We start from the raw sequence: 72,089 nt of genomic DNA, 5'->3' as shown, positions 1-72,089 counted from the left end.
TTACTGGAACAAAATACTTTATGTCCCACGTTTTGACTACATTATAGAGGCGCCTTTCATGTTGCTATAGTTAAGGTTGTGTCAGCATTTTCATTATAAATTCTGTTTTTCAGGCATTTGTAACTTGGCTGTAAAAAGTTACTTCAAGTTGGAAACCTGGTCTCAGCCCAGGAGCAATTAAGAAAAACAAAAACAAGTTTTATATAAAATTCATTTGGCTGTTGGGAAGGTGGGAGAAATTTAAAACTCAAGATGTGAAATGCTGAAAAATGGCAACTGCGCATTTGCAGTAGCTACTTCTAATTAGCAATGGGAAGCTCAGGATTATGTCAGTCAGACTCCTTTAAAACTTTATTTGGGTTCTCATATTTAATGTTATCAGGCAGAAGGAGAAATTTTTTGGTTGTTTACTATTTGTGAGGCACAGGTAGTGTGTCTGACACAGTGTGAGAGACTGGAGGAGATATGTGCTGTCCCTGCCTGAAGGAGTTTGCAGGATAAATAAATCTTGAACTTTGCACAAATTCCAGAGCTTATAAAATTCCTAGCCTCTTCTGGGTTCCCGCATCCATGTGTCGGACAACCCAGGAGAACATCTATCTGTCTGTCAAAGATATAGATGTGGCTCATTACCATATAGTTTATAACTGTGTCACAATCTTCAATGTATTTCCCCTCACAGTACCCTCTGGGCTAGGGCTAAATTAGTATCCCCATTTTACAGATGTGGAACTGAGGCACAAAGCAGCTACATGACTTGCCCAAGTTCCACAAATGAAGCCTGTGTCCACCTGTTGAGGGCCATGAATAGCATTTTAGCCACTAGACTGGTGTTTCTCAAACTGTGGGTCAAGACCCCAAAGTGGGTTGCAAATACATTTTATTGGAGTTACCAGAGCTGGCTTAGACTTGTTGGGACTTGGGGCAAGAGCAGAAGTTCAAGGCGTACTGTCTGTGGTTGAAACCAAAGCCTGATGGCTTCAGGCCTGGGCAGTGACATTCAGGTTTCAGCCCCACTGCTTGGGGCTGAAGCCCTTTGGCTTTGTTGTCCCTGTCTAGGTCAATGGAGCTCAAACTTTGTAGTAATTTTTGTTGTCAGAAAGGATCATGGTATAGTGAAGTTTGAGAACCCCAGCACTAGATCATCTCTTTTTCACTTGTCAGATAGTTATCATACTTTTTTGCCAGGGTTGCAGCCCATGAAAGTTCTGCAGCCCATGGGTTGGATTTCTCGAGCAGCAGGGTGAGGAGGGAACAGTTTATCACCAAATTTCCCTTTCCCTGCCAGCAGAACTAGCGGGAGAGGGGACTCATGGGCTGATTTACCCACCTTCAGCACCCTCTCAGGTAACTAGGGTTACTCTCTCTTATGGTCTCATACCAGCACTTCTTATGATCCTGTCCAAAAGAAGTGGTCTCCTTCACAGCAGAGCTTACAGGAGATTTGTAATTCTCCTGGGCTCTGCAGCTTTGGAGAATGGTCAGTGGGATCCTTCTTCCTCACATGTGTTTCAGTAAATCCTCACACAGCTACACAAGTTTTTCCCTGTCAGGGCTTGAGAAATGGCCTTCCCTGGCATCCCAAGCAGCCAGGGAAGAGTTGATGTGGCTCAAAGATTGTCAAGTCCTATATGGGGCTGCAGTTATCACGCAGAAAACAGGAGAGGAGGTCACCAAAGGCCTTTTGTGATGTTTTGTATCTATCTCCGGCAGCCACCATAGCAAACAATGACTTGGCTTTAATAGTACATCTCCCATCTGGATTATAGCCACACAGTCTACATGGGAATGAAACTATCTGCCACAGAAAACTACAAAGCATACAATTGATACACAGTTCAGGGTGCACTTTCACAGCAAGTAATTCAGAAAAGTTCTCAACTCACTACACTGGAAATCTGTAGAATACTGCCATACAGTGTCAACCCAACAGTCCATCTAGTTCTGTAATCTGTCACTTGTAGAGGCCGTTATCTGGGCTCAGTGGGTGGGTGTTTGTGTTGAGAACAGGGCAGCTGGAGTGATCCCTTCCTAGCTTCTGGGACCATAGATTTAGAGTCACCCTAAGGATGGGGTTGCATCTCCCTTTACCGTCTTGGCTGATAATCGGTGGATGTATCCTCCATGAAATGACCTGGTTCTCTTTTTTTGGACAGTTACACTTTGGCTTACCACAGCATCTCCTGGCAATGAGTTTTACAGGTTAATTGTGTATTATGAGGAAAAAGGACTTCTTGTTTGTATTACACCTACTGCCTATTAATTTAATCAGGTGGGCCCTTGTTTTTGTATGTGAGAAAGGGTAATGAAGATTCTCTGTTTACCCCACCATATAATAATTATATAGAGCCAGGCTGCAGAAGGACTTGCTGGGCTCCTGGGCAAGGTGGAAGGGGCCCATCAGTGTGTCCCCAGAAGGAGTGGGGCCTTGGGCGGAAGGGGTGAGCCTTGGTGCTCGCCTCTCCCAAACTACCTCTTCAGAGGTCCTCTGAATGTGTTGTCAGGTGCTCTGGTGGCAATTTAAAGGGCCTTAGCCTCTGGCCATTGCTGCAGTAACAGTAGAAGCCAGGAACTTTGGGTTCTTTTAAATCACTGGGCCTCAGGGCAGCTGCTCCTTCCCATTGCCAGCTCTATATAGATCTGTCATGTCTTTCCTTAGTCATCTATTTTCTAACAGCACTAATCTTTTTAGTCTGTCCTTGTACACAAACTGTTCCATCTCTGTGATTACTGGTTTTCTCTGAACATTTTGCATTTCCACCATGTATTTTTGAGATGGGTTGACAAGAAGTAGCCACAGTAGTTAGGCTGTGGGTACTCTGTGGATTTATACAGTGTCACAATGATATTGTTATTTTCTATCAATCTCCTAACAATCTGTTGGCTTTTTTGACCACTGCTGCACACTGAGGAGAAGTTTTCAGGGAACTATCCACAGTGACTCTAGGATCACTTTCCTAATTAATTAATATTCCATATTTTTGTATGTATAGTTGGGATTATGTTTTCCAATGTACATTTATGAACATTGAATTTCATCTGCCATTTTGTTGCCCAGTCATCCAGTTTTGTGAGATAGCTTTGCAACTCTTCACTGTCAGCTTTGGATTTGCCTATCTTAATTATATATCACCTGCAAATTTATCCACTTCCAGATTCTTAATGAATATGAGAACAACAAGAAGTCTCGTGGCACCTTATAGACTAACTGATATTTTGGAGCATAAGCTTTTGTGAGCAAAGATCCGCTTCATCTTCATCATGGTCTTTGCCCACGAAAGCTTATGCTCCAAAGTATCTGTTAGTCTATAAGGTGCCACAAGACTTCTTGCTGTTCTCGAAGCTCCAGACTAACACAGCTACCTCTCTGATACTTGTCTTAATGAGTGTGCTGAACAGCAGTGTTCATAGTGCAGATACTGAGGGGACCCTACTGTTTATCATTCTCCATTATGTGAACTGACCATTTGTCCCTACCTGAACCAAAATGCCTAAAGCATCACCTAATCTTAGGGACAAAGACCACAAGCTGCTAATTCTGCTCTTCTGGCATGATAGACCTGTTAACAACAAAAGCAAAGCTCATCTGTGCAGGAGACAGAGCATTCTTGAAACTGGATAAAGTCTGCAAACTAATTTCCACAGATTCTAAGAATGACTACAAACCTGACCTCCTTCCATTACAAAGGCAAACAATATTTCTTTAATATTTCTCCAATAAAAACACAGAGCAGAGTAGCCAGAAATAAAATAATTGTCATCTTTACTCAGAGGTGAAAGTAACTTGAAATTTCTTACAGGTCGTATTGCAACCGGGTCCCTGCCAGCTCTTCAAATAGCTTCCGGCTGACTTTCACTACAGGTCAAACAGCTCTTGCGCACCAGGGCGCACTCACTTACTTTCACCTCCATCTTTACTGCAAGTACGTAGTGACTGAAGAATGACAGTAAGAAGCTTCCCCTATCCCATCTCCAGCTCCTAGTTTCTCCCTGTAGATAGAAGTGTGTCCATACTTTTATGGGCCTTCTCGGTATGATTTTGAGTGCAAAAAGTACAGAGAGAGGGGCTTTGGTTCCCTTCTCCTCTTGCCTTTGGAGACAACAGAGGAGTGGGGAACCTCTGGCGCACAGTTTGTCAGGATTAGTGAATTCTGGTAATGGCCACTCAGTGACAGGATGCTGGGCTAGATGAACGGTGGGCCTGGAGATGCTTTGTTTATCTGAGTGTCTGCAGGCCACAGCTGCTTGCATCTTCCAATGGCTGTGGTTTGTCATTCCCGGCCAATGGGAGCAGTGAGTGGCTGTGCCTGCAGATGCTCATATAAACAAAGCAACTCGCAACCTGCCAGTAGCTAACCCTGACTAATCATGTGCAGCCCTTGGGCCAGAGGTTCTCGATTCCTGCAGCAGAGGGTTACTGCAGCTGACTTCTAGGCTCAGTGAGATGAAAGATAGGAGCTGAGAGAGATCAAAAAGATTATCTTCTTAAAAAACCCTCCAGAATAATCAAAATAGAGTAAAACTCTATTATAGAAGGTTGAGTGTACTCTGACACTGTGTTGGTGAATGGAGAGGATCCCTTACATATTGAACCCAGCCGTGACTGCTGCTGGGTCATCCTGGGGAAAGGGTTTATCGTGTCCGTGAAGTCTCATTGAACTGAATTGAGAATTGGGGTTAGCATCACATGAGTGGCCAGGAGTTTATACAGGCCCAGATGCAGCACAAACCTTCACAGGTCACTTTACACTGAACAGTTTCTCTGGTTTCAGGACTGTTTACGTGCACCAATGTTTACAGAATCAGGGCCTTAATGAGGAAGGGACGGGGACACATGTGAATAGGGAGGGACAGAGTTAGGTCGTCATTTCAGCTGGTGGTAAGACGCTTCCATTTGGCAGATGTTGGCTGGATAGTCCATTTAGTAAGGATTCTACCATATATACTGTAAATTCTTACTAAATATTTATTCTGACTTCAACAGCAGCTTAAAGAGACAAAATAACAGCACTCTGAGCTATACCATTAAATAGCAAAGGAAGTGAAAGCTATTCTCAAATAATATTGAGGGCACATTGTTTGGAGTGCATATGAATGTAGCTCCCTGAAGTCATTGGAGTTTCACCTATTTGCAGCAGCAGAGAATTGGGCCCTGAGACAAAGTAAGGTTGAAATGCCAGAATTAGGGGAACGCTGTCCTCTTGTTTGACCCAAACTTTCTAAAGTTTCTTTCAAACTTTGTTTTACAAATCTTAATATGAAGAGAAATTTTATTCATTTAAAAATAAATCCATGCGAGAAGTTTTATATTTAATGTAAGCATTACCCTGTTGTTTTGGAAAACAGCTTTGTACTTGTGTATGAAATCCAGAGTTAAATAATCCAGTCTCTTCTCCCTTCTCAGGCTGAGAGCAAGTGCAGCTGGAGAAAGCTATCCAGGAGTCACAACAATCTGGGCAGAGTCCTTTGTGGGTGCAGCTTGGTGTGCAGGGAGGAGATGGGTGCATGAGGTTTCCTGCCTGCTCAGCAGAAAGAGAAGATTGCTAGGCATGGAACTCAGCTTGGAGGTGTCTTGTGTGGGCATTGACTGCTTGAATGGAGGCAGAGGGCACTACTTGGCCTGGACAGGTAGCCAGGGCCAGCTGCAGGGAGAGGGAGAGAGGAGGAGAGAACTGAGAATTTAATTAATGCAAGTCTCTTACGGGTTGATCCTGGAAACTGTTCTGCTCAGGCAAACTCTGTCACCCATACAAAGCACTGTTGCTGGTGGTAGGACTGTGCAGCAGTCCAAACACATCACTTTGCAGGATTGAGGCCTTGGAAACTTAGGAAGGGTATACATTCAGTATAAGGATACAAGTAATGTTTAGGAAATGCATTATATCAGGACATCCTGACTGAAATAAGAAGCAAACTAATAATCGGAAAGTAGTATCTGTTGTACCTGGAACATAAATTAAGACCAATTTGTGTTTGTAATGCTCTGATTACAGTCTTATAGTAAATTACATTATAAGCCTCAATAGTATTTACATTTGGTATAACTTTCCACCCCCCCACCCCAAATTACTTCCAGACTTAAATTTGGCATGCAGGTTCTCCATCTGGGATGCAAATGTTTTCTGAAATGTGAATACAATTGGTTTAGGCACTTCGCTTTATGGACAATCTGGGAAAGAAAGATATTTGCTAGATTCTCTTTGTTTTGCAAAATAACATTTTACATCTGAAAACAACATTTTGGATCTAGAGTAACTTTGAGATTCAAGGGTTAGCTAGCCTTTAAGTAGGCAGCTTAATTCTCATGAACACACCTGAGTGGTGCCATTCTGAGTGGGGCGTGAGGCCTGGGACAACTTTCCCCTCCCGTGAGGCCTGGGGCACCTCTGTGCTGCAGGTCCCACCCCCACTCCACACCTTCTCCAAATCCCACCTCCTTACCCCTTCCCTGAGCAACATGGCAGGGGATTTATGGGGGGCCTGGCATGGTGGTTGCAGGGTTTGCCCTCCTTCCCTCTCCCACCATGTGGGCAGTAGGAGCCAGAGTGGCCTGGCAGGCTTCTCCACCTTGCTACACCATCCTCCTGGCCTCCTGCACCTCACTTCTCTACCATGTCGGTGGTGGGAAGCAGTACACTCTGGGACCAGGAGTTCTGTTTCCTGCTATTGTAGAGAAGTTGGCTGGAATGGCATGGAGAAATGGAGCTGGCTGCTGAGCTGTTCTGGCTCTTGCCACCTGCATGGTGTTTGGGGGGCAGGGAAGTGACCCCTGCTGCATGGGTTGCAGTTGAAGTGTGATATTCTGGATAGATGAACTCAGTTGAGATACCACAGTAAAGGGTATGGTGTAGATCAGGGGTGTGCAAAGTGTGGGGGAGGGAAAGCTGAAATTTTATGAGGGGGGACGCGGCACGATCAGGCTGCCCTCCCACTTCCCCTGCAGCCTCCGTTACCTTCCCCGCAGCCTCTCTGTTCCTGTTATGCTGATCTCTGCATGGAGCTGTCTCCTGGTCTTTTTTTTATTTTCCTGAGGCAGCAGCTCGCTCCCAGTGTCTCTCCTGGGAGGAGGATGTGGCCTTGCTGCAGGAGAGCAGCTTGATTAATGACTCTCCTGAGGGGAAATGAGCGATGGCTGAGTGTTCAGGGGAACTCTGCTGAACTTCTCACTGCACAGAGCCTGCCCCATGCCTTACAAAAGGCTCTGCTTGTAGCTGCCAGCAGGAGAGGCTGGGAGACAGTGTGGTTAGAGGAGCCCGCAGGCTTCACACTCTGTGCAGATTAGACAGCTAAGCTTCCAGGCCAGACTGGATCAGCACCTGCCAGCTACTCACTCCCTGCTCCCACTAGGCGCAGCCCCCTTCAGCAGCATGCTGAGATCTCCCAAGCACTGGCTCTAGGCTGAAGCTCCACCAGGAGCTATGCTTTATAAATGTTAATTCTATTTTATAAATTGTGTTCAGACTTAATTCCTGGAGGTGCCCTGGGCTGGGCTTTCTTCGAAGCTTTTGAAAGTCTGATATAAAGAGAGAGGAACATATTTTTTTTAAAGTTTTATTGCTGCTGAGAATCCCTGACAATAAGAAAGACCTACTATCAACCTCTTTCTGTTTAGTGCCAAGCTCAGAGAAATGGCCCTGTGGCTCCAATCGATAAAGAGGAGGTGTATAAATTTTTTTGCTGGTTTTTCTTCCTTGGCTGTATAAAAGCCAAGCTTTTCAAAGAAGAAGTGGCATTAAGAAAGCTGATTTATCTGCTTTCCGCTGATTTACCTCCAGGGCCTCTGCCGCTACTGTTGCTGAGGGAGCACAGCATGTCACTTCCGGGAGACCACCGCTCACTTCCAGGGCCATCCTGGGGCTGGGAGGAGTGAGGGAGAGGCCCTGCTAATTGCAGGGACAAACAATGGGGCCCAATGTAAAAAGTTTGCTCACCCTTGGTGTAGATACTTGGGGACTTAGGGCTTGAGTCCCATTTCACCTGAAGGCCACTTTGTGAAAGATTTTCCACCCACTTCATGACCCCTTTATGCTGCCAGCATGGCGTAAAGTGGATTAGGGTATCTGAGAATCAGGCCAGCAGTGCTGACGAATTCAATTTGAATACTACGAAACTAAGGCTTCATCTACATTAAAGAGTTTACAGTGGCTGCTCTATGCTGATGGGGAAAGAGCACTACTGCTGACAAAATTAATCCACCCCCAACTCCTGGTGGGAGCTATGTCACCAGGGGAGCAGCTACAGCACCATTGTTCCAAGTCTCAGCCAGGGTTGGTAGAGTATAACAGTCAGAGCTTTCAAATCCCTATGCCATGACTGTGCATGAGGAAAAGCCAGGTTTGTTTCTCTTCCAGGCAATCCCACAAAATCCCCCTTGGCAGGTTTGTTTCAGATGTTGGACAGCTTGGTTAACCTGAGCTGTTTTCCTTCATTTGCTGAAACAAGCACCACAAATCTGGCCTGTGGGGGAAGGAAGCTCAAGAATTGATGGCCCCTCATGGAGACAGCTTTGTTGTCAGTCCCCCACTGTTAAGCAAGGGGGTGAGTACCTTGGTTAATCTCAGCCATGAGGACATCACACAAAGAGACAGGTCGTCTACCAGCCACAAAATATTTTAAAGATTAAAACCTGGAAACAAACTGGAAACCAGTGCATTTCAGAGCTTAGATGCGAATGGACCCTGTAAAAAGTTCTTTTAGGAAAATTATTTTTATTTGTTCTGCACTAGCTAGAGTATCTGGTTAGGCTAAAGGCAAGTATAGTATTATCTAGACTTGTGATCAGAAAGACCTGGATCACTGCAGTGAGATCCAATTTAAGAAATATGGTCCTCTACCAATTCTTTTGGTTGCTTCTCTCAATGTACATGTTTACATCAGGCATATTAATTGAGCTTCACCTTCACCCCTCCCCCGCAACCCCAAACTGCATACAGTTCCCAGTCTCCGTCAAGCACAGATTAAGTCACTTGCCTGTATGGACCATGATAACTGAGATGGAAATATAGTACACTGAAGACATTGTAACCCTACCTAACTAACTCTTGTGCATAGTGAATAGAAGGGTGACATCACAGAACCCTGTGGAAACTTGTAGGAAAAAATCTATGTATGGAGGTCAGTTGGATTCAAACCAGCAACTAGGCTGTAAAAGGCTCCACAACCTTTTACTCAGCTCCTGTGTTAATCAGTACCCCTGTTATTTTCAACTGAATATGTGGAGTTTACCAGTGAAGAAAATGGAAAGTGCTGAGAAGATGAGTCTGAGTCCCTCTGTTCAGGAAGAATTAACTAAAAATGCTGCTTTGCTTTGCCACATTCAAATCTTGTTTTAAATAGGAACTAGTTATGAAGAGCCAGAACCTGTATTCTCTTGTGATTAACCTCATAAGTATGGAGAGTTCTGTTACTCACAGTGTTCCTGTGGTATAACTATGAAAGAAGTAGTGACAGCTTTTAAATTGTGAATTCTCATTTTATGTATTTTCTTTCTTGCCAAGTTGAACTCATAGGGTCACAAGTTCAGCATATGAAGTGCATTCTAACAATATGAAACTGCACTACACTGGGGGGTATGGAGTTAACATGTTCCTGTTTGACCTGGGACACTGTAAATAGTTCCTTTCTTATCTTAATCAAATTGACTGTTTTCAGGTTCACTGTTGCCTGGAAAGTACCTATTAAATGGAATCACATTCTAGAAAACCACATATCAAACTTACTGGAATATGTACAGCTATGGAAGCTATTAATCATGAAGATAATTATAACTTTCCATAAATTAGATGGCAAGACAAATAATTTTGATTAGAAAGAGCTGTGAGTGGCTAGTGTTTCTGCACCAGAAGCATGGTATTTGGTTTATTTCAGATGTTCCTTCCTTTTGCAATGACAGGAAAGTTCCTAACCTAGGAGCTGCTTTTGTAATTAAACACAACAAAACAGTACATAATAGTAAAATATATTTTGACAATGTTTTACTCTGGAGCTCAGAGGGGACAGCTTTTGTTACGTGTTATGCTGTGTCCAGTACAGAGAACAGCAAATGACTTGTGACAGCAAAATACTCCAAGAAGGTCATATATTACATTGGTGTTGATACTCAAAGCTACTGCCTTGGTATGACAGCTCACAGACTATAATAAAGCGTACAGATTGATTATAAGCTGCGCACGCAGTCAAGTTAGCGTTGCTGTTCAGACATCTTTAATTCTGGTATTTGACACTGCAAGCATTTTAATGTTGTTCTTTGTAATTATTTATAGGATATCACAAATGTTGCCTTACAAAAAAGTGCTTTTCCAAACCATATATGACAAGCTGCCCTAAGAGATTTCTCTTTCAAGTCAGACAAGTAACGCTACGCTAGAAAACAGTTTAGCTGCAAGATGGATGTAGGGACAGCACTGATTCTAAGAGGTACATCAGAAAGTTTCGTGAGGTTAAAAGAAAGGAGTTGAAAGATGAGCATGAGTGCTGATGGGCAGAAGAAGCTATTCCAAATGAATTGGCACGAGAGTACAAAGCAATGATTGGAAGAAACTGGTGAAATTAGGAAAGAGGAGGGCCACAAAGAGTGAGAAGGAGTAAAAGAGGAAGGGGCTGTACAGTTAAGTCATACAATTTGGTGTGGAAAAAGACAGAAAGCTAGTGAAGAGAATCAAGGACTAGATTTTTCATGGCTGAAGCAAAGCTAGGGAAAGGTGATCTTAAGGCTCTAGCTGACTGAATGGGGAAGAGGCATATGCAAATTGGGGGGTAAAGACCATCTCTTTTTGTTGTGTGTTTGTTACAGTGCCTAACACAATGGAGTCCAGGCCCATGGCTGGGGCTCCTGAGTACTACTGTGCTACAAATAAATAATAATAAACAAGATGGGAGGCAAGTGATGGGCAAGGCACAATTTTAGGAGTACAGACAGAAAGGACAGGCTGAATGTTTAAGATGAGAGGGGAAGAAGTGATATGTATTAAGGAGAGCCTGCATGTACAGAAATTAGAGGCCACACTGTTTGTGGGTGCCTGAGCGAGAAGGCTCTAGTACTGTATGTAAGACACAAGCCTGGGACAAAGGAGGTCTGTGTTCATTCCCAGTTCTGCCATATAATTTTTGTGTGACTTTGGGCAAGTCAATCTCCCCATGCTTCAGTTTGCTGTCTATAAATGGGGATTGCGAGGCTTCCTTTCTGCCATCCATTGTCTCCCTTGGTTAGTTAAGTTGTAAATGCTTCAAGGGAAAGATGGTCTTTAATTAGGTATTTGTACAGTATGGTGGAACCTCTGTGCCTGCGGTATCCAATACTCTTGCTACTCTCCACATGTGGCAAAATAGACACGATGGTGTGGTGAAATGCAGGTTCTTGGAGCCGCACATGTGGAGCGCCCTCCACCTGCTCTGCACACGCATCCCATCACTTCGTGGGACATATGCATGGAGGCAGTGGTGGCGGCTCTTCCTGCGGCTCTTACCCCAGCATGGCTCTTGTGGTTCCGGCATGAAGCTGTGCAGTGCTTGCTGTCCCGGCCTGGGCCCAGCTCAGCTCATATGGTTCTGGCCGCAGTGCATGCAGCCCAGCAGCTCCAGCAGCAGTGGTGGCTCCGGTGAGTTGCCAGCAGTTTGCATAGGAGGGTGCCTGGCTCTTGGGGAATGGGAGGACATATGTTTTACGTGGAAGTGGGGCAGTGTGTGGCAATCCTTGAATTTCTATTGACTCTATGCTAATGCTTATGCATTAGCTGTATGAATTACTTTAATAACAGTGGAGTTTTTAACAGCATAAGAACAGTCATACTTCCTCAGAATGATAGTCCATCTAGCCCACTATTCTGTCTTCCAGCACTGGCCAATGGCAGATGTGTCAAAAGGAATGAACAGAACAGGGCAATTTCTGAGAGATCCCTGTTATCGGCTTCCAGCTTCTGACAGTCTGAGGTGTAAAGAAACCCAGGTGAGAGTATCTTTGGTACCCCCCCTTATTTTGTTAAACTTTTGAATACCCTTTTTTAATTGCAGATGTAGCCCATTTCACATCTTTGATGCAGAATTTCCATGCATGATTTACCATTATCATATAAGACAATACATGTGCATGCTAGGATTTGTACATCTGTACTTATTCATGCCATATATAAGCAAATAAAACATCCATTTTCTCAAAGTATATAGAAACTTTTTAATTTTAAGAATAACTGAAATGTATTAAAATCAAAAAATTGAACTGTGCACCAACATTGGGTAGACCAGTATTAAGTAGGTGACAGCTTTAGAATGGTAACCCCAATTTTTCAGGTCTGAAGGTCTCTTTTCTTGCTTTTTCTCTCATGAACTGAAGCATAGCTTCGGAGAGATCTATAGACTGGGTGATAGAATTTTCAAGTGATTAAAATAGCAAGTGATGTTAGTCTCTCTTTGGCCATTGTTTGAAAATATATTTTCAAAGCCTGAACTTTGAAAAGCTGTGCTCACCCTTTGCAACTGTGGCTGACAGCAAGAGCAGAATCTTCAAAGCTATCCACATTTTAAGAAAACTGTCCTTCCGCTCTGTCATGAATGAACTGGAGAACTTGGAGTGGAGAGTGTCTTCCGTGTTGTAAAGGTGGTAGATATTGTCTAATGTGACACAGAGTTCTTTATCACTGATGTCTAAACATTCTAGATGTGTCAGCATCCAGCAAAGAAATGCACAATTGTTCAAGAGTATTTTTCTGTTTGCTGATAACTTCATAAGGTAAATCAAAACCATCATTTTTTTTTCTGTGGTGCTTCATTTTTTCAAAACTTGCTTTCATGGGCTCTTGAGCAGCATGAATGGGCAAGCAAAAGTCCTCCCTCTTTAGGGAATGGGAAGCACAGAAGAAAAATTTGTCTCTGCTCTCCTAACCAAGCTGTTTTATCTGCTGATGCATACAATTTTACTTGAAGTCAGGCTCAACTCTGAATTTTTCTCCATTTCTTTGACAGCAGCGATGGCATATTCAAGTTCATTATCTTTGTAGGCCAAAACAAAATCACATCAGCTTTAATCAAAACAGTAATGGTTATGATGTCCATCAACTGAGTTGGTGATGCCTTATTACTTGAACAGAATATTGTGCTGTCCACAAATGACTGGAAATTTAAAGTCAAGTGATCTGGTTTGCCAGACTTTTCTCCTGATGTCAGATTCCAGGCCTAGCTTTCCTTGACTGCACCAGTTCTATCAATATCAGAGGGGTAGCTGAGTTAGTCTGTATCTTCAAAAACGACAAGAAGTCCTGGTGCACCTTATAGACTAACAGATATTTTTGCATAAGCTTTTGTGGGCAAAGATCCACTTTGTCAGATGCATGAGTGAGGGCTTCAGAGGAGGTTCTGTTAGGCCAGCATAAACCTCAGAGACTTGGTACTCCACTGGCCTTATGCTGTTGGTGTGGCTCTCCCAGTGAGTGTCAGCTTCATGGTCAGATTTGGATCGTTGTTCTTGAGGATCTTCTTATAGTTGATGCTGAAAACAGGATGAATATCCTTTTCAGTACTCCAAAGAGAGACACTGAATCTAAAGAAGATGATGCTGAATCTAAAACAACCAGGCTGAGGGAATCGCAGCACCAGGCATACAGTTTATTTATATGGACCACTGAGGTCATGCAGTCTCACAATTCCTATGTTCCTATACCCAGAAATTGTCATTGTCAACAGGCAAAACAAAAAAACACTTCTGCTTTGTTGTCCAAACTGAGTGAAATCCAAAGAGTAAGTAAGTGGTTGAAATGATCAGAAGATAGTTAGACATATAACATTACCTCCTTTTCAATTAAAGTCTTATTAATAAAAGATGTAAGGAGAATTTTTTTAAAAAGTAGTACCTGAACATATTTTTTTAAAATAATTATTTTCTTTCTTAAGAATACAGAATTAGTACTCCTACAGTATATTTAAGTACGCTGTATCGTATATGGTTTCCACCTTTGAAGGAGAAATAAATTGGCATCTCTGCAAGGCAAGCCCAAAGTAATCCAAACTCCTATTTTCAACCACAGGGCAGCTCCATAGCCTTTCCACGTTCAGCAGTGACTTGTGGTATCTAGAGAGAGAAGACTGATAACACTGCATGATTCATATCTTTCCCGGAACACACATGCTGTGGGCTCTTGCATTTTGATGGGCAGACAGCTGCTGTATTTTCAACTATTTTGATTTATTAAACTTAACTTTTTTCACTTAAACTACAGAAGTGGGAACACTGCAGCATCTTTGTTTGGGCACAAGAACTGTTAACAATACCTTAGTGTATTGTGATAATAATGCAAATCTTTAGAATCACGCAAAAAATCACATGGCACTTAAATTGTTTTTCTGGCAACTGGCAACCGTTACTCTCATGTATATGTACTATGAAGCATATTGTAGTGGCTCCACTACACATAGTCCACTTCTACACTGCAGTGATCTTTGGAAAGATGATCTTCTGGAAGATCTTCTTTCGAAAGAGCACATCCACACACAAAAAAGTAGGTTGAAAGATTGATCCGCTCTTTCAATAGGGAGTATCCACACAGGCCACGCTCTTTTGAAAGCATGGGCCAGGGATTGAAAAATCCAGTGCCATGAGGACTGCTCTTTTGAAAAAGGGGCCCGCGGAGTGTCTACACATGCTTTTTTCGAAAGAAGCTTTCAAAAGGAGGTGCTCTTCCTGAGCTGGGAGCGCAACAGGGCTTCTGGAAGAACAGCTGCATTCTTTCAATTTTGGATCAAAAGAGTGCATTTTTTATGTGGACACTCTGCGTGTTCTTTTGAAAGGGGCCTGATTTTCTGAAGGAACTTGCTAGTGTAGATGCAGCCATATAGTATATGGCTTTTCACTGCAGTGTCACATAACACTAGAAAACTGAACATCCTTGAGAGAATCCAGATGAAGCTGCACAGGCTACACAGAAACTAGATTATTTTATAAACTTGTCTTCTAAGTCATATTCAAGATCTCTTCATCTTTTGCTCCCTTCTAACCATCATTCTGCTGCCTCTGCTTCCCAGTGGAGGTATACTTTGCCAGCATATATTGCTGTGAAAAGATCTGCTTTTTCTAGAAATTATATGATATGCTGGGTGTTGTTATAATTGGGTGCTTTGCCTGAATGGTGAAGTTCAAGCGAGGAAGTAAAATAAATTAGAGGGTTTAAACAAAGATATTCTACCTCCCATTTACCAGCTTGCAGGGATTTTTTTCCTTCAGAAACAGATAATCTGAAGGCATTAATATATCTCACATCATTGTTATTAATTTCTCTAATTAATACACTGGTAACCATCCTTCTTTAAATGCAGAGTCAAATCCTGGACCACAGTGTTGAAAGAGCAAACTCCTGTTGATTTCAATAGGACCAGGATTTGGTCAGACCTTAATCTTTACTAGCTCTTAATATAAGAGGACATCTTCACTTCTTTGGACAAACCTGAAATCTAAGCGCTAAATTCTGCCATTAAGTAGTCATGTGTATCACCTCAGGCACAATTTTGATGGTGTGTGGTAAGGAAGCCAATATTGTAATGCGTTACCTGCATATATGTGAACAGTTAGTGGTTTGAGCAGTGAGTTCAATCTTTGAAGGGACCATTTAGGGATCTGGGGCCACTAGATTTAAAAAAAAAAAAAGGAAGGTGCTTGGTCCTGCCAAGAGGGCAGGGGACCAGACTCGATGACCTCCTGAGATCCCTTCCAGCTCCCTGAGATGTGTGTATAAAGATCATGCATATGAAACATTGTGCCCAGGCTTTGTAGGAACAATACAATTCGCGCTCTGCATATGGCTTGTTTTGGCTGCTTTCTCTACATCAGTTCTTAACAATCTCCTTAGTTTCTTTTGTTGATCTGCATGTATTTTTAGTGTATTCAGGAAACTGCAACTCTAGGGCTATGTCTACACTAGCCAAAAACTTCAAAATGGCCATGCAAATGGCCATTTCAAAGTTTACTAATGAAGCGCTGAAATACATACTCAGCGCTTCATTAGCATGTGGGCGGCCGCGGCACTTCGAAATTGACGTGGCTCGCCGCCGCGTGGCTCATCCAGATGGGGCTCCTTTTTGAAAGAACCCCGCCTACTTCGAAGTCCCCTTATTCCCATCTGCTCATAGGAATAAGGGGACTTCGAAGTAGGCGGGGTCCTTTCGAAAAGGAGCCCCGTCTGGACGAGCTGCGTGGTGGCGAGCTGCATCAATTTCAAAGTGCCGCGGCCGCCCACATGCTAATGAAGTGCTGAATATGCATTTCAGCGCTTCATTAGTAAACTTCGAAATGGCCATTTGCATGGCCATTTCAAAGTTTTTGGCTAGCGTAGACACAGCTAAGGTTATGTTTACATTCTGTCTTCTTTGAGTACCATCCCTTCTGGATGATTTTCCCACTTCTATGCAGTTCTTCCCCTGATCCTCCTGTTTCTTCATTTACCTTTCTTGTATTTGTTTTTGTTTTAGTCTTGATCTCTAATTTTATTCCATTCTGGACTCTTTACGTTCCATCTGATAACTTCCCAGACATCCTTTTGTGATTTGCTTCTTCTTTCTTTCCCCTCACACCTTTCCGCAGGTCCCTGATCTTGCCTCTGCCTTGCTGTTTGGCAGTTCATAGCACTTTGTGTTTCACAGTCTCCAATAGGCAGTCTGGTTTTCCACAGGTCAATCAGATTAAAAAGCCTCTTGAGTAGCTGCTTGGGAGACAGAAGAGAAGGATGCCTTGGAGTAAGGCCGCTTCCGTACATCATTGTTATAGACAGTGCTTTTTTATGTGAAAAAAAGAGGAGCCAGTACTCAGCTGGCTCTCTGCCCCCCACCCCACTCTCAGCCAATCTCCTGGCTGGGGCTGCCAAGGTGTCAGTATGTGGCACTGGCAAATACTGGCACAAAAAAAGTGTTGATTATAGTTCTAATTCAACAGGCCATTTAGGGTGTTTCCTGTCTTGGCTTTCTGGTGATGTAAGACTCGGTGTTGTCAACAGCACATCTTGAACAGTGTGAGGGATGAAAACCTTGGTGAGGATCACAGTGAAAGATAGGGTCTTCTGGCTGATTCTTTCTATCTGCTTTTATCACTTCATTACTACAGTAACTGAGTGCCTCATAGTCTTTAATGTATTTTTGCTCTCAACCCCCCTTTAAAGTGAAGGAATATTATTTATTATGCCCTTTTATCCCCTATTCCACAGAGTAGATCACTCTCTCCTCTTGCACACAGAGAACAGCAGCCTCAGAAATGGAGGAAGTCTCTGTGGCCATCTTACTCATTTGGACTAAATCAAATTCTTCTAGTTGGAAATGATAGGGCAAAATAATACTTGCTGCGCATGACCAGCTACTCTTTTAAAGGATGGACATAGGTCAGTGAAAATGGTTGGGGAAAGGTGCCCAAATCCAAAGAAATTCACTGAAGCTGGGTCTACTCTATAGAGTTTTGTGACAAAATTAGGAAGTGTCCACACTACAAATTCATTCTGTTGAGAACCTGTCGACAGAACGCAGCAGTTTTCCGGCTGAGTTCTGTTGTGACCATACGAGGCATAGTGTCTCTGTCGATGGATTCTGTCAACAAAAGTACCGTAGGTACTCTGGATGCGTCTGCACTAGCGAGTACATTTGAAATTAGGATCGGAAGATTGAGTTCTTTCGAAAGCAGCTGTGGAGCGTCTACACTGACACGGCGCTCTTTCGAAATTAACTTTGAAAGAACTCCCCTGTTCTTTCGAACTTGGTCCTCCGCTCCCGGGATGGGAAAAGCGCCCTCTTTCGAAAGACAATTTTGAAAGAGAGCAAGCGTAGATGCTCCGCGGCCTGCTCTTTTGAAAGAGCGGGTCCTCCATGGCCGCGATCAGCTGGCAGGCAGCAGTACCACTCACAGCACAGGCGGATCTCTATGGCTCCAGTGTCCGGCTGCCTTTCAGCACACAGGCTGCCAGAAGCCCTCAGGCAGGAAGCTGAGTATGCAGGCAGCAGGGAGCCCACGCTGCCACCCTCACAGCTGTAACGCCCCACGGGAAGCTGCAGCACCTCCGGCACCATGGCTAGCAGCCGGGACTCCCGCTCACCCCAGGGGACATTCAGGGACCCAAGGAAGTCCTCCCAGGAGGGGAGCCAGCCCCCCAAACATTGGGCCCCATCCTGGACAGACGCCAAGCTGCAGGACCTCCTCGCCCTCTGGGCAGATGAGGAGGTGCTGCAGCAGATGGGGTCTGGTGCCGAAAGGCTCCCACCTTCGAGTGCCTCACTAAGGGCCTCACCGGCCGGGGTCACCCCACCCAGACCCTGGACCAGGTGAGGTCGAAAGTGAAGGAGCTCCGGCAGGTGTACTGTCAGGCTTGGGACATGGCCAGGCGGTCAGGGGCAGCGCCCACCAGCTGCCCCTAATACCAAGAACTCGACCACCTCCTTGGGCCCAAGGAGGCAGGAGCCCTGGCCGTGTACCTGGACACTGCCGACCCCCTGATCAAGCTGGAGGAGATGGGGATGGGGACGGGGACCGAGGAGGAGGACTGACCCAGACCACCAGCCACCTGCAGGCACCCCCAATGGATCCTGGACACCAGCGATGATGAGGGCTCAAGCGAGGGGGCCCTTGTCATCGACGTCCCCTCAGGCCCATCCAGCCTGGCCCCCTCCAACCACGCCTCACCCGAGTTCCTGGAGGGACCCACAGGTATGTACCATGCACGCCAGTGGCCATGGGGCCAGGGGAGGAGGCACACGGTCCTGCCCGGAGTGGCCGCAGACCACCCACAGGGACGTCAGCCCCAGGACACGGGCGGGTCGGACAGCCCCACCGTCCCAGCCTCACAGAGCTGACATGTGGCACCCAGCACCATGTGGGCTGGACAGTACCATGGGCCGCCGGGCCACAGAGGGACTGAGGGAGGCGGAGAAGAGCCAGCCCTCCCACAACCCAGATGGGGAACCCAGGATGTGGTCCCTGCAGGACCGCCAGGATGGGATGGGAGGGACCGGGGAGGGTTCAGGGTTTCCCTCACCGGGACTAATGTCCTGTTCCTCTCCTCTTTTGTCTCCACAGCTCCAGCAGCCAGCATCTGGACCAGCCCCGCGAGGGGCCCAGGGAGCCCCGCCACTGAGGGTGAGGAGGAGTGGCCCAGGCCTCGGACAGGGACAGCGCAGGGCTGCTGCCAGTCCCTCTGCCGGTGACACCAGGACAGGGAGGAGGGGGCAGGGGACATGGCCCACATGGCCACCCTGAGAGAGCTGAAGGGACTTGTGTGGGAGTGGCTTGCCATGGAGCATCAGGCATAGGACCGGGTGGGGTCCAACTTGGACGCCCTCACTCAGGCCGTGGTTGGCTACCTGGCCCCTGCTGCTGCTCCATCACAGGTCACTCCCACACCCACACCTCCTGTTGCTCTCCCACTGTCCCCCACACCCCCCCTTGCCCATGCATTCCCCCCCCACCAGTTTCCTCCCTGGCAGGGGCCCTAGACACATGGAGGAAGGGGCGGGCACTGGTGATGGGGCTCCCGGCCATCGAGCCCCCAGAGGGGTGAGGGCCCCCCACCCCAAGTCTCCCATCCACCCCCCCCACTCCCATGTAAATAGTTCTCCCCACTTACCCTCCCCCCACATGTATATAGTTCCCCCTAGAAAATGAGGGGCATAGTTCTTCGAAGTAAATAGTTTATTTTATGGTTTAACCTCTGTGCGCCATGCATGGGTGCTGGTGGGTGTGCATGTGTGTGCAGGGTGTGGGTGGGGGGAGTGTGCAGCGTGGGGGGGTTACCGTGGCCCCCATTCAAAGGCCTGGCACAGGGCCTCCCTTACACGCACCCTGTCCTGCTGGGCCGGGCAGCAGGGGGCTGTTTGTACCTGTGCTCTGCCTCGGTGGCCCACCTCTGCATATAGGCTCGTGTTTCGGCTCCACCAGGTTATGGAGGGTGTAGCAGGCCCCGACCACTGCCGGGACGTTGGGGAGGCCCACCTCCAGCCTGGTGTAGAGGCATCTAAAATGCCCCTTTAGGTGGCCAAACGCCCGCTCCCCAGTGTTCTGGGCGTGGTTCAGCCGCTCATTGAGATGGTCCTGGCTTAGCTGGGTGTGCCCGGTGTATGGGCTCATCAGCCAGGCCTGCAGGAGGTAGGCTGCGTCTGCCATGATGCAGGGTGGCATCGTGTCCCCGATGGGGAGCTCCCGAAGGGGATGAAGGTCTCCTCGGCCATACGATGTCCCAGCCCTGAGTTTCTGAAGATCCTCGCATCGTGGTCGCGGCTGGATCAGCCCACGTAGATGTCCTGGAACTGGCTGTTGGCATCGACCAGGGCCTGCAGGACCACCGAGTGGTAGCCTTTGTGACTCACGTAGGCCCCGCGGCTGTGCTCCAGGGCCCGGATGGCGATGTGAGTGCCATCCAGGGCCCCAAAGCAGTTGGGGAAGCCCAGCTCCTGGAATCCTCAGATGGTGTCATCCAGGTCCCTGATGCGCACCAGCTGCCTCGGGAGCACCTTGTTGATTGCCCAGACGACCTGCAGGGCATAGGGGAACGTGCTCCTGAGTATGGAATGGGGTGTGGCTTGCCCGCCCGTGCCCGTCCCCATCCCTGCCCCTGGCCCTGGGGTGCCCACCCTTCTCCTGATGGCGGCTTTGCCCACCTCGAACTGGTGGCCAATGGATCGGTAACTGTCCGGGGTGGCCAGCTTCCACAGGGCGATGGCCACCCTTTTGTGCAGGGGGAGCGCCAGCCTCAGGTGTGTGTCGTGGTGCTGGAGGACTGGGGCAAGCCAGTGGCACAGCTCCAGGAATGTCCCCTTGGTCATCCTGAAGTTCTGTAGCCACCAGTCATCACCCCAGTCCTCCAGCACTAGCCGGTCCCACCAGTTGCTGCTTGTGGAGAGGCTCCACAGGCGGTGGATGACCCAGGGGACTGGCTGGGGATGTTGCACCCTAAGGATGACGTCCAGGAGGGTAGCTATTGTGGTGGCCACCTGGAGCTGCTGCAGCATGGCGGCCAGGACCATGGCCAGGGTGCTGGCCATGGCTGCGATGGCTGGGGGGTGTTGATCAGGGTCCATGGGGGCCCAGGATGCCACCTCCACTGTCTTTCTCATTCTCGCTGTCTCTCTCTTGCTCTCGCGCTGCCTGGGGACAGGTTTGCTGGCCCTCGGAGTGCGCAGGCTGAGGTACAGGGGAGCCTTTTAAAGGGAGGCAGTTGGCAGCCCCGGAAGGGCTCGTCCACTGTGCGACCCTGCCCATGGCACTTCCTGTCCCTGCTCTTTTGAAAGAGCGACCTGATGTGTGTGGACACTCTCTTTCGAAATTGTGCTGGGGGCCTTCGAAAGAGTGGACTGAACCTTCGGTCCCCGCTGGTGTGTGTGGACGCTCCGTTTCAAAAGACCATCTTTCGATGTTCTCTTTCGAAAGATGTTCTTTCAAAACAGAGCTGTAGTGTAGACACAGTCTCTGGGAGGCTATCTGTCAACAGAGGGGGCTTCCAGTTCACCAGGCTGTCCTGTTTGCAGAGCTTCCAGTTGGCTGTTCTGTTGACAGAGGGTTGGGCAGTCTGACTGCTCTCTGTCGATAGCGGGCATTGACTGGAGAGCCTGTGTTATGTATGGACATATTGGCTATGTCTACACTAGAAGCATCTGTCGACAGAAGTTACTGTGAACGGGAATCTCGACAGAACCGCTGTTGATGGATTGCATCCACACACAACTTGCTCTGTTGACAGAGAACTGCCAGACTGCACTACCCTCTGGTGTCAGAAAGTGGAATGGCAGCGCTGCAAAGGGGGCTGCCTGGCAACTGGAAGTCCTCTCTGTCGACAGAGGTGTCTACACTGCACTTTTGTCGATGGTATCCTACTCAGAGATTGTTATGCCTCAAATTTTTGAGGGATAATACTGTCAATGAAAATGCAGAGTTCTGTCGAGACTTTGTCAACAGAATGCTTTCAGTGTGTAAACGCTCCCCGAGTCATGTCGACAGAAGGCCCATTCTGTCGACAAAACTCCATAGTGTAGACCTGGCCGTTCTGTAGACAGAGGTTCTTTTGAGAAATATCTGTCGACAGTGATTTAAGTTGACACAGCTTAAGATTTGGCTGCCTAACTCCATTGGGCTCTTCTGGACATCTCAGCCTACATGTCTGTTGTACTATTCAGAAGACTAATCAGTCTGTTCAAATACAGGATAAATTTCAATCATGCTAAACTTTAACATGTTAAATCTGGTTTCAGTGCAAATGGCAAGAGTAGTTCTAGACAGCTTTTTGGTAGAGAATAGTTCTTCTATCCCAATGAAAGGGTTTATCCCTTCACTGATGGCTCTGCTGAGAAATATAATGATTTTCTGAAGTTTTTCCAGTGTATAAATTGATGGTATCAAAGCTGCTTTTCCCATCACCCAGGATGAGTCCCCATCTGCCTAATTTCCTGCTGTTGCTATGACTGTTTAAAAAAACACCCTCAAACCATAATCTTGTTCCCCCTGAAATGATCTCAGCGTTCAGGATTGCTGTGATGATTTCAAAATTAAATCCCACTACTCACACGCTTGATTCTCCTCCATCTAACTTACTCAAAGTATGTATTCCTGAGAGAATTCTTCTGGTGACCACAATTGTTTTGTTCATCTTCTGGCAACGGGTATTATGTTGCTTACTTTGAAAATGGCTATAGTTACTGGCTTTTGCTTAAAATAAATACATAGAATAAAATCTGCACTGGTTCCAGAAGCATGGGTCTAGGTCTGATTAGCCCTTTTGGTTGAACATTCTTGAACAAGAACTTGTTTTCTCAGTTGCATAGCATTTTATTAAATATAATCTCAGTAAAAAGTTTTTGAGGGCTTCGTGAGTCTTCAGAGGGCTGAGACAACATTAATGAAGGCTTTCAGTCATTGAGTGATTGACACTAATGATGTCTCACTTAAGTTGTTAATATTAATTCCTCTGAACTTTAGTGCTACTTGAGCACAGTAAATCATGTTATTTCAGTCTCAGCAATTGTGCCGGGTTGTCTGACACTCTGTGCTAGTAGCTTTATTCTTATTTTGCCCAAGGTCCTATGGAGCTTGAATTGTGCCAAGATTATATTCGTGTGATTCCCAATTACAGAACTGTGTGATGGACTCTAACTCAATTAATGGCTAAATTTAATCTAAAACTGTGCAAATATTTGCATAATTAGCACTTTTGCTGATGGTTTTTTAACTTCTTTTTGTAGTGACAACAGTATTCTTATACATCTGTACTCTGAAGATCCCTTGATTACAGCTAGCTCTTTAGAATCTGTACACTCACCATCTCACTCGTTCTTTCACTGTTCATGGGATGCTAGCAATGGCAAATATATTGTGGGTAAAAATTTCTCACTGGTAGGGAGGGGATAGAGCAAATGGTGTGAAAGCTCTTTTCCCAAGGTACCAAGGTAGACACTTTTATCAGTCTACTCAATATCACATAAATAAATGTCTAAATATTCTGCTTGCACTGGTTATTAGGTGGAAGCTGAAATACCATTTTGTACCTGCAATGAAGTGCATATACAGTTGTTCCTATTTACATGTCTAGCTCTAGTTAGAAACCTAAATGAGATTCTGGTTCTGGTTATGCATGTGTAAATCCAAAGAAATTCCACTGACTTGGCAGAACAATAAAGTCAGTAGTATTACTCCAGATTTACATCTGTGTAACTGAGAACAGTTGCTTAGTGTCCCACTGGCTTACACTGCACTGGCTTTTAGATTGTAATAAAATAAATACAGTAGTCCCCTAGTATGTGCAGTTTTGATTTGCGCTTAACTTGCATTAATGTGAGTTAAGTGCAAATCAAAAGTGTTCCAGCTCTTGCAGCTGGAGGAGCCAGGGAGAAGCTGCACCTGGCTCCCACCAGTGGCAGGGAGAGGGGAGCCAGGCTGTTGCCTGGTTCTCAGTGCCCCGCTTCTTGTGGGACCCAGGAAACTGACCAGCACATGGCTAGTCAGTTTCCTGGGCTCCCTTGCACTGGTGGGACCCCAGAAACTGACCACCTATGTGCTGGTCAGTTTCCTGGGTCCTGCGAGTGGTGGGGAGGCAGGAACCAGGCTGCTACCTGGTTCGCGCTCCCCACCACTCTGGAAGCCAGGAAACCCCTAGTGGGCTGGTCAATTTCCTGGCTTCTCCAAGCCCAGGGGAGCTGGGAGCCAGGCTACTGCCTGGTTCTCATCTTCCCCGACTTGTGCGAAATTTGAGTTATGCAGGGGTTGCAAGGAATGCAACCCCTCCATTACTCGGGGGTGTACTGTGCAGTGAAATTGCATTGCTCTTCCATTCAGGAAACACAGACAGCTTTCCTTCCGAGAGCTCATATTTTCAGTCTTGAGTTTAACAGAGGCTAGAGGCAAAATACATTGCCAGTACCCCACTCCTGGTGACAAACAGAGCCCAAGGTGACCCTCTCTATGTGGCACAGAAACTCACATGCAAAAACCAAAGAAACAACATACTCTGGTACCAGAAATCTTAACTGAGTCTCCTTAACTAGAAGGTTGGACTGCCATTGGTCTGCTGAATTGGCCTGAAAAAAACAATTAATTTTAATTATCCAAAGACTATCAATGACAAGAAGACATTACAGATTATGCTCAGTTATGTTTACATCATGTAACATGAGGAACATTTGCACAACAAATAATATGACTGTTGGCTTGCTCTATTTTGTTAGTCTTTAAAGTTCTGCATGACTGCTTTTTTGTTTTGGTAGAACAGAGACTAACACAGCTATCTCTCTGTCACTAACTAAGAGACAGAGTTACTGTGCTGTAAATCAGTATCAGAAATTTGCAGATGCCTGCACAACTTCACACACACAGCTCACTGAGATATTCCAGATTTTCAGAAACAGATGGGCGGCTGTTGCTGAGAACTAAATAAAGACCTTTTATCTCTGCATGTCAGCTTAACAGAGTAGATCTAGTTGATAGGAAAGCAGTAGTAGGGTACTTAACCACTTATCAAAAGTTATTTATTTCCTGTGGTAGCCAGAACATTGATAATGTCCTACAAAGTTAAAGCTAAATGTTCCTCAATACACAGAAGCTGGTTGACACTGAAAGATCATTATACCTTTTTCAGCTTATAATGGAATCCACTGTAAAGCTGGAGGTTCTTAGAAGGCTGTGGTATCCTCTTGTGTGTGTCCCTCTGTAGGTTTTCTATGATGTTCATGGTGCACATGCTATGCCCAATATTGTCTTTTCTTGGTATCTAAAATCAGTGATTCAGTCTATCTTGATAGGTGTTTGAAGCTTGACTGTTCTGGTGCCTGTTGTTATTCTGTTGATCCCATGTGGTGATGTACTGTTGCCTTATCTTGGAACATAGGTATCCACCTAGAGCAGGGGGCTGCAACTGTGCGACTCTCTAAGGGCTTCTTTGTGGCTCCCAATGCTATAATTGCAAAGTTAATAAAACCCTCCTGATTATTTTCATTTGTGACAAGGTAAGAACAAGAGGGAAAAGCAAGGCAGGCAAACAGGCAGAGTGTGAGCAGCTGAGGAGGAAACCACCCAGGTCAGTTGGGGCCAGCTGGGCCCACTTAAGCCTGTGTTTAAAAGAACCCTTATCCGGGGGGAGTGGGGGGAGGAAGAAGAAGGGGGAGGGAGAGTTTTCTTGAGGCACTGAGAGGAGTGCTCAGCCGTGAGGGGCTAAAGCCCTGCCCAGGAGGCCCTGAGATGGGGTGTAAGGCCAAGTGGGCTGAACACACAGGAGGAGCCAAGCCAGAAGAGGGAAGCAAGCTACTGCCACAGGCACTACCTGGGGGAGGTCTGGCGGGGAGGAGTCATCTGGGGAAGTGACCCAGGGAAGAGCTGCAGTGCTCATAACAAGGGGAGCCCTCCCCCCACTGCCAGCAGCCACACAGGGTCCCTGGGTCAGAACCTGGCATGAGTGGGTGGAGCCTGGGTTCCCCCCAGACCACCATCTTCCCCCTGCCCCCCATCTCAAGGGCAGCAGTGTCCTTGCCATAGGAGAGTGGACTAAACAGGGGCCTGGAGCCCGGGAGCCAGGCCACCCTTGCCACACAATATTTTGGTGAATATCTAAAAGCTCAACAACGAACAGAGCAGAGTGCTCCTGGAAGTTGTCTCCTCTAGGGAAAGGAAGCAGCCTGAGATGTCGGTAGTTCTACTTCCTCTTTCCCCACTAGGAATGGAGGGTAAGACTGGGATTGGGCAGATCTTCCTTTAGATGGGGTGAGTAGGAGACTGCCAAATAGGATGACTCTTCTTCCCCTATTTATTGCTGTTGCTGCTCCTGCCTTCTGGTAAGAAAGGCAGAGAGATTCAGAAGGTCCTTATCTGGACATTAACTCCGAGGGGTCTCCCACTTCCGATGCTGTGATGGGAGTGGGGAGGAGAAAGGGAGGAACACTGAAGAGCCAGAGGAGGGGATAGAATTGGTGCTTGAGGGAGAAAATTAGAGCTGAATTTAGAAGCATAGTAAGGACCATTTGGCAGTCTATTTTCCCCTTCCTTACCTTATTTCTGAGTGCATCAGCTTGAGTCTGCTTTTTTCCTCATCAGTAGAAAAGTCAAAGGTATTTTCCACATTTGACATAATAGGAAGAGACACCCCAGTTTGAGACATGCGAGGGGAAAAAGTCAGAATGGGGTATGAGAAGAGACATCTACTTCTCCTCTGATATCCTATGGAAGATCCTGTCATCTAATCTGTACCCGTGTGTCCAGCACTCCCTCTGTAATTATGTCTGAGCCAAGTAATTCCATCTGTTTCCTAAAGCAGAATGCAAGGGGGATTCTCCAGATGCACCCTCAGGCTCAGATATGAGCTGGCCAAGAAGAAGCGCTGTTTGAAAACCTGGATGTGGTAGATATAGGAGGACTTGCCAAAAATTTTATTGTTAAACTGTTTATGCTTCAGTCTTCTGGAAGAGGCCCCTGTCAAGGCTGAAATGACCAAGTAGAAAGTATATGACATGTTTATTACTGGACTATGAAGAAGGCCAAACAGATGTAGAGCTGAATCCTGAACTCTGGCTACTGCTGGAGGCTGTGGATGGGGAAGAGATTTCTAAGATACAATTAGAACTGGGTGCTTTTGTGAATGTTTCTGTCTTTCACTTTTGGCCTCTTTGTCACCTTGCTAAGCAAATTTACAGAAACATTGTATGCTGATATATAAAGCTGATGATGTCTAGAAGCAGTTTGGGCCAGATTTATTCAGATGGTAGAGCCCTGGAGTTGGAGTTGGCAAGTTCATTCAGAGTCCTATATGCAATTGTTATACTATTGTGAAGGGTGCCTCCAATTTCTCTTTCCTCAGGGAATCTGCAGGTGCCAACACAGCTGTCCAAAATTGGTGGTGCTATCAAAGGAGAAGATTTGGCCAGGGCAGCTGAGGAGGATGTGTTGCTGATTCAGTGCAACCTCTGGGCAAATTTCTCTGGTAGGATCCTGCAGTGGAAATGAAAGCTGCCTTCTTTTGGCAGAACCCTCAGAAGGGCATTGTTAGAAGGTTGCATGCCCTTATGCTTTTGGTGAAATGTCTGTTTTTGGCTCAAGGCAGTGCTGTCTGCAAGTGTTGGCATCAGCAGTAGTGTACTAAGTCCCTGATTATCACCCATATATGCTTTGTAGAAAGTCCCCCTACGCCCCATCAGAATTCCAGGCTGTTTTCAGTCTGGATGAACTTTGGTCCTTAATGACATAGTTTTCAAAAGTGCTGAGCATCCAGCAGCTCCCATTGCTTTCTTTACTTACATATCTGTTAGTCTGTTCATCACAATACTTGCCCGTTTAGTAGCAGCTGCAAATTTCATTATTTCATTTATGTGCTGTTTATCCCCATACTCTTCAATGTGTTCTCCCCGCTAAGGCCTTGCCTATATGCAGATTTTCTATAGGTAGGTCAGTTAGGGGTGTGATTTGTTTATTCACTGAAATAGTTGTATGGCTACAAACCCTAGTGTGGAGGCAACAATGTGGTAATAAGCTATGGTGCTATAAAGCACCTTTCTATCTTTAAAACTGCATTCACATTCTGAGAGTTGTGTCACTAACTGCTCGAATGGCTAAAGCAGTATAACATTTTATAGGGCTTAAAAATGAAAAGAAGTCTGAGTAGAGGCCCTTCTGTTCACTCAGCAGCAGAATGCTTTCCCTCACTTTTTTTTTCACCCATTGATTTTTTTGAGAAGCCAGTGCCATAAGCGTTTCAAGGTTGAGTCTCTTTTTGCTTTCTGATTTAGCAGCGTAAACCGCACACCTAGGTGTGGGTCACTGTCTGATGTAATGGCATCTAGACCACTTACACAGAGAAAGAACATGTCTCTTCTACAGCCTTGGCTGAGCGCAAGATGACCTTCAGCTCAAGCAGTAGAAACTCATGATTTAAGGTCCTGAGGTCCTAAGTACTAGTCCATTAGTGAGCAGTAGCACCAGTATAACTCAGCTGAGCTCCCCTCCTGATGACACATCTCCAGTGAATGCTGTAACTTAACTTCCTTTTGTTCTGTAAATCTCCCCTCTAGCCCTCCTAGCCTGCCTTTGTTTTTTGCCTTCCCTGCTCCTTTCCTTTCTTACGTGCAGTCCAGTTAAGCCTCATGTGCAGAATGTAATCAAGTACATCCTGAAATAGTTACTCTGTGTCTACGAAGCATGCCCAGTATTTCAAAATATTTTTTGAAAGCATGTCCAGTATTTCAAAATATTTTTTGAAATACTGGGTGCGCTATTTTGGCATCCCTGTACACCTCATTTCAGGAGGAGTAAGGGATGCCTCAAAATAGTTAATATATGGAAGGGACCTTGAGAGGTCATCAAGTCCAGTCCCCTATCCTCTCAGTAGGACAAAACACCATTCCTGACAGATTTATTGTTTAAAATCTATTTGCCCTCCACATGTAAATGGCCTCCTCAAGGATTAAGCTCACAACTTTGGGCTTAAAAGGCCAGTGCTCAAACAATGTAATCCAGTATTGTGACATTTGACGCTGTGTAGACAAAGTCAAATGACAAAATAGCCTATTTTGAAATTAACTTGAAATAGGATATGCAATTTCCATAGTGCAAATTGCATATTTTATTTTAAGTTAAGGGCACAGGGTAAACATAGCCTTACACATTTGTTTATAGTGAATTTCTAATTATCTTTACTCTTGAGATGTCAGAAATGAGGAAAATATTTCAGTTGTAGGTTTGAAAACACTTCATAGGAATATTTATTTTCCAACTAATATTTTCATTTTTGAATTTTTGTATTTTAGGATTAGCTGAATAATGAGAACATCCAGTGTTAGTTTTCCCTTTCTAAACTATGTATAAGGGCTATCACTCTTCATCCCAAAGGACATACACCATCCTCCAAGGCCCTTTCTAGGCTGGTGTTTAAAGATGTATTGTTAGAATGAGCTACTGAATACATTCCAACTAACCTTTGAAGAGTATAGTATAGACACAGCAGCATATAACAAAACCCTAAACTAGGCTGTAACACAACCAGTTTAAAGACAATATGACTTGTCTATACTAGGCTTTTCAACTGTGTTAGGATGTTTAGCTGAGATATTTTTAAAAACACACTTTTAATTCTAGATGAGGGAAGGCCTGAGTGATGGAGGTCAGCGGAACCAGCTTTCCTTATTGGGTGGTTATTCCTTAATTGTCTGCTATCGGGTATACTGTACCTGCTATGGAAACATCTGGTGTTGGCTATTATCAGAAGCCACCACTCAGGAAAGCACTTAACAACATGCCTGGTTTTAAGTATGTGCATAGTTCCCAATGACCTAAATAGGACTTAAGCATGTATCTAAGTGTTGTCATGCTTATGCATACTTTCCTGTATCAGGGACAGAGACAGGATACAGGACTAGCTGTGCTGCTGGTTTGCTTTGATAAATTAATGCTTAATAAGTGCAACATTTAAATAGGAAAAAGTGTTTGTGTCATATTAGCCGCGTCTACACGTGCCGGCTACTTCGAAGTAGCCACACCAACTTCGAAATAGCGCCCGCCACGTCTACATGTGGCGAGCGCTATTTTGAAGTTGAAATCAACATAAGGCGGTGAGACGTCAAAGTCGCTATCCTCATGAGGAGATGGGAATAGCACCCTACTTCGATGTTGAACTTTGAAGTAGGGCACGTGTAGCCGATCCGCGTCCCGCAACATCGAAATAGCGGGGTCCGCCATGGCGGCCATTAGCTGAGGGGTTGAGAGACGCTCTCTCCAGCCCCTGCGGGGCTCTGTGGTCACCGTGGGCAGCAGCCCTTAGCCCAGGGCTTCTGGCTGCTGCTGCGGCAGCTGGGGATTCATGCTGCATGCACAGGGTCTGCAACCAGTTGTCGGCTCTGTGGATCTTGTGTTTGGGGCAACTGTGTCTGGGAGGGGCCCTTTAAGGGAGCGGCTTGCTGTTGAGTCTGCCCTGTGACCCTGTCTGCAGCTGTTCCTGGCACCCTTATTTCGATGTGGGCCGCTTTGGTGTGTAGACGCTCCCCTGCAGTGCCTACTTCGATGTAGTGCTGCCCAACGTCGACGTTGAACATCGACGGCACCAGCCCTGGAGGACGTGTAGATGTTGTTCATCGAAATAGCTTCTACATCGAAATAAGCTATTTCGATGTAGCATTCACGTGTAGACGTAGCTATTGTGTGAACTTCCATCAGCTGTAAAGCTCTACATTCATCAAATTTGCCCTGATTCTCACTGGGGATGGATATGGAGGTGGTTCCTGTATGCTTGTCAGTTGATTTGATCCTAGAACCTGAAAACATAGTTCAGACTGATAATTCAGGTGGCTTTTGTTTGCTTGTTTTTGTTTTAATAAATCATCTGTCTCCTATACCAATATAATCTCTGCTGCTGCCTGGGCCTGGTTTTTAGAAAACAGGTTTTTATGTTAGCACAGAATTGCTAGGAGGAAAAAGACTAGTTGATTTCCTTTCTTTTACCCGTAATAGAGAGGATATTTCAGAGGAAATTACTATGTATAGCACACAAAAAAGTATTTTGTTCAAGGGAAATAACAACATGGGGTTGTCTGTAGTACGGTAAGGAAAACAAAAACACAGAAGAGGCATCCTGAAAATATGCTTTCTATGTGAAATATTTTAAAACATGAAGCTTTTCATTTCAAAACAGCAGACAAACTGTTTTTTAAATTCCTTATTTTTTGAGGAGAATGTTGCATTGCGATCTTCATAGGACATTCCACTCCAGTTATAATGATTGTGGGTACTTTGACAAATATAGAGGAATCAAAATATGGCTTGTCTGGATGAATATGGAATCTATTTATTTGTAAGTAAAATATCTATAAAAGAAAGTCAGACATAGCCTTGCCATCTATTGTCTGGTTAGTGGTCCATGGTACTGAAAGTAGACCATACATAAACACATTTTATCTGATTTTTTCTTAAAAACTACATTGCCTTGTACATTGCTATTTTATGGTATATTATTTTATAGCTTATGTGTTTTGCAGAAAAGAGTATTCTGTTGATGAGTTTTGTAGGCAGCACTGTCATAGTGCAAAAATGGTTTTATGCTTAGCAAATATGAAGTGAGAAAGATATCTGAATAATGTGATTTATTGTCATTTCCTGTAGTTCAAAGATAAGAAATGTATGTAATTCCCAGAACATGGTTAGAATAGACAGCCCTTCTCCACGGAGTCATTTGGAACCTAGCAATTCTTTCTTTTACCAAATTACTCTATGCTGGAGGGGAGTGACAAAAATAAACTGTATTGTGGGACATATAGGCTACGTCTACGCGTGAAGCCAACATCGAAATAGGCTATTTCGATGAATAACGTCTACACGTCCTCCAGGGCTGGCAACGTCGATGTTCAACTTCGACGTTGCGCGGCACCACATCGAAATAGGCACTGCGAGGGAACGTCTACACGCCAAAGTAGCACACATCGAAATAAGGGTGCCAGGCACAGCTGCAGACAGGGTCACAGGGCGGACTCAACAGCAAGCCACTCCCTTAAAGGGCCCCTCCCAGACACAGTTGCACTAAACAACACAAGATACACAGAGCCGACAACTGGTTGCAGACCCTGTGCCTGCAGCATGGATCCCCAGCTGCCGCAGCAGCAGCCAGAAGCCCTGGGCTAAGGGCTGCTGCCCACGGTGACCATAGAGCCCCACAGGGGCTGGAGAGAGAGCATCTCTCAACCCCCCAGCTGATGGCCGCCATGGAGGACCCGGCAATTTCGACGTTGCGGGACGCGGATCATCTACACGATCCCTACTTCGACGTTGAACATCGAAGTAGGGCGCTATTCCCATCCCCTCATGAGGTTAGCGACTTCGACGTCTCTCCGCCTAACGTCGAAGTTAACTTCGAAATAGCGCCCGACGCTTGTAGCCGCGACGGGCGCTATTTTGAAGTTAGTGCCGCTACTTCGAAGTAGCGTGCACGTGTAGACACAGCTATAGAAGCACTGATTATGTAAGGATAACTGTTATTTATTTGTTACTAAAATGCTCAGGCGTTCTGTAGTGGGGCAGGTGCCCTACCACTGCAAGGAAGGGGTTAAGACAGAGTGAGCCTGTGCAGCACCCAAGCCAATAAGTGAAGGGTTGCTCAGGGGAGCCAATCACAGAACAGCTTGCTGGAGCAGCCCTCCATATAAGGAGCTGCTCCAGCAGAGGTGGGTCATTTAGCACCTGACCGTTGAAGGTGCAGGTTCAGCTCTCAGGGAGAGCCAGTATCACAGGAGAGCAGTGCTGGGCATGCAAAGTGGAGCTAGTGAGAGGTTCCAGCCTGTCACCTGCCAGACTGCTGGCCATGATACAGAGGACCAGAAGGTGCAAAGGATCACAGGGGAAGTAGCCCAGGGAGTGAGAGGTGGGTAAGGGAAAGAGAGGGAGGGCAGGATATGTTGCTGCCAGAGGGTCCCTGGGCTGGGACTCAAAGAAGCGGTGGGCCATAGTCTCTCCCCTCCCCACTTTCACCGCACCTAGCCTCACTAACTCTGGCCAAAACAAAAAGCAGTCAAGTAGCACTTTAAAGACTAGCAAAATAGCTTATTAGGTGAGCTTTCGTGGGACAGACCCACTTCTTCAGACCATAGCCAGACCAGAACAGACTCAATATTTAAGGCACAGAGAACCAAAAACAGTAAGCAAGGAGGACAAATCAGAAAAAGATAATCAAGGTGAGCAAATCAGAGAGTGGAGGGGTGGGGGGGGAGGTCAAGAATTAGATTGAGCCAAGTATGCAGACGAGCCCCTATAGTGACTCAGAAAGTTCCCATTGTGATGGGAACTTTCTGAGTCACTATAGGGGCTCGTCTGCATACTTGGCTCAATCTAATTCTTGACCTCCCCCCCCACCCCTCCACTCTCTGATTTGCTCACCTTGATTATCTTTTTCTGATTTGTCCTCCTTGCTTACTGTTTTTGGTTCTCTGTGACTTAAATATTGAGTCTGTTCTGGTCTGGCTATGGTCTGAAGAAGTGGGTCTGTCCCACGAAAGCTCACCTAATAAGCTATTTTGCTAGTCTTTAAAGTGCTACTTGACTGCTTTTTGTTTTGATAGTGTATAGACTAGCACGGCTTCCTCTCTGTTACTATTTAACTCTGGCCAATACAAGCTGCAGCTTGCCCCTGAGGTAGGGGGGTTAGATAGAGGCTGCAACTGACTATATCAGTGGGCACCCTGAACAAGGACTGCTGAGACTCCCAGAAGGGGACAAAGGTCTAGTAGACCAGATACTTCTGGAGGACAGTGCATGGAAGTGTACATGGCAATCAGGTCCAGAGCTGATCATGTGGAGGGAGTGGTGGTGGACCCAGCAGGCAGAGGAAGATGCCCTGCTGAGGAGAGTGAACTAACTCCCTGATGGCCGAGCCAGAAGAGTTGTGGCAGTGAGTTCACCCTGTGACAGGCCCATATCAAAATTGTTGCCATGTTTTGTTAGGTATTTCATTTACGCATAATGGAAGCTGGTCCCTGCTCAAAGACTTTACAATATAACTAGACAGAGAAAGAAACAGAGGCATGAGGTAACTTGCCCAATGTCGCCCAGCAGATCAGGGCATGGAACCCAATTCTGCTTTAGTAATAAACCTAGACTGGGTTTACGCTTTCCCCCAACTTTGAAGGGGGCGAGGTAATCAGGGTAATGGGAGATTACTAATGAAGTGCTGTGGTGAATATGCAGCAATTCATTAGGCTAATTCTTCCATGTGGCAACTTTAAAGTGTCAAACTTTGAAGTGCTGGCATGCATGTAGCTGCGGGCACTTCAAAGTGTCCACACTATTTCGAAGTGCCTTTACTCCCAAAAATTTGGGCAGTAAAGGCACTTCGAAGTAGCGCGGGCATGTCCTATACACATGCCAGCACTGCAAAGTTTGACACTTTGAAGTTGCCAAGGGGGAGAATTAACCTAATGAAGTGTTGCATATTCACTGCAGCACTTCATTAGTAACCTCCCAACACCCTAATTACCAGGCCCCCTTTGAAGTTCGGGGCAAGTGTAAACAAGCCCCTAGAACTTCATTTTCAAAGCTGTAAAATTGGTTAATGGGGGACTGGCCATTATAAGGCACTGCTGGTGTGCTATAGCACCTTTCACCTGGTCGTCACTAGTATGTAAAATTGTCCAGCTCAGAAGGTGGTAAAAATGGTAAGGAGTAGCCCAGATCAGATGCATGAGCCCCACATCATAAACTCACTACCCTACTTTGTGTTAGATTGTAAACTCTTCAGAGCAGGACTATGGCCCAGATCTTCAAAGCTGTTGAGGATCCTAACTTCCAGTGATTTCAATGTGAAGTGTTGAATGGTTTCAATGGAAGTTAGCAGCCCACCTGTTTTTGAGGATCTGGACCTATATGTTTATACAGAGCCTAGTTTATAGAGGGCTCCAATATCATTTGGGTCTTCCAATAAGAACTCCTGTAGCAAAGGCCAAAATGACATTATTCTCTATGAATCTGCAGGGATTAGAAATGTTCATATGCACAGTGGAATGAGTATGTGTCGTGTGGGGGCGGAATTAAAAATTAGAAGATCAACAAAAACAATCTTATTTTTAAAATCTCATTTTGTGTGGGGCCTGACATGATTTCAGCTATGTCCAGCACATCTATTTGGGGTTTTAGTTCCCTCAGCCCTTTTAGGACAATGTTCTGGGCCCTGTAATTTCCAGAGGGGATCGTGTGACTGTGTGAATAGGTTGAGAGGAAGGCACGCTGGGAACAGAGAAACAGGATAAAAGGCAGGCCTTGGGTTTCAGGAGCTGCACTTTGGTCCTTAGCATATCAGTGATAAATGTAAGGCAGGAGTGCTGGTAGTTTCCTATAGGGAGCTGAAGATGGAGCCTTAACGTTACTGAGCTGAAGAAGCCTGAGGATAGCATGGGAGGAAGTGGCTGTTGCAAACATCCATCAGGCAGTTCACTGCCCAGATTTAAGGGTTCTCAGAGCAGAAGGGAGATGCTGGGGCTTAGTAAGACCTAGCAGCTATGCAAAACTCTTGCACAAAACTGGAGAAAGCTTGGAGGCGAGTGGTGGCTTGGGGAAGTGTAGGATGGCTTGACCTGTTGTTGAGGGGATAGAGTTTGTGATCCTGGAGGAGGAGGCAGAACAGGTTGGCTGCATTAAAGAGGTGAAGGCTGTGGCCTGCAGATAGTTGAAGGACTTCTGGGTAATCTTGCTTGAATAGGGATGATGGTCAGCTGAGTCTATAGAGGATGGATTGACTGTTTTGTGTTTTTAGAGCTTTTTACTTGACCAAGAAAGGAATGACTTTCTGGCTTGGATGGAAGGCCAACCTGTTGTGCTAGAAAGGGAGAGGAAGAACTAAATTACCACAACTAAATTGCCTGCCTCAAGAGGGAGAGCTGTGGAGTGGACACAGAGGCATGACCATGACTGATTTAAAGAAGGTAAGAATGCATTAAACTGATTACAAATATGCCTGTAAGATACTGGGCATACATGTAAAGCTGTGAGTCTGTTGATAATTAATCTTCCAAGACTCAAAAAAATCCCTACAACTGCTAAATACTAAAACTGCATAGCTGTATTGAAACAGTTAAAGGTGCTCCATGGGGTATGCAGTTGTACTTCCATCACTGATCGTGCATACCTCAGCTGGAGGGCAAGAAGGTGACTTTTTATCCTGTCCTCTTTAATGATGTCCTTCTGGAACATGCTGTGCCCAGACTGATTTAAAATTCAGTTAGGTTAACTATCAACAGAAGAGCATATGATTCCAATTATTTTGCCTTTTCCTAGTAGGGTGACCTTTCCTAGACAATTTATGTGTAAGTAGCCTTTTTTTTGTTTTTGTTTTTTTGTTTTTGCACGTTTTCTGTCGAATCTGCTTGGAGCCCTTTCAAGATGAAACAGGAGGTCTGGTGTTCAGTTGAGGCTGTCAGTTATTATTTGAGTCTAGAAACTTAGTGCGATTGTTTCCTCGGGCAATTAAGGCTAAACAACAAGTCAAAATAATAAACTAAATTCAGCAGCAGGGAAGCAGGGAGACATTGCTTTGTTCACAGACCCTTCATGGGTGGCCTATTTGATATTTTGCAATGAAAATACTTTTTAGAGGCTAGTATTTCACAGAAATGTGCATACTGGCTTGATATATTGTCAGTCCAACCAGCAGCAGATAACAGTTCAGAAATAGTATAAACAAGGAGATACTTGCATTGTATGTCCTACGGCAAACTAGAGCAGAGAAGATTAGGTATGTAAATTTTCAGCAGTGATTTTGGGCTATATGAAAGAAAGTATGCAGGTGACTGGTCACGAGACTGCCAAACAAGGATACAGTGTGATTGTGAAACCTGGAGTAAAGAGTGCACAGACGGAGTGGCTTGGTGCTCAGTAAGGAAAGATAAATTACAAAGGCTGGTGTAAAGTCTGGAAGGAAGTGATGGGTATTTTAAATATGATGGGAGAGCAAATGGGCTGTCAAGGGTCTGAACTTGGAAGAGAGACACTCCTAGATGTGGTTTTCTTTTAGTCCTGGAAGCTGTGCTGCTGGGAGCCACCAGAGAAGAGTGTAAAAATCTTAAATCAGAATCAAATCTCATGCTGATAGTTTGCAAGATTTTGGCTGAATCATGTCTGCTTTTGAGTCCTACTGCTGTTTTAATGTCAAACCTGAACCTAATGTGGATCTGGTTTGAACCTCCCTGCCACAACACTTCTCTAATGGAAACAGAACATAATAAATGACAAGGACTAAGAGAACTTATACGATTCTTTCTTCCCTTCTTGCCCCCCTCCATTGGATGCTTTTTTTAAACCTGACCAGTTGTCTGTGCAGAGTTTCTACTGTCATTGTATGCATATTTCTTTGCTTGCATGGACATAGAACTGTTACAGGATGATGCCATATATTAATTCCATTATAAGAGTGTGAATAGAGATGTATGTCTTACTAAAGGTTTCGCTATGAAAACAACTTTTACTCATTCTTGTTCCTTCTAGAATTTCAGCATGTTCTCTAAGAGTTGTTCCTACTCCATTGTCATCTGCACAGTCTGGCATTAAGGTATGGGTTGTTTCCAATACTTATGGCTTAACTTAATACTTTTTAAGGCCAGATTGGAAAGCAACAAGGAGTGGAAATGTTTCAAGAGATATAAGCCTTCATTTCAATAGGATGCACATGGCACTGGTGAATCATCTTTCAGGTAACATCTTGATAAACAACAGGAAATCCTGTGGCGCCTTATAGACTAACAGATATTTTGGAGCATAAGCTTTCGTGGGCAAAGACCTGCTTCGTCACCTGTTTCGTCAGATGCATGCGGGGGGAGCTACTCTGAAACCCGCCTACTCATGCATCTGATGAAGCGGGTCTTTGCCCGCAAAAGCTTATGCTCCAAAATATCTGGTAGTCTATAAGGTGCCACAGGACTTCTTGTTTTTGAAGATACAGACTAACTTGGCTATCTCTCTGGTATCTTTCTTGATAAGTACTTCTAACTTCTGCCTAGAGAAAGGTGGCAACCTTATGTTTCTTTTACAATTTTATGTGACACAGAGCTGCTTCTCAATATACTTTGGCCCTTTTATTTTGAAGTCTTTTATTTTGTATGCAGCACAGCCATAAGTCTTTTTTTCTAAGTAAAATCTCTGCTTTTGCTCTCTCAAAAGTGTTTCCACTGTGCATAACCAGTTTGAGAAACAGAATAGTATAAGCACCATACAGGCTTGTTTATTGAGCACCATTATTGAGGACGACTTAAATACTCTAAAATGGAAGGACACTGGAGAAGTAAACACTAATGAGAGGATAGTTTATTTTCTCTCTTTTTGAAGAGAAAGTACAGCAAAAGCAGTTGGAATCCTCTGTCCATGTGAACCCATCTTACCTAGAATACACAGGGATGCATGCACATCATTTTATTTTCATCAATAGCCTGCTATATACGTAAGTCAAACTGGGGCCTCATAATGTCTTATGCATGATATGTGTGTTCAGTGATATGAATTTTTTTCTCTGCTTTGCATTTGGAACATGACTTTTTAAAACCAAGAAAACTGTCACTGTTCATAAATAAGAATAATACACTCCTTTTATAAAAGGCCCAGATAGATCTTAAAAAAACCCTCAACTCGGGTATTTCCTGCACTGCAATCAGTTGTATTCTCAGCATGCACAATTTGTATTGTCTCAGTGAGGTGTACACTGTAACTGAGGGTTGGGAAGAGTGCATTATAACAGAAGAACCATCAATCTCATCTGTTCTTGTTTGTACCATTCTAAGTTGTTTGTTTTTGTATTGCTCTTTTTGGAGAGCTAAGCAAAACAGAATCCACCAAAACATCCTAAAAGCAGGAAAGAAATTATGGATAGAAATAACAGGAGTGCTGTTGATTTAAGGATGAGGTGAATCAATGCTTTATTTTTTTTTAGGCTACGTCTACACTAGAAGCTAGGCTCTGATGCGCAGCTCACAAACTCACCCTAATTCCGTGAGAGCTAAACAGTAAGCTAGAAACTGTAATATAGCAGAAGTCTCACAGGCAGCAATGGCTCAGCTTAACCTTGCTGATTATGTATGGTAGCATTATATAATAAGTAGGTTTGTACCCAGCGTGGCTAATCCATGCCACCACCGGCACTATCACCATGGCTATGCTGTTGTGTATACTAAGTGCTAGCTCTTATGGATTAGTTTGAGTATGTGTAAGTGAGTGGGGATTCATGTCCACAGCTCCTCATGTAGAAGTAGTTTTGGACTCATCTGATAGCAAACACCACTTCTAAACTTCATCAGATACTAGATATGGGAGTGATCTTACTCTGCATCAAGCTAATGGTAGACTTTGCATTAACTCAAATGGGAGCAGAATTGGGCCCTCTGAATATAGAATGAAATCCTAAGATGTAGCTTGTTTTTTACTTCACATCCTTTCATTTCTGCAGGAGTCTGGTGGTTTCTGTTAGTTTTAGTAAATAATCTGAATGGAAACCATGGGGTATGTACCCCTGCCTCCAGCTCTTAACTGCTGATGAATTATTCGTAGCTGTCAGTACAAATATATACTGTTTGATTTCTGAACAGTAAGTGCTACAGGGTTCTACGTTCCATACCCCACCATTACTAAGTTCTATGTCCGTTCTTGCTGCATTTTTATTACCTGTTAAAGTCCTCTGCCAGAATCCTGCATAGGACCCAACACAAGTGGCTTTAAAGGCTTATTAGAGGCCTGCGTGTCCCAATTGCTACACTTTCCAACCCCCTGTTAACAGAGAGCCTGATAGTCTTGCACTGATTCTATAGAGAAGTGAAGAAACAAAGCTGTACAGAAAAAAACTTAATTGGTACGTTGCTCACATAGTACATGTTGCACTGGTTCCTTAAACACTGCATTTGTGATTTCTTGTAATATAAGTGGAGAGGGTAAGCCAAACTATTTTGTAGAAGAATCTTTTTCTGAGAGATCCTGAATGTAGGCTAATGCCTTGTACTCTGTACTGTCTTCTGAGAGGACTGCTTTGAATTTCTCTCAAATAGTGAGGTGTTTGTCTTGGTACCACTCAGCAGCAGATACACAAAGAAATAGCATAACTTTTTGGGGAAACAGTACTGGCAGCATTGTCCATAACTTCTATAATTTCATTTTCAGAAGCAGTCAACACGCACTTTGGTTGCTTCCTGGCATGTGTGGTATACCTACCTTTCAACAGTTCTAAGGTTTGCCCCCCCGCTACTTTTCTGAGTAGCAGCTTTTAACGAAAACATGCAGTGTCACACAGACACTAAATTTAAAAGGCCCACAAATTTTGCTATTTTTCCCACATCTCCAGTTCTTGTCCTTGTTGACTTAGAGATAACATACAGGGATTTGATCCTACGTATACTGTCGTGCTTCTGCATCGGTCCTATTAAGCTGAAATCATGTGATCAGCTTTGTTATGCATTTCTTTGTCACTGTCTCCCATTCACAACCCTATATGAGGGTTATGGTGATGTGGCTGGGGAGATAAACGGGCAGTCATTTGATGTTGTGACTATAGTTGTACATCAGAAATTCAAACAGTCTCCAGGCAGCTTCCATGGGACTTATATACTGTATATCCACATACCGTTGGATTCATCTTCATATTGTGTCTTTTTTAAGAAAGAGAAGCAAGGCTGATGTTACATGGTGCCAAAGTGAGGAGAGTGAAAGGATGAGTGAGAAATGTAGTGATTTTCCAATACTGGCTTTAAAATTAAACACCATCCTGCCCATTTCATGAATTGCTTGCTACAATCTGTTTTCTTTTTTGTCCTGCTTCCGTTGCCTATAAATGTCTGTGGTTCAGACCACTTCCCTAAATACTCAGCCAGAAATTGCACTCCTGAATATAATCACAGCTCCATGAGAAGTGAAGATGAGTTCTGTTTCTCTCAATTATCTCATGTTGCCTGGCTCTTGGGTAAATAAAATTTACTGGGCTATGGATGTGATCAATACACAATGCCAGTATTTATCTGAATATGGAATAACTGGTGTTGAAATTTAGCAAATGCTGAATGCGGAAACTAACTGTGATGTGAAGAAGAATGCATCTCCTGGTGCAAGCAGGCCAGGCCAGCAGCAGGAGAATTTGGAGAAGAGGGAAGATGAGCCTGCAGAAGGATGTTGGGATATAGCTGAGTCACTGGCTGGGTGGGAGCAGAGTCTTTAGTATGGGGGAACAGTGGCAAGTGAATCTACAGCAGTGGAGCCAATAGCTACCATGGTAGCCAGGGCAAAGTGGGAGGGGGGCCAATCTCTGCATCTCCCGAAGGGTAGGGGCAAAGGTCAGTTGCCCGTAGGGCCACCGGGACTGTGGTGCTTGGACCCCACAGCCACACGCAGTGGCGGAGCAGTGCTGCCGGCACTTCAAAGGGGCCCAGAGTTCCATACAACGCCACTGCTGAGGTGGCAGCAGCCAGAGCTCCAGGCCCCAGTGCAACTGCCCCCTTTCCCCCACCTCTTGAAAGGCCTGGTCTAGGGGCCCTCAGTCCTGAAAATCTCAGGTTCAGTCCTCAGGCTAAGACTCTTTCTGACATGTCTGAAGGAAAACCTAGAAGAGTTGGAGGTCTTTTTTTAAAGAAACTCCTTCAATATCTATTTATGCTTCTGTGCATGGCTAGTGTCAGTGGTTCATTTTAAAAATTTGCATTTTATGCCTTTTAAAAATATAGTGTAGCTAATGATGCCTGTCACATAACAGGGGTACTTGCTTTTGGACCCCTGCCTCATCTATTTTTGGAGCGAAGAAGTAAAGCTCTGACTCTGCTTGTACTCTTCATCACAATAGGTTGTGGTCTCTTGACCCTGATGTGCCACTGAAAGATGCTGGGGCCAAGTTACTGGTTTTGCAAGCAGGGTAGAAGCCTAGCTGATGTGAGCTAACAATGAATGATCTGGGGAAGCGGGGAGATGGCCTGTAGATTGTATGTAGTGGCTGGGGGACTCCTTTGAAGGTGGTGGGTAAGAGAATTCCTGATCTACAGAGTGCACCGTCTGTCACCCTTTCCAATACTCCTCATTGTTATGAGGAGATCTGGTTTTTTTTTCCTGTAGCATTCCAGTGCTGTGCAGAATAGGTTGCAAACTGCCATGGAAGATCATTCTTGTCCAGTTTGTCCTAGAGGAAGAGGAATAACCTTCAGTGTGTTTAAAAAAAAAAAAAAAAGTGGAGGGGAGCCAACATGAAACTACAATGCTCTAACCCCACTTACTTGCATTGAACCCTAACTCCTCTCACAATCTGAATGCACTAAATCTTTATCCCAAGTCTGTGAGGTCACATCATGCGAATATTTCTTTTTCTCTCACCACCCTCTGGGGAAAACAGTTGGATGAATGTAATTCCCTTTGGTGCCCTGTATGTCTAGGAGATGTCTTCAAAACAGCACGCAAACTGTCCCTGGAATGGACATGCATCAATTTTGGTCCAAATAGCAATGGAAGCCTGTCACACACCTAAATAAACAAGCATACATGCCAATGAACACATTCATTTCTAGAGCGATGTTAGTGGTAGAGGTAGTGTTGTGCTCCCTGGGGTTTCAGGCTGAATGCTTTTTGACATGCAAATTAAAGGAACATCTCTGCTAGCTTCAGCCACCAGACTCCTATTTTTACCATTATAACATGAAGGGCTTGTCTACACTAGCTCCCTATTTTGAAGGGAGGATGGTAATTAGGGTGTTGGGAGTTTATTAATGAAGTGCTGCGGTGCATATGCAGCACTTCAGTAAGCAAATTCTCCCCCCCCCCCCCCCGCAGCAGCTTTGAAGTGCTGGCTCCTGTCTAGCCGCAGCTCACCTGCTGGTCTTTTGAAGTGCCTGGGGTACTTTGAAGTCCCTTTACTCCTCAAAATTTTGTGGAGTAAAGGGTCTTTGAAGTACTGCCAGATACACTGTGGCTAGACAAGAGCCAGCACTTCAAAGTTTAACACTTTGAAGTTGCCGCAGGGGGGAATTTGCTTAATGAAGTGCTGCATATGCACCGCACCACTTCATTAATAAATTCCCAGCATCCTACTTACCATCCTCCCTTCAAAGTAGGGAGCTAGTGTAGACAAGCCCGAAGAGTAATAGCTTATATTTATCAAGTCCCTTTTACCTAAACATCTCAAAGAAGGCCTGGCAGCTGGGAAGCAGGGGTAGGGAAAGGGGGTTGGCAACTGCACTGGGACCCAGTGAGTCAAAAGGGCCAGGGCTCCTGGCTGCCTCCACTGCTACTACAGGAGCAGTGATGGCTGGAGCCCCAAGCTCTTTAAATTGCTGCTGAACCTCTATGTGGCACACTCTGGGCAGCTCTGAGGACTGGCTGGGTGGGGTGGGGTGGGGTGGGGTGCGGAATAGTGCAGAGGGCTGGCTGCCCCAATCATGTCCTTTCCACCCAACGCTCTGTCCTTTCTGGGAGCGTGGAGCCACTAGCTGCTTGACAGGGCCTGGCAAGTCAGTTAGCCCCGCGGTCTCAAAGCACTTGATGAACTTGAGTAGGTCCCCTCACCCTGCAAGAGGCAGATGTTTCCCATTTTACAACTAAGTAACCAGTGGTTAAGTGGTTAAGGTGATACCTGATGTAGTTGCTGGTTATAAAGTATATTGTAAGGATGCCAGTGAGTGTCTAGATTGAGGGGCCTGGGAGTCAGGACTCCTGAGTTCTGTTTCAGACTCTCTGCCTCCTTGTAGAACAATAAAACTGTAGGGCTAGAAGAGACCTCAGAGTCAGCCCCGTAAGCTGAAGCAGAACCAAGAAACCTGGAATCTCTCTTACAGTTGTTTGTCCAAACAGTTCTTAAAAAAAACTACAGTGATAGATTCTACACAAACTCTTGAAATCTTATTCCATCTTATAATCAGCTTTTCTTAATGTCTAAACAAAGGCCTGGTTTACACTATGGATCAAAGTTGATCCTAGATATGCAATTCTGGCCATGCTAGTAGTGTGCTTAGAATTGATGCATCAGGATCAGCTTTGTTCCCTGGTGTAGATTGGGGCTTTTCAGGCTTCCGCCACTGTCCCTTACTCACTTAGTTTGATGGCTGAGCCCAGAGAGATCAGTTTTGCCGTGTCTTCACTGAGGCAGCAAAATCAATTTTTGGAAGATAAATCACAGTGCGTCAAACCCCCGCATAAGGACAGACATACCCTAAATCTCTCTTACTGCAGATTAAGCCCATTACTTCTGACCCTACCTGCAGTGGACATGAAGAACAGTTGCTCACTTTTTTCTTTCTAACAACCCTTAACAAATATTGCCTTCAGTCTTCTTTTCTGAAGAGTAAGCATGCCCAATTTTTTTAACCTTTCCTCACAGGTCAGATTTTCTAAACCTTTTAGCATGTTTGCTGCTTTCTTTTGGCATTTCTTTAGTTTGTTCACATTTTTTTCTAAAGTGATGAACACAGTACTCCAGATGAGGCCTCAATAGTGAGGCCAAGACAATTACATCTGATGTTTCAAATTGAATACTCCCTGTTAATATATCCCAGAATATTTGCTTTCTTGCAACTGTATTACATTGTTGACTTATATTTGAGATCAACTATAGCCCCTAGATCTGGGGTCTCCAACCTGCGGCTCTGGAGCTGCATGTGGTTCTTTAAGGACTTTTGTGCTTCCTGACGAAATAATCGCAAAGTTAAAAAAGAAGAAAAGGCAAAAAAAAGCCCCTCCTGATTATTTTCAATAATTGTTAAATGTCTAAAAGCCCCAAAATGAATAACTCATATCTAAACAGCAAACAATATGCGATCTCAAAATGTTGGATAATTCCCCCAGTATCTTCCAGAGAGAGAGAAGGTTTGGGAGTGAAAGTCAGGAAGATGGTGGTACAAACACACACATAAAATGTGAGGAAATAGAAAATGTAATAAGTTTGTGAACATCCTGCAGTAAACATGCATCACATTACAAATTGTTGTGTGTGTGCTGTTCTTAAAATAGAGGTTACAAAAAGTATGGTTCGACTTTATTTATTAAGACCGTCTCATATTCACATGCATTGCAGCTCTTGAATTATTGAGTTTTTCACCAAACTGGAAGAAATAGCTCTTTCTCTTTTGGTTGCTGGCCCCTGCCCTAGATCCTTTTCTGCCATGCTACCATCTTCCAAGTTATTCCCTATTTTTGAAGCTGTGTATTTGATTTTCCTTTCTTTGCATTGTCTTTATTAAAGTTCATTTTGTTGTAATCAGACCAATTCTTCAGTTTGTCACAGTTATTTTGAATTCTGATTCTTTCCTCCAAAGCCCTAGCAACATCTCCCAGTTTGGTGTCATCTCCAAATTTTACAAACAAACTTTCTATTCCATCATCCAAGTCATTAGTGGAAGATATTGATAAGTGTGGGACCCCAGGACTAACTTGTGTGGGATCCTACATATGCCCTCCCAGTTTGACGGTGAAATATTGATGACTCTTCTTTTAAGTACTGTCTTTCAAACTGTTGTGTGCTCACTTTGTAGTAATTTCATCTAAATGACATTTGCCTAGTTTGCTTGGGAGAATGTCATGTGGGACCATGTCAAAAGTCATATTAATATCAGGATAAATCACATGTTCTGCTTTCCTCTATCCACTAAGTCAGTAACACTGCCAAAGAAGGAAATGACTTTGGTTTGTCATAGGGTCTGACCAAACAATGTTGGCTATTCCTTGTAACAATATTGTTAGGTGCTTACAATCTGATTGTTCCAGCATCTTTCCAGGTATCAGTGTATTAAACAAAGTCTGTTGACTGGTCTATAATGCTCCAAGTCCTCTTTTTTGCTTCTTTTAAAATGTCTGTCTTCGGGCAAGTCACGTAGCCCTATCTTTATGAATGTGTCTAGTAACTTTGGGTACCTCAGCTTTTTGGACCATCCAAAGGGTGGGCAGCCTAGAAAATGTAGGCCTAGGTGCCTCGTTAAGTAGTATTGTTAGACCATCTGCATTCCTGCTAGGGGTGTAAAGAACCCATTTATTTCCCTACATAGGCTATATATGTTGCAAGACCCTGCACGGAGTGGGGAAGAACGGCCAATGGTGTGGAGGGCAGAAGTTGGGCTGGCATCAAGTTGAAGATAAGTCATGCTTGTCCTTCACTTCGTACATTTCATCTCTCCCTTCCAGCAAGGGGTAAGCCAGGTAAGAATTATGAGTTGGTGTAACAATCCAATTCTTTTAAAAAAAAAAAAAAAAAAAAAAAAAGGCAGTCAAGTAGCACTTCAAAGACTAGCAAAATAGTTTATTAGGTGAGCTTTCGTGGGACAGACCCACTTCTTCAGACCATAGCCATACAGTACTGTATGGCTATGGTCTGAAGAAGTGGGTCTGTCCCACGAAAGCTCACCTAATAAACTATTTTGCTAGTCTTTAAAGTGCTACTTGACTGCTTTTTGTTTTGATAGTGTAGAGACTAGCACGGCTTCCTCTCTATTACAATCCAATTCTTGTACTGCTTGTAGAGTCCTCGAGCAAGCTGGAATCCCAACCATGCACACCCTCCTCAGGCAGCGTCGGCTCCGCTGGCTTGGCCATGTCCACAGGATGAATGATGGAAGGATTCCAAAAGACATCCTGTATGGTGAGCTAGCCTCTGGCAAAAGACCTCCCGGACGCCCCCAGTTGCGCTACAAAGATGTCTGCAAGAGAGACCTGAGAGAGGTAGACATCGAGCTGGACAACTGGGAGGAACTAGCAGACAACTGCAGCAGATGGAGGCAGGGGTTACACAAGGGCCTTCAGAAGGGTGAGATGAGGATCAGACAGCTAGCAGAGGAGAAGCGAGCGCACAGAAAGCGCACTAAGGACTTGCCAGACACCCACCACATCTGCAAGAGAGGCAGCAAGGACCGTCACTCTCGTGTGGGTCTTCATAGTCACAGTCGACGCTGTAAATGAAGCCCTCAGTTGAAAGTATAAAGGGCGCGATCCATAGTCTATGCAGACTGAAGGATGCCGACTACTACTACTACTACTTGTACTGCTTGTAGAGTAAGCATTTTTGTGCTGCAGCAAACCACTGGCCATTGTGTGGTTACATCTGCCTCTGTGTGACCAATCCACAGAGACTGTAAGTCCATTACAGCTCTTACTGCATGAGAGCTTGACCTGTTAATTCAAGCTGTAGTGACCTGGCTCAGTCTTCTGTGTGATGGCACTGCAGTGTGATGGCTATCATGTTGCCTCTTACTTGGGCAGGACTACAAGCTGCCAATCCAGAGACTGAGTCTAAAACAGAATCCAGGAACAATATCCCCCTCCTCTGCAGACTTTCCTGTAGGAAGGGAGTAGAGTATGTTTCATAACTAGCAATTTCATTTAGACCTATAATAACAGAGTCATTTGAAGTGACCCAGATGAATGAGAGCCATAATATGGGACTCAAGGAAACACATTTTAAAATAAATTAAAACCTATCCCTCCAACTGGTTTTGTGTCACCTCAAGAGTGTTCTGCTTCTGCTTTTGTCAGTTGGGTTAAGGGCCTTTTGTATACTAACTCAGTATATGTCCCTGGTCAGTGAGAAGCAGCACATTTACTTTTTAATATATATTTCCCCTTGTGGTTCTTTGCTTCCAGACGTTTTGTCCCACATCTATCTGTTCTGCATTATACTTGTTAGCTACTTAGTCTAGATTTTTATAGGCTCTAAATCTTTTTAAATCCGACTATAGATTTCCTGAAATCTTGTTTAGTCTAAATTGAAGAATTGAAACCCTATTTTGTAAGTCTGCCATTTCATTACAGAGATCAAAAGCTGCAGTTTTAACAGTGATTCTTATGTTATTTACCAGCAATCTCATTCCATCTTGAACCTATATTTTCCAACCAACATGGAATTTAACCTTCAGTAGCGAATTCTGTCTGACATTCCCTTGTATGCTAAGTAGACAAATGCAATGTCCAAGGCAAGTTTTCCAGATAGTTTCATCCAAAGTATACAAATGTAATATTTCAGCCAAATTATCTGGTATAATGTCCTTAAAAATGTTAAACAAGTTTAGTCCTGAAATCAGGCTGGTCACTCTGACTGAAACTATATTTTTTAAGATTTTTAAGATTCACATTACCTAATTCTTTAACAGACTTTGAGTGTCCCTTTCCCAAATTAAATCAAACAGAACCTTTGACTTCCTAGTGTTCTGCATATCTCCTTCAAAAGAAGCTTGCTTAGCTAGCCCTCAAAAATCTCTGTGACTCACAGCAAACCTGTAATAGTATTTTGCACTCTTACAACACCTTCCATTCCATTATCACAAAGTACTTCATGACTGGTTTAATGAAATAGGCCAGTTATTGTGTATTATCCCTCTTTTGTTAAGTTCCTCAATGTAGGTGCACAGTGGGCAAAGGAATCCAGTTTTCCTGACTCTTAATGCAGTGTGCTCACTATCAGATATACTGCTGCTTCACTTAGCAAATCGGTGTTTGCTCAAAGTTTTGTGTCCAGGCAATGTGTGTTCTAAAAAAAGCCATCAAACCTGGGTGCCTAATACAACTTCACAGAATTCAATATCTTGGAAGCCCTAAGCACCTGAAAACATAATTTTTCAATCCTCTGCTGATTTGCCTGCCCTGCCATCATCTTCTTCTAAACTCATGAAATTCTTACTTCCCGTTCTCCACTAGGAAGCCTCCAAAGTAGTAATATGGTGCTTATTATCTTGTCTGACCCTGTTGTGATCATCCTTTCCAAGACCTTTTCTGTCCGCGTGCGATTCTCTTGTATCTCATTCCCCACTGAGCTGCTGTCTATTTACCATTCTGATTGATGCTAATTACTCCATTGAGCCCTGGGAGTCAGGATTTCCTGAGGCTGGTTGCAAAAGCAGATTCCTGACGCTACTGTGCATGGTGTGAGAATTGGGGAAATCAGTGACTTCTACAGGATAAATTGGTTTTTTGTTTGTTTATAACCTATGCAATACTTTAGTCTCCCCTTCCCCCATCAAACGATTTCTGGGTAACAATAACTGCCTTGAGTTGTCCTGAACTTGAACTTGTTTTCAGTTGTTCCTTATTTAGTGCTTATTTAAAGGCATTTCAAACCTGCATGGGGGTTTCATGCCTTTCTCACTGCCCTTTCAGCATTCTTGACTGCATATGATTAACAAAGCAGCAGGAATGTAGCACTTCAAAGACTAACAAAATAATTTTTTCAGTGATGAGCTTTCATGGGACTGACCCACTTCTTCAGAACTGGGTCTGTCCCACGAAAGCTCATCACCAAATAAATAATTTTGTTAGCCTTTAAAGTGCTACATTTCTGCAGCTTTGTCTTGCTGGAGTACAGACTAACATGGCTACCTCTCTGTTACTATTCTGCATATGATTCAGTTCTGCCTACATGGAAACCTGTGTCCTTGCTTGGAATACCTGTCTTTTAGCCAAAGTAGGAGCATGGCTCACATCTTCAAAGGTATTTGTGGGATTTAGATACTTAAATGTCATTGAGGATCTGGGCTTAAGTCACTTAAAAGACTTCAGGACCACATAGTACTATACTACATGGACTCTTCCTGACAGTATGAACTTCTTATCCCACTCAGCATAAGAATAACTGAAATCCCACAGTGAATCATGAGGGTTTTTTTTCTTTCTTTCTCTGAAAGTCTCTTATCTGAATAAACATTTCCTGGTCTGCCTAAGTTCTCATACTGCCCAGGAGGCTTAACACAATTCAGCCTGAACAGGGTACAGAGTAGGTGTGATTTATGTTTTTGTGGACAAGGCCGTAGATCTCTTTCATTTCACTTTAACAATAGAAATATGGAAAAACAAAGCGCTCAATTCAGAATAATTATGGGATTCAGTCAGTGAGAGAGTGCAATGAAGTTCATTACAATTCATATATCTGTATTAAAAGATACGCACGTATCTGTACAGAGGTGATAGCCATATGACTAAATTGGCAGAACTTAAATGAGAGTTATCAAAACTTAGGTATGCATCACCTGTGCAATATTTGTACTGAACCTCTAAATCACCAGCTTCAAACAGTTGTCAATGTTTTGTTTTGCTGACTTCTAAAAATCTTTTTTAAAATAATTACCCCTCCTGAGTTGTTTTTGGCATTTTCTTCCCCTGAAATCACCCTGCCTGAGGACATTAAGAGGTGTTTTAAATTGATTTTTTCTTATCTTTTCTGTCCGAGTTTGACTGTGTTTGGCTCACAATAACCGAGGAACCGAGCTTTGCAGGAGAAGGGATGGAAGATGTCCCTAGTAAAATCTTGTAAAATTCTCTACAATATTCCAAAAAGACTACTTCTATGGCATATACAAAATAAGTGAAAATGGGTTATAGTTTGTTGGTACTTGTTGGGAATAACTTGCATGAACCACTTATAACTTTGCAATTTTGTAGCTACGCTGGCCCCAGGATATGAAAGAGACAAGGTGGACCAACTTTTTAGTTTCCATAGATCTATTCTTCAGGTCTGGAAACACTACTCAGAGGGTTACAGCTGAGTATAAGGTAGAATAGATTGTTTAGCATAGGGAGTTAACAGGTTGCATTCAAGGTGCAGTGGGCAGTTATGACCCTGATAGTTGTAGCACAAGGGAGGATTAGTGAGTTACAAATTGCTGAAATGAGCTTAAGTCATAAATCCAGTGAGTATATCAAATCCATGTTAATTAGTATTTAACAAACTCATGAATTTCAGCTCCAGTTTTGCAAGTTTCCTTTAAGGATGAGGACTGAGAGGACAGATACAGGATTATTGCTTTCTGAAAAGTGTTTGCCCCAGGGTAATACAGTGTTTGTATCCTGTATCATTTTTCATGTGAGTTCATCTGAGAGCGTAGTTACTGTTTGGTTTCACCTGTGTAGTTATTGTTGGGCATTTAGTGCTGTGATACGTGTGTGTAGGAACCATGGATCCTGAACGGTGTTGCGGAGTGTTCTCATTATCATAATAGTGGAGATGCATCTGGAGGTTCTGCTTGTGTAGTTCTGGCAGTCTCCCCATGTTGCTTTGAGTTAGCATGTCCCAGTCCGTGGGGAACTTGTGTCCAGTGATGGGTTTGGTGAGGCTGGAAAGGAGTTTGAAGGCTAGAAGAGGGGGTTCAGAGAAGATTTCTTTCAGAATATGTTCCCCATTGAGCATGCCTTGTAATTTAATGATACCCCATTTGGTGATAACTAGATGTGTGGAGTACGATCATTTCTCTTCCCCCCCACCCCCTGTATTGAAGAAAGTTTTCTTGGTGTATTTGGGCCTCTCTCTTATGATACAGTCTACTCCCTTCGTGGAGTGTCCTGAAAGGTGATTTTAACAGTGGTAAGGTGTATATTCTGGATTCACTTCTTGAAGCATATTGTGTGGTATCTCCATGCCTGTCTGTCGATTAGTATATTTCTTGGTGTGTTTTGAAGTGGTTCCTGGATCTGTGACAGGAAGTCTGGTGATCTGTGGGTTTTTTGTATATAGGTACCTGTCAAGTTGTGAGTGAGAGAAATGGATGTGTTTTGTGATTGAGCTGTACATTTGGGTGTTGTTCATTTGTATTGCAAATATTTGAGGCAGGTAGTGATCCCATCATTAACACCCATGATGGCAGGGTTGATGTTCTGGGGCAGGTTCTTAATGTCGGAGTTTCTGGAGGAAGTTGGTTATATTGTGGAAGAAATTGGCACTTTGTGTGGTGTGTGGTGATTGATACAGATATAGTGATAGATACAGTGAGTCTGCCTGGGTTTCCTTGTTTGTGTATGTTAGGGAGCATGAAGAAAGTCCCTGGTGGTGAGTTCATAGGGGATGAATTTCTGTTGGAGTTCAGGGATAGATTTGATAGCGTCCTTAAATTCCTGAGTGCATTGGGCACACCAGCCTGGGAACTTAATTCATTACTAAGTTATACACACTACAGATCATGAACTTGATAAAGACCCTGGATTTATGGCTCATTACAACAATCTGTAACCTACCTTTGTCCAACAATTACAGAGGTTGTAACTATCCACTTCATCTTGAATGATGTCTTCGGACAGTTAACTCTGTATGCCAAACAATCTAGTCCACCTTGGCTACGTCTGCACTAGCATTCCTCTTTCAAAAGAGGCATGCAAATGAAGGAAATCAAAAATGCAAATGAGGCACAGATTTACGTATCTGGCACCTCATTTGCATGTTCTCTTTTTGAACGAAGAAAAACAGTGTAGACTTTGAAAGAATCCTTCTTCATATTTTTTTTACATAAAAGAATAAATGGACATAAATCAGACATCAGGAAAGGTAACATACAAAAACCTGTAGGAGATCACTTCAATTTCCCTGGACACTCAGATATAAAAGTAGCAGTCCTACAACAAAAAAACTTGAAAAATAAACTCCAAAGAGAAACTTCAGAGCTGCAATTCATTTTCAAAGTTGACACCACCAACCAAGGATTAAACAGAGAGGCTGTGTCTACACTAGCCCAAAACTTCAAAATGTCCATGCAAATGGCCATTTCAAAGTTTACTAATGAAGCGCTGAAATACATATTCAGCGCCTCATTAGAATGCCGGCAGCTGCAGCGCTGCAAAATTGACATGGCTCGCCGCCACACGGCTCGTCCAGAGGGGGCTCCTTTTCGAAAGGACCCCAGCAACTTCGAAATCCCCTTATTCCTATCTGCTGTTAGGAGTTAGGGGATTTCGAAGTTGCTGGGGTCCTTTCGAAAAGGAGCCCCATCTGGACGAGCTGCGCGGCGGCGAGCCATGTCAATTTTGAAGTGCCGTGGCTGCCGGCATTCTATTGAGGTGCTGAATATGTATTTCAGCGCTTCATTACTAAACTTCGAAATGGCCATTTGCATGGCCATTTTGAGGTTTTGGGCTAGTGTAGACACAGCCAGACTGGGAGTGGTTGGCCCATTACAAAAGCAGTTTCTCCACTCTTGATATTCACATTTCCACATTAGCTACTGATAATGGGCCACATCCTCCCTGACTGAACTTACTTGATTTCTCCTCTCTTGGTGTTCACAACTCCACATTAACTGCTGATAATGGGCCACATCCTCCATGACTGAGCGGACCGTGTCAACTCTGACCCTTCTCTTGACTGAGACTCCCTCTTTAAACCCTCCTCTGAAACCACCCCACCCCAACTCACACGTCTGACGAAGTGGGTCTTTGCCCATGAGAGCTTATGCTCCAAAATATCAGTTAGTCTATAAGATGCCCCAGGACTTCTCGTTGCTACTGCAGAAGATTATACAATGGACGTTATAGCTATTTAGGCATATTTGAAGAATGAATGATGAATAAAAAATCAAGGCCCTGGTATTCAGCATAATGGATGGTTTGAATAGGAGAGGCAGACCCCACAGAGAATGAGTAGATGATATAGAAGATTGGTGCAGAGCTAGTCTACAGAAACTAAGCCACTCCAAACTGGACAGGGAAAGATGGAAGGAAATAGTGAGAAGAGGCATCAGACACCAATGGGCGCTGAACCCATCGTTGTTGATTATTATGGTTGTCATCATCCTCATCAAATAACCTGGTGATCTGGGTTATATCTCCGTTGTCATACCACAATTGTCTCTCATAACCTTTTGCCCTCACTTTCAGTGTTGAAAATGGTCCATCAGAAATAAAAAAATCATGACATGGAAGTTATGGAAAGAACTAATTACACCCAGGGCTAGATTTACTAAAGGACTTAGGTGCCTAGCTGCCACTTTAGTGCCTAAATCCCAGATTTATTCACAACTAGAATTTACAAAACCCCTCCTCGTCTGCTGCGGTCCCATGTAGGCACTTAAACTCACTCAGCATCTAAATTTCCTTTGTAAAAATCACAAGGCATCTATTTTTCTGCCTCTGTGCACATACACGGATGCCTTGCTCTAGGAACTACCACACACTCCTTTGCATAAGGCCTTGTCTCCACAAGGGAGGACCAATGCTGCAGTGATCGAACCACAAGCAGTCAATTTAGTGAGTCTAGACAAAACCCACTAAATCGACCATTGATCACTCTTGTCAACTCCAGCAGAACTGAGTTGACAGGAGATTATTTTCTGTTAACCCTGCATAGTGTGAACTCCATAGTAAGTAAATCTAAATTTCATTGATTTGAATTACACTACTAATGTAACTCAAATCACATAGCTTCGATCAACCTGTCCTTGTAGTATAGAACTGCCTTGCCTGCAGGGCCCAATCTGAAAGGTATGCTGATATCTCTTAACTCAACACAAAACAGATGGGGTGGGGGGAAAGATGGTCTTTCTCATAATTCTTAGCCCAGGGGTTAACATGCTTGTCTGGGATGTGAGAAACCTCTTGCTTCAATTCCCCCACCTGCCTGAAGGGAGAAAGGAAGGAGATCCCTTTTCAAATCCTCTAACATGAGTGTTATAGTCACACTACTCAGTTTGCACACACCTCTTAAACAAGAGGTCTGGGTTAGACTGACCCTTCCCCTGGACAGCTGTTCCCACTTTTTAGGTGAGTGTCTGAACCACCAGGCTACATAGGCATTCTCACTCTCTCTCTAGCCCAATGACTTCCTATATTATCAAAAGAGGAACAGCTTTATCAGGTGAGATAGAGAGCCCCACATCAGACTATCCCATACACAAGTGGTTATAGAGGTTTGAGGCTGCTGCTGCTTCTAAGATGATGAACCTTGTGCTTTGTTTCAAACAGTAGAGGTTCATGCTTTTAGATCGTGTCCCAGTTTCAGCCTCTGCAGATGTTGTTTCGTTTATGTGTAGGGATTGATTTTGAGTGTTGCTGTTTGACCTTGGACAAATCACATAATGTATCCCTCTGGTTCATACTCCCAAAACTGGAAAGTAGAGATGATAATGCATACCCTCCTTAGAAAGAGCCTTGAATTCTGCAGATGAAAGAAGCTACTATGTAAGTGAAAAGTACTATAATTCTTTCATTTACAACATATTTGAGACACAAGGAAATTCAAGCAAATGGCTCTAGATTCATGTATCTATTAAACATTAACAACTTTTTAGTACAGAAATGCAGGATGGACTATTACGACAGGCCTATTTTCCTTACAAGAGCATTTTGTGAAGCCAGCCACTTTTCCAGTGTAACAAGGTGCTTTGAAAAGTGATTAAAAATATTGTTCCTTGCAGTTCTAAATGAATGCCAAGCATCTGAGTTTATGGAGTTGTCTAACAGATATTAGATTAAGCAAATTTCTTGTCTTGCTCTTTTATGAGTTCTCATATAAACTGTAAAGTGCAGTAAAATCATGACATCTGTTTGCTAGTTTGAAATGGTCTACCCTGATAGCTCACTAGAGAACATTATTACAAGGCCTCTGGCACTGTTATGGGTTGCTGAGCAGAAAAGAAATGCCACAGGTTAAACAAAGTGGACTGTCTTTTTCTGACTTTACAGTCTGTCGATGGTGTGAAATCCAAGTTAATAATCAATTTACAGTGAAAAGGTCCCACTTAAATATTAGCACAAATGGTAACAGGATTGTTTGTGTTCCAGAGCAAAAAATAATGAATTTCTCCAAATTTACCTGGCTCATTCCAAGGATCTAGTTTCAAAGATGTTAAAGGAGTATAAATCATAACACAAGACGTGCTCAGCACTCAGTAGGATAAAAACATTCTGAAAGGAAGTTTGGGGAACACAGATTTAAGCAAACCATGAAGAGAATTTATTTTTTTTTTTTTTGCTTTCCTGGTGTGCAGGCAATTAAGAGTAGAAGCACAATTTGAAAACAATGATGTCTTAAACAACTTGAACACTGTTCATTACCTCCCCTCTATTTATGTATTTCAGATATAACTTCTGAAAACTTTAAAATGTTCTCTTTTTAGGTTTTTGCATTGGGGATCTTTAATTGAGGGAAATCCTAGATATTTTAAGGTGACTACACTGTTGTTCAGTGCCTCTTAAACTTTGTTTTCCTGTGGCACTTTAGAGACTAACAAATGTGTTAGGTCATGAGCTTTCATGAACAAAACCCACTTCCTCAGGAGAGGCTTCAAACTAGCATGGCTATCCCTCTGAGAGTATTTGTTTGCCAGTGTGATTCCCTATATATTGTGCTGACCACAGCATAGGCACCAAGCATCTGATAAGAAGCCTGACTCTCAAGAGAGAGAGATTAATTTGATTAAAATGACAGCTGTCACCAAAGCTACACTAACCTGAGAGCTCCCTAATAACAGGGGGAAAAAATCTCCTGACTATTTTGTCCCTCAGAGTTCACATCAGGATTACTGCAGGCTCTTTCAGCTAGAATTAGGGTACTTCAGACACATACTGCTTTTTCAAACATCACACCCACGCTTGAAACATGTATTTGCTCCTGTAATATGTACACTTGTGAAAGATCCAAGTCTAATATGTGTGTACTGAATATGTGCATTTGTGTGTGTGTGTGGGGCTTAATTTTGTATGTGCTATCATTACAAACCATAGAGGCAGAACAAGAGTACCAAGCTTTTTTAAATAATAGACTCTAAGATAACACTGAGGATTGAATTGTCTAATGTCTTTGCAAAAGAGTAAGTCTCCCTCTTATCTTCAACCCAGGTCTGACATCTTTTTCATTAGGCTTTTTACTCTTGTGCACAACTGTAGTTTTGGCTGCATACCTTTCCCCTCTCCCGCTCTGCCTCAAGAATCTGAGTACACATACACATACTTGTGGGGAATAGTGGTTCCACATCCCTCTCGCCTGCCCTACAGTCGGAGCAATGATCTGGGGAAAATAAAACATGTACCTCATGCTTCTGGCCTTCTCCTCTACCCCTAGTCAGCAAGGCCACGTCTACACTACAGCAATTTTTCAAAAGGTGGTCTTCCAGAAGATCATCTTCTGAAAGAACATGTCCACACACAAAAAAGCAGATTGAAAAATCAATCCACTCTTTCGATACAGTGTGTCCACACAGCTCCAGCTCTTTCAAAAGAATGGGCCAGGGATCCAAAAATCCAGCACCATGAGGACTGCTCTTCTGAAAAAAGGGCTTGCAGAGCATCTACACATGCTTATTTTGAAAGAAGCTTTCACAAGGAGGTGCTCTTCCTGATCTGGGAGCAGAAGAGGCTTCTGGAAGAAGAGCTGCATTCTTTTAATTTTGGATTGAAAAAGTGCATTTTGTGTGTGGATGCTCCGTGTGTTCTTTTGAAAAAGGACCTGATTTTCTGAAAGATCTTGTTAGTGTAGATGCTGCCGTAAGGGTTGTGACTCTTCCAAAACTCCATCTGTCCCCATGGAAAATTACAATTGACCACGTAAAACTGTAAACAGTATAGCTTAGTAAATGAGAGTGCTTCCTCCGTGGAAGAGAGTTAATCTATTTCTCTTAATCTGCGGAGACAAACACTGTAAGTGAAATGTCTTTGCCAGTCTTGATTGCCTTGCACTAAATATAAAGTTTATAGGCAATAAAGGAAACACATAAAATATAATACAGATATCATGGCCAAATAAATAGGTAAAATAACCTCTCAGTTCCTACTTGGTATTTGCATGTTTATACAACCAAGGATTGCATTAGTTCCTTTGGCCACAGCATCACATTGGATGCTCACATGCACCTGATTATTCACCATGAGCCTCCAAACCTGTTCCTAGTCACTGCTTCCTAGGATAGAGTCCCCCATATAAGTACAGCCTTCATTCTTTGTTCCACCCAACAATGGCAGCTCTTCCTTTTTTTTTTTAAATGAAGGCAGGAGCTATTCCCTTGTAAGCAACAAAAGGCTCATGGCAAGATTCAAAGACTCCAGATCATTGAGAAAATGATGGTTAAATTCTTTATATCTGGGAACTGCTTGGTGGAAGAAACAGCATGTGTCTCAGGCTGTTGAAAAGCGATGGACATCCTAGGCTAGTGAGTGGGCCACATGAGTAACCCTCCACCATCTCAGTGGGTTGCAGGTTGCCCATTACTGGTCTAGCAACTTGACCAGTGGCCTATTTCTTGTTCGCTGCCCGTAGTTTGTAATCTTAAGGGCTTCAACTTGTCTATATTGTGAGGTTTCAGTTTGCCTCCTCCATGTGTTATTTGAATTTAATGCATACTTGGGGCTGGGTTGCCTACCCTGTACCTTCTCCTCTGGCCAGAGGATGCATCACCCCTGGCAGTTTGGATAAAGGCATTGGGTTGTAATCTCAGGACACTTTCTCTGCATTGTTACATGATCCTCCTATGCTGTAGCCATTAAAACTGGCATAAATCAGCTCTCTGAACTGGTGGGTGCTGGACAAACTTCCCTCCCAACTTAGGCTGCTTATACACTCAGCACCTCCCCTTGGAGTGGGCATGGTAATGAGGCAATTTGAAGCAGGCTAATGAGGCGCTAATGTGCATAGTCAGCGCCTCACTAGCATAATGGTAGCCACGCAAATTTTGAAGTGCAGATTGACAGTGTAAAGCTTATTTCAAAGCTGCCCACATCTACACTGTCCATCTGCAATTCAAAGTCTTCACTTCGAAATTTGCATGGCAGCCATTATGCTAATGAGGTGCTGTATATGCATGTTAGCACCTTATTAGCCTCCTTCAAATCACCTCATTACCACGCCCCCTCCTACGGAGGGGTGTGGTGGCAGGTGTGGAAGCAGCCTTAGCGTCTTAAGACCGGTCGCCTGAAGCGGCTGAAAATATCCCTTCATCAGGGTGTATATGCAGATCAGACCTCTCAGCAACTTCCAGAAGCTAATTCATGCTGATGTCCAAAGGCTGCTCCTTCTCATAAGGAAAATGTTACCAAATTGACCTAGACTCTCAGGCTGGACCTGTGGATTTGGTGGACGCACCCCTAGACCGAACAGTACTGTCTCTCCTCCTGCATCAGCCACTGACACGCAGAGGCACAGGCAGAGGAGCTGGACCTAACAGTGTTGGGGATGTGGCAGCATTTTGTACAGGGTTTACAGATTGATTCAGGGGGTCTCAGCAACCCACTATAGAAAATATTCCAGCACCTCTGCACACAGGGCTTGGTTCTAACAAAAGCTCAGACAATATGTTAGCCATTTCCTTTCTTTCTCTTCTCTAAGCGCTGACAAGTGGCCTCTTGCAGCACACCAGACTGCAAGTAAGGGATCAAGAACACCCTTCCTTCTGTTGCTGGAACTCTCACTAATATGAGAATAACCATGGGAGCTTGTATACAAGACTGCTGACCAGTGGGTAATGACCAGAGGGCTATTGCTGGCAACATAATGGCAAATGAATTATAGTGTTGATAAAAGTGAAGTAATGCACATTGGAAAAAATAATCCCAACTATACATATGAAATGATTGGGATTAGTTTAGCTATAACCACTCGAGAGAGATCTTGGAGTCATTGTGGATAGTCCTGTGAAAACATCCACTCAGTGAGCTACAGCAGTCAAAAAGGCAAACACAATACTAGGAATAATTTAAAAAGGAATAGAGAATAAGACAGTGAATATCATATTGCCGCTGTATAAATCTGTGGTTCGCCCACATCTTGAATATTGTGTACCGATGTGGTCCCCTCATTCCAAAAAAGATATATTGGCCTTGGAAAAGGTTCAGAAAAGGGCAACAAAAATTATTAGGAGCTTGTAACGGGTGCCATATGAAGGAAGATTAAAAAGACTGGGACTTTTCTGTTTAGGAAACAGGAGATTAAGGGGAGATAGGATAGAGGTCTGTAAAATCATGACTGGTGTGGAAAAGTGAATAAGGAAAAGTGTTTTACTTGTTCTCATAACATAAGAACTAGGGGATCACCAAATGAAATTAATGGATAGCAGGTTTAAAACCAACACAAGAAAGTTTTTCTGCACACAGTAGGCCTGTGGAACTTCATGCCAGAAGAGATTGTGAAGATCAAGACTTCAACAGGGTTCAAAAAAGAACTAGATAAATTTATGGAGGTTAGCTGGATATTAGCCAGGATAGGTAGGAATGGTGTCCGTAGCCTCTATTTGTCAGAGTCTGGAAATGGATGTCAGAAGAGGGATCGCTTTCATGATTACCTGTTCTGTTCACTTCCTCTGGGGCATCGGGATTTGGCCTCTATCAGAGGATGGGAAACTGGGGTAGATGGCCTTTTGGTCTGATCCAGTGTGGCTGTTCTTATGTAACCTGGTCACCAAGGTCAAACTTCCACATGTGGAGAAAAATAAGATAGGTGAGCTGAAAACTGGAAGACAGACCAGATTTGAGTAGCTGCTGGAGACTTGCTGGCACTGTTCAATGAGTCACAGAAAAGTTGATCTACAGAGAGATGGGGGATCCTCACTTCCATTTGTCTCTTGTAGTTGTCACAGAAAATGTGCACCTTCCTTCTTGTATCCAACATGGGAAAAAACAGCTTATTTTAGAGTGTGCTTCCGGGGACTGTAAATAACCCATATTGAAATATGCCTTGCAGACTATAGTAGATGCAAACTTACACAGTTTACCTGCTACATCTATTTTTCATGAAAACAAGGCTATTCAACTCTGTTAGCAAAACTTTTTGAGGTGCTTTATGGTGGTACCATTTTAGTATTGGCCACAGTGACCTTAAGGGGGTGCAATGAAAATACCATCACAACTTTAACCATAGTGATGTGAATGGGCCTCTGTAATGAAACAGACATTAGTTTGATGAGACCATTTCAAGTGGCAGACACAGACAGTCAGCCCTGTAGGAAAACAGTTAATACGAAACCCTACAAGATAGGTGACTTCAAATCCTCAACTTCAAAAACAAAGATTGGCCTTTGAAACCAGGGGACACAGGGCTGGAATGAAAACCCCAGCCATAGCAATGTTTTGGTCTCACTTTTGATCTTTAAGCTAATGTTGCAGTTATTTGATCAGGCTAACCTTTCGGGAGAATAATTACTGGTTTAGAATTTATGAGCTGTTAATAATTTATTGTAATAGAAGGTGCCCTAGCAGCAAGTCAGTGCAGGCGTTGGGAGAAATTTGTATTTGAAATGAGAGAATAGGTTACCATGGGGAGGGATTCTTTCTGTGGAAAGGAGGGGTGATCTCAATTGGGAGAAAATAATAATTCCCCCACCCCCACCAATCATCTCAACCATTAACTATTGCTATGAGCTGAATTCCTCACTCTCACTGATTTCCTGTAGGATTCTGAAATGTTGTGATCCATACTTTTTTCATGTCAGGGTTCCAGCTGGGGCTGCAAATGAGACTTCGCTTTCAAGCGCTTCAGGGTAGGCCAGGAAACACTGAAAATTTTGCGAGAAAGCCTGCTCTCATAAAACACCCAGCCCTGCTTTGTAAATTTAGTAGGTTTGGCTAGTTCAGATAAGCTTTGGAGAAGCATCTGAACACTCACTCAAGCTGAACCCACACTCCAGACTGTGGTGTACATAGCTTCCTGCACTTTAGAGGTTTTGTTGCTTTGAAATACTTTCCTGACTCTGGTACAATGAGGAGAGTGGAAAAAACTATTGTGTCTCTGTAGTCATTCCTAGTGGGCAAAGAGAAACACAGATGCTTGTCCAAGGGATGCTGAATAGGGTGATTCAGTAGCTGTAATATTCACTCTCTGGTTGCATGCAAACCAGTAAAAATGAAAGCTTACAATGCCCAGAGACTTGCTGGCAAATAATAATTTACAAGCCAAGCTTTGCTGATTATGAGGACGTAAGATAAACATCTAGCCTAGTGAAACGTATCACCTTCTGATACTACTCCTGCACACAGAAGCTATGTCTATAATGAGAGGAAATGCTGCACTTCTTCCTCAAGCCTGGGTGCTTGCATAGTTTCCACCACAGTCGTTCTGAGCTGCTCTCAAGCATTTAAAAGCAGAAATAACTGCTTCACCACAAGGTGAATTAAATAGCTGGTATGAAATGCTTTGTCTGAGCCTGGCCTAGCCACATGTCAGTACAAAAGGTCCAAAGCAGCCTTGTTTGTTCCTGTATTATTTCTGAATCAAGAACATTCTCCTCATTTCTCTTTCTAACTTACCCAGTTTGGTGATGTGTCCGTAGGCTGGGGCTTTGCTCATCTACTTCATGGTGAAAGGGATCTGAGTGTTTGCCCTGCACAGGATCGCAAATATTCAGCCAAGTTCAGAATTTTCTAAGATGATTCCATCCACTCCATGCTGAGTACCCTTGCCCATTTCTGGCTGTTAGCATGTGCTAATCAGTTATTAACGCGTGACTGATAGCTGCATGCCTATGTGTGCTGCAGATAGTGGAGATCTTCAAAGGATTTTTGAGACCAGAACCTACACAATGGCTGCAGCAGAGGGCTGAGATTCCACTCAGAATGAATTCATCAAATGACTGGTCTCATAGAGGAGCTTGCTCCTTAGTGTAAAGCTGTGTGGCCACAAGTCCAGGTAATGGAGCTCAGTTGTGAGGGACTGGCTGTGGAGCCAGGCTGTAAAACAGGTTAATGGGCTAGGCAGCAGGGACAAGAGGTGGAGACAGACGATGGCTGAAAGTCTTCTTGCTAGGTTGGAGGCTGCAGAGGAGATTCCGAATGATCCTGAGCTGATTCCCCTGGATGACATTAATCTGACCACCATCCCAATGTCCACCATCACTGGGATAAGGCATCTAACACCTTTCTGGTTGGGAGCTGAGGAGCAGGGAAGCATCAGTAACGTGATTGTTAATTTTCACAACTAAACCTCAAGCCACACTCATTATACATGATACTTTCATTAGTATGCAACAGCAGCTGCACTATTCTCTTTTTGTGTTAACAGACCTTTGTCCCACCCTCTACTTCAGCCTGTCCTGGAGTAAGCTTTCCTATTTTCAGCCTGTCCTGGAGTAAGCTTTCCTATTGTGATGCTCCCACTTCTTCCACATCCCCAAACTTCATAGAATTAGAGGGGGAGAGGGTGTCCTTGAGCAAAACCAACCCAATGTATGGTCCAGCAAATGCAGTGGAAAGAGATTTAGATGTATACATGTCTGTGGCTTGTAAAGCTTCCTTGTGTCAGCATGCACACCGGTGGGGCAGCAGCTTATCCAGCCGGAGGAGCTGTCATCTTTTAACATAGAGTCATAGAAGATGAGGGTTGGAAGAGACCTTAGGAGGTCATCTAGTCCAATGCCCTGCTCAAAGAAGGACCAACCCCAATTAAATCATCCCAGCCAAGACTCTGTCAAGCCTGCCCTTAAAAACCTCAAAGGATTGAGATTCCACCATCGCTGTAGGCAACCCATTCCAGTGCTTTACCACCTTTCTAGGGAAATAGTTTTCCCTAATATCCAACATAGGTCCCCCACCCCCAAGTGCAACACGAGACCATTGTGTCTTGTATTGTCATCTGCTACCACTGAGAATAACCTGTCTCTGTCCCTTTTGGAACCTCTCTTCAGGCAGTTGAATGGTGCTAGCATTCCCTTCTTCAGACTAAAGAAGGCCAGTTCCCTCAGCATCTCCTCATAAATCATGTGCCTCAGCCCCTTAATCATTTTAGTTGCCCTTTGCTGGAGTCTCTCCAATTTATCCACATACTTTTTGTGTTGGGGGGCCCAAAACCACACACAGTTCTCCAGATATGGCCTTACCAGTGCTGAATAGAGGGGAATTATCACTTCCCTCATTCTGTTGGAGTGCTAAATCAGCCTTCTTGGCAACAAGGGCACATTATTGACTCGTAGCCAGCTTCTCGTATACTGTCATCTGCAGGTCCTTTTCTGCAGAACTGCTGCTAAGCCAGTTAATCCCCAGCTTGTAGCAGTGCATGGGATTCTTTCATCCTATGCACTTGTCCTTGTTGATGAACACAGATGAACCTAAAACCTCTGTGAAGGACGAAAACATTATGATGACAGTGATTGTCTCATACTGGTACCCTTCTCATTGGTTGTCTCATCTTTTGCCCTTCTGCACTATATAGGATATGTTCTCCAGGCCCAGTGTATCTTCTGGAGGACACAACCCAGACCTGTTTTCTCTACTGGATGAAAATTGTCCTTCAGCTTTCACCTAATGACAGCCAGGCTCCACAAGAAACATAATCACACCTGTTCTCCCATTCTTGGTCCAATGCTTCTGCTTCTTTTCATCTCAAAATACCCCTGTCCACAGAGACAGTGGCTGGCATGGGCAGTCAACTTCTAAGAAGGCAGTTGCAAGTAAATACTAGCACAACACTTTGTCCAGTCACCCACAATAACCCCTATCAACATAAAGCAACAACATTCCAATAAGTCAAGCCTTGATGCCTTTCTGGGAGGTCTGCTTTCATCAAATGCAAATTATTGGGCTCAGTGCAGGGGACACTGGGCAAAAATTAATGGTCTGTGATATGTGGGAGATTAGGCTAGATGATCTAATGATCCTTTCTGGCTTTGTAATCTGTGAGTATGAATATAGCTGTCTTTCTTTACAATAACTTCCAGCAAAACTCACTGTCCTGATGTATTCTGTCTCTGTGCACTGTAACCATCTGCATACACTCATTGGTTTATCACTCACTGACAGAGGTGGTGGCAATAGCTTGTCCCTTACTGTCCTTGTATTAAGAATCCAAGGTCTGTCACTGGCCTCTGAGCTGTCAATTTGTCTAATTTTTCTACTGCAATGACAACCACCACCATTACCTCCTCATATTCTGGAGGGATAACTGCACTGATGTTGGCTCTCTCAGACAAAGGTAGCACAAATATGATGGTGAAGTGGTGCATTCAATTTTCCTGGGATATCCTATTAACCTTTTCAGAGTCCTATGATAGTACTGGAAATCTAAGGGCAGATACATGTATTCTCTGGCCATCTGGGGGCATTTCACGCTCTGTTAGAGCTGATGGGGCGCTGCTTTGTATAGGGGACAGTTGGGGTCGTTAACAATGCAGTGACGGTATAATCTCTGTTTCCAGAAAAGGCAAACGGGTAATGTGCTTGATGCTGCATTACAAGCATGAGTAAGAGTTACATTTGCTGTGTACGAATCTGAACAATAATCCCTGCCTTCCATCGAGTGCTCGGAACTCATAATTCTTCATGCCATATGAGCCCTAGCAGGGCGCAGGATACCTCTCCATCACAACCATGAGACATCCCATGAAACTCACTACTGGGGGCATCGTGACATAGCATAAAATGCCAACATAATACTTAGCCATGCCTGCAGAACTGCTGGTTGGCTTTAGAAGTGAGCTTGTGTCTTAGGATGATTTAAGCTTCCAAAAGGTCTAATGTAGCTTACAGATCCTGTTGGGAGGTGAAATTTCACAGTCAAAGTGAAATTATGATCAGACGTTGCTGAAATGTTAGTGAAGAATATTCCTCACTTGTTCTTGTTTCATTGTTTGCAAAACCCCTTGAGATATTCATTTTTAAAGGTGATAGACAACTAGCCAAACTTACTATTAATGATCAGTTATTTCTCTCCTGATCCTTGAGACCGTCGAGTGAGGCCATTTGAAAAAGGAAATGGAATCCCAGTGTGCTCTCAGGTAAGTCAATAGATGGCAGGAGGAGCAGAACCGATCACTTAATCTCCAAATGGCACTGGAAGCTGCCTTAAGACAACACAGCTGTTTTGTGAAATGAACAATTAAACTTTTTACCACGAGAGCCTGAGGGAAGGGGGAAAGGCAGTTAACAGAAGCATGGGCATGCAACAAGTGAGAGTTTAGGAAACATTTCATTTAAAAATAATAACTAAAAAATTATTTAGTTCTTACATTGTGCTTTTCATCAGAGGAAAAAGTGGAAGAAGAATTATCTTGATGGCTTCTGGCTTTAAAAGCAGAGTAGTGAAAGGTGGAGGAAGATGATGTATGAATGGATTCAAAATGCAACAACATATGATCAGCAGGGAAGCTTTCCTTCTTTTCTCATATGTTACATCAGACAAAATATTTTTCAGCTTTAGGAATTATTTTTATGGAAACTACTTTAGAAAGGGTCATGCAACATTAATGTACTGGCTGGGACAAATATTGCCTTTTTGAATTTTTGTCACCATAGAAAGTAATATAACCTGCAGCCACAGCAGCAGCTAGATGGCACCGCTGTAATATTTTAATTTTAATTTCTGTTTTAATTAATGTTTGCTGCGAGGCTTTTCAGCTGTTCTTTCTCAGCTATTACTTTTGCTGAAGGCTATAGCTTTAGAACAGAATGAAGACAATTCGTTTTGCTAAAGAACTGTAACAACCTAAAAGGCATAGCTTCTTACTGAATGCTGAATTCTTACTGAAAAGTTGGAAAGTTCTGTTGTTAGTTTTAAATGTTTTCATCTTTAAAATTTTAAACTAACATGTTTTAAGTCACTGCTGTGATAGTTTCAGCACTCTCTACCCCGAGATGCTTCCCACTGGGGATCAGCATAATTTTGAAAAAGAGAACTTTGATACAGTATAATAATAAGCACATAATGAAAACAACCTTTTTTCTTTTATAGTTTTATGAGGGCAATAGTTTGAATTTATCCATCTGGTCCCTTTCTTCCCCACTCTTCAGAGCATGTGTTCTGTAAAGAGCCACTAGAGGAAGCTTTTGTAATGTACAACATGTTTTACCAGTCCTGCAAAATCTTAAGCTACATGTTCTCAAGAGCCATCTGCTCACATCTCATCTATTAATTACCTACATATAGAGAAGGAGGACTTGGACACCTTTAACAGTTATCTTTTGCCTGATAGCCTCCCTCCTGCATACGCTGCCTTTCTCCTGTGCTGCTTTGCCCACTCTACTGATTCGCATCTCTTCTACAGAGTGAGGTACGTTACTGTGATCTTACCTACAGCATACTTCTGCTTTAATCAATGCCCTCCTTGCAGGTGGGGTTATTCCCCATGATTATGGTCTCTGTTAAACATACCCTCTTCCTAAATATAGATTGCATCCTGTCAGAGTCACTGAACTACTCAATAGAATTTATCACATGGTCCCAGAGTACATGCGACTTGCCATCATTAGGGGTACATACACTTGAACCTCTTGAATCCAGCAACCCTGGGAAATAGGGTATACCAGATTACTGAATTTTTCTGAAGGGCACTGGAGGTGGAAGAGTGGACTCTGGGATGGAGGAAGGGTGTGTGACAAGGATTGGGTAGTGGAGTCTGAGAGTGAGGGAGATCAGTGTGGACAGCTTACCTGACACCCTGCCTCTAGGGGCACACATGGCTTTGCACCCCCCACTGCTCCCAGGCACTGTCCCCTGCTGCTGTGGGAGTGGTGGGGAAATAGCTTCGGGAGAAATGTGTTATTGTGCACTCTTCCCACAGCTAGTGGTGAAGGGCAGTGGGAGTGCACAGAACTGCTTCCTCCTTTCCTTGCCAGGATCTGAATCATGTGTATTTCCAGATTAGGGAAATCTGGATTATGGAGGTTCAAGTGTAGTGGGCCATTTCAGATGAAGTAGGTAACCTAGTTACGTTGCTTCCTTCTGAATGACTCCATCACTGTATTTTTATGACAACTGGTAATGGTGCAGAGCAAATGTCAAATATACATATCTAGAAGCCTATACCAGAAATACAGATGACCCAGTTTCAGGACCAGATGGAATCCATACAGAGTGAGCGTCAGTTTAAGGCCTGGCTCTCCACACTGATGTAGATCAAGTGTAACTTTAAATTCAGTGGACCAGCTCCTCAGCTGGCATAAGCCATTGTAGTCAGTGGAATGATGCTGGTTTACACCATTTGAGGATCTGTCCATAACTTCTGGCAGTATTCCTGATCTCTCCTGTGACTGTGGGCTAAGCTTTCTGCTAGTAGTTGTATTCACAAGGCTTCAATCAAACACTGCAGTGCCACACAAATGATAACATAAAAGTATGTAATGATACTCCAAATACACTCCCTGTATTCACTTCTCAGAGGAAGTTAGACACTCAGTGAGGAACCTAGGAGCCTGAGAGAATCTAGAACTCAGTGAGGAATCTGAAAAATGGCACAGATGATTGCTATCAAATAATGCTAAATGATCTTACCCCTCAAAATATGAGAACTCTTTGCATACTTTGTCCCATGGTCCTGTTTTTCTTTACACCCGTGGAAACATATAAAAACAGCTCTCCACTATTTAGCTTGGGAATTTGAGCAGCCCAGTCAGCGACTACATCTGACAGGAAAATTCCCTAAATCTGGAGCAATTCCAGTAGGTTCTGCCTTTCAAGACTGGCAGTGAATTCACAATAAAAACCAGAAGCACATTCCTTTTTCCTTATCACCGGGAAAATATGTGCAGACCTGTTGCTGAAGTGCTTTTAGAGCATAAGGGAGGAAAGAATATCAGCCAAGCTGGCACTGACAAAAGCTCCTGAACAGAAATAGACAGCAAAGACACTTCTAGTGGTAAAGTATATCAGAACCTTAAAAAAAAAATAGTGAAGCACCCACAAAAATAAAAAACTAAGAGGGATATCCTGATGTTTTGGGCTAATAACAAATAAGAAAGGAGTGGATGGTGGTGAAACAGTAGCAGGACAACATGCTATTCTGGAACAGTCAAAGTACAGAGTAAGTTATGGTCTTTTCTTCTGATTTCTGTAAGATGACATCTGTAACATCAGAATCACGACCTCAGCTTCAATGACCAGTTCTAATGTAGTACATACAGATAGTTACTTCTATTAACTCACTGCCCAGAATTTAAAAAAAAAATTCTCTCTCTCTCTCTCTCTCTCTCTCTCTCTCTCAAGCAGAGGAAAGAAAGAGCAGGTGCAGATAAGTTCTACTGGAGAAATCCCAGGGCAAAGGTTAGGCCATGGTTTTGTATTTTGTTGTGATTTAACAAAGAAAAATGCCAACTATAGGGCAAATGTGGACAATACGAAGAGCAAATCTGCTGTGTTGAGGATGGAATTATTCACACCCGATCATTTAGAAAGTGTATGGGAGGAGAAAAGACATAGGCTGGTTAAATAATGAAGAAGAAAGAGGACACCTATTTGAATCAGAATTTTTGCAGTATTACAAAAAACGTGAAGGCAGAAAATCTAGTTATGGTAGCAAATGTGAAGTTTTTGGGGAGAACATGAGTGAGGCTCATGCTACCACTTAAGAAGACATTTAATATGCAATTCCTTGAGCATAAATGCTACTCATGGTGTATGTAAGTAACAGAAATTAGACAAAAAAACCCCATGTAGGTAGGAGTGTCAAAAGCAATGGAATCTAGATGTCCTTTACTATAATACCACCCAGAGACTCTTTCCCATATCCTTAAAGACCTTCATAGGCCATAATAAATGGAATGAAACATCCCTGTCCCCCCAGCACTATTTGAACAAAAGAAAATTCATCAGCATAAGAAGGCAGAAAAAAGCCTGTTGTTCAGATCTACATCACCCTAAACAAAACTTGGAGTGCACTATAGACTGTATAGCTAGGCATGCCAGAAGAACCAAATCATGCCCTGCAGCAGCCCTTGCCAAGACTCTCCTGGGGTTACCAAGCAGGAATTATTGTGAGTTCATGATCACTACCGAGCTAACTTACAATCTTTCACACAAATCATTAACTTGTCTTGAAGAGAAGTAATTAGCTCTGCACTGGGAAATGCTTGCTTGCTTTTGCAGAAGTCTGTTATTTTGATTATTACAGGTCCTACCAACAGGGCAGCATCAATGGCACCAATGTTTCATGCAAGAGAGGTCCATGAAGTAGAGAACAGAAGCTAAAATGACACCTCCCATTAAATCTTTGTCTTTCTACTTTCCCTCACTCACATTCTCACCCACCAGTTCATTTTCCTCCTTCACTCAGCCCTCTTAACCCACCTGATTTTCTACTTGATGCTTTCAACAGTCCCTTCAGTTTCTTTCAACACAACTTCCTTTCTCCTGATTTACCCTTGTCCTTCTTGCCCAACCTGACCCTATCTACGTGGGAATCTCCCTTGCTTTACCTTAAAACTTCTACAACCCTGATTAAGAGCCTCTCATACTCCCAGCTAAACCCTTGGCTAGAAATACTCCTTCCCTCCCCTGACCCTTTGGCTCAGTAAACCCTTCCAGTAGCTCTCACTTGCAGCTGAGGAACCCACAGGCTACTGAACTCAGAATCCTCCCTCCCCATCCAATTTTATCCTACTCAGTCCAGCCCTGCAATCTGATAAGGCTATTGACCTTTGTAACTCAAACTAGATTGTGTGAACTGACGCAAAAAATAAAGCCCAGCTACTTAACAAAACTGTTTGCACCTCTGACTCTTATTATATGTTTAAATTATAGTAATGTTTTATCTCATACAGCACCTGGGGAAAGAAACCTTTGTTTTTAAAATATCCTAGGGACATGCATTAGGTGGTACAACGTTAGCAGGTGACAAGTTAGCAGAGAGGTAGCCGAGTTAGTCTGTATCTTCAAAAACAACAAGAAGTCCTGTGGCACCTTATAGAATAACAGATATTTTGGAGCCTAAGCTTTTGTTGGCAAAGACCCGCTTCATCAGATGCATGAGTGGATGAAGCGGGTCCTTGCCCACGAAAGCTTATGCTCCAAAATATCTGTTAGTCTATAAGGTGCCACAGGGCTTCTTGTTGTATTAGCAGAGATTATTCCTGCTCCTCCCTCTTGTTTGGTACTCGTCGTGCAAACTGAACTCTTAGGCTATGTTCACACTGTGCCTTTAACTCAAAATAAGATATGCATTTATGTATCACAAATTGCATATCCTATTTTGAGTTAATTTCGAAATAGGCTATTTTGGCATTTGGCGCTGTCTACGCTGCCAAATGTCAAATACTGCACTGTTTCAAGGCTTGCCTTACTCTTCCTAGAATGAAGTATGGAGGGATGACAAAATAGCATGCCCAGGTATTTTGAAAAATATTTTGGAATACCAGGCACATTTTACAGAGTCAGGATAGGTATTTCAGGATACCTGAGTATCCCGAAATGGCTTTGCTGTGTAAACATAGCTTTGCAGTGCTAACATCTTGATTTAGATAATAAGGGCTGGATTCTTCCATCTGGTGGGTTGCCTACAGTGGATAATTTGTCCCATGCAGGGGAGCTCTTGGTGGTGGAAAGCTGGCGAATCTGTTAATGGCTGAGCCAGCCATGTTCCATGAAGGGGAAGGGAAAGTAGGGGTCTTGGCATGGGCAGGATGGAGGAAAGGGAGGGAGACAGCCAAGCATTCTGCTTATTGCTCCACTGCTGTGTGGTCCCTGAGGGACCTCACCCCAGTGGTGTTAAGATGGGCTACACTGGTGTATGGGGAAGGCCCTAGCTCGAACCATTAGTGCATGGTTGCAACAGTCGTGTGCTGCAACGGTCTTCCTTCCAGCCTCCCGTCTCCACTCTGAGTGCCAAATATGTTCCTCCAACAATTCTTAAAAAAGAATCCAGATAAGCAATGGAAAATAAACTTATGTCCGTTTATGCAGGCAGGATTTTAGAATGTAGGTTTGTGTTTTCCATTTAAACTACTTCCATGTGGAAATGTTATGGTTTTTATGTTGTTTAGAATGAAAAATAAAACCACCTTTGAATGAATAAGCTCTTAATATCAATGCACAATTACTTCTCACACATGTAGGTCAGGGCTTTATGTTGAGTAATTCTTAGTCTTATTAGTTAATGACTATATTATGCAAGGAATTTGTTTCATAACCAATATGAGCCAAAGATTCCCTTTAGCAGGATCATAACATTGGTATGACGTATCTGAGAATACAAAAGAATAAACATGCATGCACACACTCTTTGTCCATTAACAATTCATGCCTCTCATTTGAATTATATGTTTCTGGTAAACAGCGAGAGCTCTGGAACAAAAGCAAAGGCTGCCTTTGTGATATCAATGCTAAAAGAATAAATTCCTCATTTTGAAAACATTATAAAGTTGTTCTTCAGCTTTGAATGACATTTTAGTTTAAGCCTTTCAATGTGTGGACAGTCTCTCTGTTGTGTTTTTCTTTGTCTCCAAGAGTTTGTCTATTTAGATGCCTAATCTGTTTATCTCCTTTTTGTTTGTTCAGATCCAACTGTCCGTTCCCTGCCTCCACTGTTATTACTCACAATTTTTTAACTCATCAGCAGTTCACAATTAGAAAAGAGACATCTGCCTCAACTCCAGACCCCTTCCAGTGCGTTGGGGGACAGAGCGCTTTCCAGAGGCATGTCATGGCAATCTGTTCATCACTGTGGTGCCTCCTGCTGGCTGTCCTGAGGATTAGCTCTGACAGTTGGTGTCCTTCCTCAGATGGTGCCTAACTCATTCTCCTCTCACGCTGCGGGCTGGCCTTACTCCGAGAACTGCAGTATCCTATTAATGCTTACTA

The 72,089-nt window shown here is 43.8% G+C and overlaps 1 long non-coding RNA gene across 1 annotated transcript; it reads left to right on the top strand.

The window, feature by feature from the left end:
• Positions 1–27,330: 27,330 nt before the first annotated feature.
• LOC142013233 (uncharacterized) lies at positions 27,331–46,549 on the top strand. The gene is made up of 5 exons (XR_012645588.1): positions 27,331–27,401; positions 35,697–35,865; positions 37,424–37,487; positions 45,919–46,069; positions 46,390–46,549. It is a non-coding gene; the product is annotated as an uncharacterized LOC142013233 (long non-coding RNA).
• Positions 46,550–72,089: the final 25,540 nt, after the last annotated feature.

This window comes from Carettochelys insculpta, chromosome 5 (genome assembly GCF_033958435.1).
Source record: "Carettochelys insculpta isolate YL-2023 chromosome 5, ASM3395843v1, whole genome shotgun sequence".
Classification (NCBI taxonomy): domain Eukaryota; kingdom Metazoa; phylum Chordata; order Testudines; family Carettochelyidae; genus Carettochelys; species Carettochelys insculpta.
Note: the sequence above shows the minus strand (reverse complement) of the source record. Positions and strands in the feature narration are given on the sequence as shown.